Raw genomic sequence first — 59114 nt, forward strand, 5'->3', positions numbered from 1 at the left:
AAATAATACAGGGATCATTTCTAGCAACATTTGAAAGAACTAGTAGAGATCCTCTTCATTTTTCTAAAGAAGAATTGAAGAGCTCTATATACTTCTGAATGTATAGAACACATTTTTAGAATTGGAGGTGACATTAATTAAGTTTTTACACGCTCAAAAGTATAGTAATGGAGTTCTCCATTTGTTTTGCAAAATGGAGACAATCTCTCCTTGAAAGGAATGGTGCATCTAACTCTCTAAGCAACATTTAATAACTTTTTGATCGCATTGATTTGTGTATCAATACCTATATTGCCTTGTATATATTTTTGTTGTTTCGTAGATTGTCAAAAAATGATTGTTCAAATAACATACCTCATGTGTTTTTACAATGACATGTCTCATTTTTAATTGGGCAAACATCATTAAAAGGGTAAAATAGGATTATTTTTCTCCTGTCATACTGGCTCTTTTTTTTTTTTTCCTTTTAGTTTTGTATTTACTTTCTTGTAGCTCAAATTCTGTATATGATTTACACGTTAGGATTATTCACATATCAGAGTTTTTTATTCTGCATTTCTTGCTGTGGTATTTTCTTTTGAATTTTCATTATAAAGCCCATGCACTCTACGACCAGAACCCACACGCCACCCCCACTCTTCCAAGTCCTGCCAAATATCGTCTCCCTCCACTCAAATACCTATTTTGTAGATCTTCATTTTGCTGAGATAGTGAGGGGTTTGAGTTAGAATGAACCGTACCTTGAGTTGCAGTCGGATAACCTTTTTATTCAGTTGAGGATAGCGGTGTGTGAATGAACCGTTGAGAGGCGGTCATGGATTGGTAATGTGAAACTGTCAAATGGGGAACTTATGGTTGGAGGCATTATGATTCTATGGGAATCTTAAGCTTCTGACTGCTGGGGATGGTGGGATCGGGATGTGCAGTTGTAGGCTCATTGTTTAAGGTATTTGGGCCTTATCTGTAAATTAGGCCTTTGTTCGGCCCATTACATTATATCCAAAGTACTTTGAAATTTGCTCTCCACCCAGCAACTTTTGCTCGCGCCCTGCACTGCTTCCAAATATACCCTTGCGTTAGTTAAGTCACGTAGCGTGACTTAACTAACGCACGTTGTAATTCATGCGCGACTTAAGTCACGCAAGTTGTAAGCCATGCGTGACTTAAGTAATGCACCACTGGCCTATGCGCGAGTTAACTCACGCACGTTGGCCGGTGGTCAGAACTGAAGAACAAACGTTTTTTTGGTCTGTGGTCAATGTTTCAACATTCAATCCACACGTTTTCTACCAAATTTTACACGTTTTTTGACCACATTAATGGTATTTACCACCTATACTACCATTCCCACCTATAAATACCCCTTCATACTTCCCTAATTCCTCACACCATACTACTTTCTCCCCCTCATCACTCTCTCCCTCTATTTCTCTTTCTTTTTTTTCTTTTCAATATTCTCTTTGGGGTAAAAGGTGATCAATTTTCGTCGGGGTAAAGTAGTGAGTAGCCGACTTGGGGAAATGATCGACCCTTGGGATAATTTTAAACCTGTTTTTTTAACCGCAGAAACTTTTTACCGTGGATAAAAAGAACTTCTTGTGGTAAAAAAAAAACAGATTTAAATTTAGCCCAAGGGTTGATGATGTATTTTCCCCAAAAAGGCTGCTCGCTATTTTACCCCACGAAGATTGATTACTTTTTACCCCAAGGAGAAAATAAGTAGATTTAGTGAATAAGGCTGTGTTTGGTAAACAAAAAAAGCTAGCTTATAGCTTGTTGGACTAGCTTATAAGCTCGTTGGATGAAAACGTGATGTGTTTGGTAATAAGCTTTTTTCACGAGCTTATAGCTTTTTTTGAGAAGCTATTTCAAGTAGCTTTTTAGCTTATAGCTGATAGCTTTTTACATTTTCTTCCAATAATAACCTTATTATTTTATTTTTATTACTTTTGTACCCTTCTGTAAACAAAAGCAATTGTCCCACTACTCACCACTCACTCACGTTTCATTGTTTTCCTCTTCGGCCAAATTTCTTAAAGGAAGTAAATTTTTTGTCATTTTTTTTTCTCTTTTAAATCAATGTTTTTAAGATACACAAAGTCTAGTATAGTTCTTTAGATTTGTGAAATGATAATTTAGTCACTTAAATGTATATGATCGAATTTATTCTTTTTCAAATTTAGCATTATAGAATGTTTAATTTCATGTATGAAGAAGGGACCAAAGACAATACGTGACTTTCATAGATTTTGATGAATAAATATTTTCAAAGGTTATATTTTTTTTGACATAATTTTTATTTTTTTTAAAATTAAATTGTCATGTACTTTTAGGTCATTTTATATTTATAACAGCTAATATTATAGAATGTTTAATTTCATGTATGAAGAAGGGACCAAAGACAATACGTGACTTTCATAGATTTTGATGAATAAATATTTTCAAAGGTTATATTTTTTTTGACATAATTTTTATTTTTTTTTAAATTAAATTGTCATGTACTTTTAGGTCATTTTATATTTATAACAGCTAATTTTACCAAACACATTATTTTTAATTAGCGAGCTTTTCAGCTATAGGCTATCAGCTATCAGCTACCAGCTATCAGCTAGCTTTTCAGCTATCAGCTAGCTTATCAGCTATCAGCTAGCTTATGGCTTCTTTTTACCAAACAGAGCCTAAGTTCAAACTTATCATATGAATTATTGTAATGTAATTTATGAATTATTAATAAAATGAGAGATTATTTATGCCTCAATTTTGTTCCTTTGTTTTATATTTGTTGTATTTACCTTTATTTATATTTGTATTGTATTTACCTTTATTTATATTTGTATTAATTTAAAGAATAATATCGAATCAATAATTTAGAATAAAATTAAGAAAATAATTTAGATTAATGTAAACAAAATAATTTCAAAATAAAGTTAATAAAATAATTTTGAATAAAGTTAATAAAGTTAAGAAAATAACATAATTTGAATAAAGTTAATATAAACAAAATAATTTTGAATAAGTTAATAAAAATAATTTGAAAAAGTATCCTTGCGCCACTTAACTTGCGCCACGTGACTTAACTTGCACAGTAACTTACACTTGCGCAAGTTAACTAGCGCATGGGCATTTTCGGCATGGCTGCAGGGTGCGAGCAAAAGTTGCTGGGTGGAGAGCAAAATTCAAGTACTTTGGACTGGAGATGCGTTTGGTCCCGGCTCTTGTAGTCGAGTATAGGCCCCACACATCCTCATCATCTTGTGGTACAAGAGTGGTGACTTTGTGTAATTTTAAGTAGGGTGAGTACAATTTTAAGTACACTTATAACTTATAAGTGCGGTATAAGAGTCCCTTGAATATTTATTAAGAGTCCCTTTGGTAATTATATAATATGTGCATGATGGGATGTTTGGGTTTATACTAGTAGCATATTGTTTAATCATAGGTTGAGTACGAAATTTCACTAGCTAAATTGGTCATTAATTGGGGTAATACTCACTTTGGTCCCTGAATGTGTAGCAAGTAGTCACAATAGTCCTTCAATGTATCAAAATTTCAAAATAGCCCCTGATTGTCCACTTTGTTAGTCAAAATAGTCCCTAAATCTTAAATAACCCTTTAATACTCACAATAACTCTTTTGATATAAGGACTAAGATGACAATAAGTAAGTACGTATAAAAACTAATATGACAATAAGTAAGTTTATTGAAGGACTAATATGACAATATTAACGAAATATTTTAATATCAAGGACTATTTTGACTAACAAAGTGCACAATCAGAGACTATTTTGCTATTTCGATACATTGAGGGACTATTGTGACTACTCGTCACTCATTCAAGGATCAAAGTGACTATTTCCCCTTATTATTCTGTAGTTTTTCTCTTTCAACTACAACTTTGTTTCGTTCCTTAAGAAAAATATTTCATATTAAGTTGATTTTTTTAATAAATGTGGAGTATGTCACTATTTCGCAAGTTTACGATGTACGTTCCTGTTTAAATATTTCATAAAATGTTTAAGAATTACTACACTTTTTTTTAAGGAGGAAATACTACACCCTTTAATGGTAAAATATACTTAATTTTTTTTTTTGACAAAAAAATATACTTAAATTTATATATATAAAAAAGACCTACATTCCATTTAAAATAAGTAGGTAAATTAATAAACTTAATTTAAACAAAAGAATTAAATTATTTTCAATGGAAATGTTATCTTAACATAAGGGCATTATAGTACTTTTATAAATAAACATCATTTCTCTCTTCTCTATTTCTTATCTCTTTCTCTTATACCAAACAATCTATCAAATTTACTCTATTTCCCACATTTTTCTCTCTTCCCACACTCTCTCTTACCTATTTCTCTCTTCACATCTTCTCTTCTATACCAAATTGTTCCCTCTTTCTATATTGTCTAGTTTTTTTGTTTTCTGATATCTATCGTGTATTTCTATGCCTACCATTTGTATCATTTTAATCGGATTGAAAGAAGAAAACAAAGATGGCCCACATTTTTTGTCATGTGGTTGAACAAGTAATAATCATACTCACATTCACATATATAAATTAGGGTTAATTATGTTTCTAGTCTCTATAAAATAGCGACATTGTAAGTTTAGTCCTTACTTAATTTTAATAGCATTTTTAGTCCCTAATTTTGTTTTTTTTGCCTTGAGTATTAGTCCCTACTCAATTCAAAATTTGTTTAATTTATGCTTAAACTCTTAAATTTTTGAACAATTTTTTGCAGACATGTTTAGAACATTACTAAAAGTTCCTCCGCAAAAAATTATCGCAAAATTTGATTTCTACATCCAGATTTTATTACTTTTTATCTTTAACTTTTGTCGTTTTAAAAAATTCATATTTAATTCATTTCATGTCTGAAAATTCTAAATTTTAGTAAACGAACCTTTCATAGTGTTCTAATCTTGTCTCAAAAAAATCGTTCAAAAATTTAAGAGTTTAAGGATAATTAATCAAACTTTGTTTTAGTAGGGACTAAAATTATAAGTAAATTTTTTTTATAGGGACTAAAAATGCTATTAAAATTAAGTAAGGACTAAACTTACAAGGTCGCTATTTTATAGGGACTAGAAACATAATTAACCCTATAAATTAAGGAAAATGTTAACCAATGTCCCGGACACTGGTTAAGGGAGCAAATATAGCAACTTTTGTATTGGAAGTTGTGTAATCAATTTCTCAAAAGTCAAAAAAGTGTTACTTTTAATTCAAATTTTCCTTTTTTGGATTCCTTAACCAGTGCCCGGGGGCACCGGTTAACAAGACCCATAAATTAATCAAGGCTCCAAAGATCATATACATCACAAAGATAAAGAACATATAAGTATTCATGAAGTAACATAATGTTAAAGAACATATAAGTATTCATGAAGTAACATAATGTTAAAAGATGAAAAAATGTTCACTGATAATCCTATTTATAGTGGTGAGTGAGCACTAACATTTAGGCTGTGTTTGGTAACACAAATAAGCTAGCTTATAGCTTGTTGGATTAGCTTATAAGCTCGTTGGATGAAAACGTGACGTGTTTGGTAACAAGCTTTTCTCATGAGCTTATAGCTTTTTGTAAGAAGCTATTTCAAGTAGCTTTTGAGCTTATAGCTTGTAGCTTTTTATATTTTCTTCCATTTTTAACCTTTAATATTATTTTTTAAAAATAAACTGCCCACTAAATAGGCCTTAACTGCCCACGTTCTTAGTTTCTATTATTCCTTTTTCTTTTCTTTTTAAAAATATTTTTTACGTTGCTTTTTCCACTAAATAGGCCTTATTCCTTTTTCTATTATTTCTTTTTCTTTAATTCTCTTGTTTTTACGTTGCTTTTTATTATTTTTTTAACAAAAAATATTTTTTACGTTGCTTTTTCCACTAAATAGGCCTTATTCCTTTTTCTATTATTTCTTTTTCTTTAATTCTCTTGTTTTTACGTTGCTTTTTATTATTTTTTTTAACTCTAGTTCTATTTTTTTGAACGATTAATTCTAGTTCTTTGAAATATTGTTCGAAAAGGGACACTTTCTATTGAACTTATATATTCATATTATCATTTTTTTCTTTTAATTTATTTATTGATTCAAATAAAAAGAAAAAATCATAAAAAAAAGATATAAAAGTCATAAAAAAATATTTTTTCTTTTAAAAATATAAATATATCAGTTAAAAATATTTATAAATGTAATTTATAAAAAAATAAACATACATGTACTTTTATGTCATTTTATACTTATCACTCATTTCAAAAGCTAATTTTACCAAACACTTTAATTTCAAACAGCTAGTTTTTCAGCTATAAGCTTTCAGCTATCAGTCATCAGCTATAAGCTAGTTTTTCAGCTATCAGCTAGCTTATCAGCTATCAGTTAGCTTATAACTTATTTTTACCAAACAAAGCCTTATAAGCAAGTCCAGAGGTTGCCCTGAGCATCTTTTTGAGAAAAAAACACAAGAATTTTAAAAATTGATTGTTGTGTTAATTTCGTTGGAAAAAAATTATATAACATAAATAATATATAGCACTAACATTCTTTGTATTCATTTTCTCTCCTTTCCCTTTATTTCGTCATCCAAACAAGACATTAATAAGAAAGAGACAAAAGGAGTAAACAAAAGGAATCCATCTTTCTTTCAAACAACAAAAAAGGAATCCAGTTAGAAATGAGTGAGATCTGACTATCAGGTAATTGCCGCCAATCCCTGTATCCAACAACAAGAAAACGACAAACCCACAAGCCACATGTGAGTGGTGGAGAGTATAGTTCATAACTTCAAATTCAAGTAGAACACTCTCACTCACATACTATAAGACTTTTTATTATTCAAACTCTGCTTTTCTTGTGAAAAACAAAAAAAAATTACTTAAGAAAACGATTGTTTGACTCACCAAAAACGGTTGACTTATTTGAAATATTAATAAAGGTCTTGCTAGTGTCTACCTCTAGAAGTTTTAGCTCAACTGACAAATGCCGAAATTGCAAGGTTGGACGTTGTGACCTGAGTTTGAACCCGGGATCTCATAGTTGTGTGTGAGTTTATTTTTAGTGGATTACCACTTCATCGAAGACCAAAATATGTGTGTGTATATATATATATAAATAATTTTAAAACAAATGAAATGAAATGAAATATGAAACGTGACATGTGGTTACGGTAGGCAACAAAAAAGAAGAGAAATAGAACAAAAGAAGAGACGTGAGCCATGACGACATCGTGCATGTATGTAGTAGTTACCATATATTTCTACTCACCTTACCTCTGTGTCTAATCTACTTGAATTGAATGAGAAGAAAATAATTAAACCAAACAAGGAATTTAACTTCTAACATTCTTCTTCTTCTTCTTCTTTTGTTATTATTTGTCACCCTTAATTCCACGCTTCGTCTATTACACAGGTTTGCTTATTGCAATTTCATGTTATATATTATTATTCTTTATGTAATTTAATCATTTCTTATGCTTTGTATTTTCATATGCTTAATTACTCCATATATGAATCCCGCCGAATCACGTAGGTTTTATCCATATGAATTATAATCAATAAGAGTGTGCTGAAAATTGTGTGCGTAGAGAATGTGTTGTTAGTATTGTTCAACCCTAACAATAAACATAAAGCTTATAATTTTTGTGTTTTTGTATGTTGTTTTCTTTTATGGTGGTTGAAGCATTTATGTTTGTGTTTCTCACCTATGTCACAATGTGTATTCTCTTGGCCTTATTAACTGAGTTATGACCAATTATAACGTATGCTGAAACAAGTTCTGTGACTTTGCATGATTCATTGACAGGTCACTGTATGATATTACTTCTCAGAACCACATGATGTTGATATAAGTGATATCTACATGTGCAAATTTGCCTTTCCAGTTCATGATTTTTTAACAACGGTACTGCGATTTGGACCGCAACATCAAGGCTTATGACATCTTCGTGATTGCAAGGTGATCCGTATCGAGGAAACTTCATCAACACCATATTAATTTAACTGTGATTTTCTACAATATCAAGGATAATGACTCGTATTAACTTCTTTTTTAAGTAAGATTCTGGATTGTATCTAGCTAGAGATAATTATACATATTTTCATGTAGAAGTAATATTACTTTGTTTTACTGTTGTCTATGTAGTTTACTTGTTGGTTTTGTTTACTCTTCAAAATCAACTTAGGAACATAATAAACCTTTTTTGGGGTTTAAAGGTTTTTGTCCAACAAAAGCATAATATGCTGAACTTTATGTTTTTTTTTACAGATTTTGAGCGCAGAGAGAAGATAGAGAAAATGACCGGATTTTGGAGTGTGTTTTGCGATGAATCTGGTTGTTCAAAGCCTTGCAGTTATAATGATGTTAAGTTTCTCCTTGATCCTTCCTCATGTATCAACCATTTATTGATATCTTGTTTTGATGTGTTGCTTCTCATCATGCTCCTGTTTATAATGATCAAGAAGTCATTTTCAAAACCATATCAGGATCTTGTACATAGGCAAAGATACTCAAATCTGCAACTAGTTTCTGCCATAACCGATGGTGTTCTAGGGTTGGTGCATTTATTCTTTGGCATTTGGGTTTTAGAAGAGAAGTTGAGGAAAAACCGAACTGCATTGCCTCTTGATTTGTGGTTGCTGGAATCATTTCAGGGATTAACATGGTTGTTAGTTGGTTTAACATTAAGTCTTAAGTTTAAACAACTTCCAAGAGCATGGTTAAGGCTTTTTTCTATTCTAATCTTCTTAGTTTCTGGTATAAACTGTGTTTTATCCTTGTTTTATGCAATGAGTAGTACGCAATTTCCCCTCAAGGTAGCATTAGATGTTCTATCTTTTCCGGCAGCAATTTTATTGCTTTTATGCACATACAAGGAATCTAAGTATAGGGACGGTGACAGAGAAATCGATGAAAGCCTTTACGCTCCTTTAAATGGTGAGTTGAATAAAAATGATTCTGTTTGCCGTGTGACACTGTTTGCCAAAGCTGGATTTTTCAGTAGGATGTCATTTTGGTGGCTGAATTCATTGATGAAGAGAGGTAAAGAGAATACACTTCAAGACGAAGATGTTCCAAAGGTGAGAGATGAAGATAGAGCAGAAAGTTGTTATTTGCTGTTTCTTGACCAATTGAACAAGCAGAAACAGAAGGATCCACTCTCACAACCATCTGTACTGAAGACAATAGTTTTGTGGCACTGGAGAGAAATTTTGATATCTGGATTCTTTGCATTGCTTAAGGTACTTGCACTGTCTTCTGGACCATTGCTTCTGAATTCCTTTATATTAGTCGTCGAAGGTTTTGAGAGTTTCAAATATGAAGGTTTTGTATTGGCCATAGCACTTTTCTTTATAAAAATTATAGAATCTCTATCTCAAAGGCAGTGGTATTTCCGCTCGAGACTCGTCGGTCTCAAAGTTAGGTCTCTTCTAACAGCAGTGATTTATAAAAAGCAACTGAGGTTATCCAATTCTGCTAGATTGACGCACTCTAGCGGTGAGATAATGAACTATGTGACTGTGGATGCTTATAGAATCGGAGAATTTCCTTACTGGTTTCACCAAACGTGGACTACTAGCTTCCAGCTATGTATCTCGTTGGTAATACTTTTCCGCGCTATTGGGCTAGCTACAATTGCCTCCTTGGTAGTTATAGTTATCACTGTACTTTGCAATGCACCAATTGCAAAGTTACAACACAAGTTTCAAAGCAAACTTATGGTAGCACAAGATGAGAGATTGAAGGCTACTTCTGAGGCTCTTGTGAATATGAAGGTGCTGAAGTTATATGCATGGGAAACCAGCTTTAAAAATTCTATAGAAGGATTAAGGAATGAGGAGCTCAAATGGGTGTCTGCAGTGCAATTGCGAAGGGCATATAACACATTTCTCTTTTGGTCGTCTCCAGTTTTGGTCTCTGCTGCTTCGTTTGGAGCATGCTATTTTCTTAACGTTCCTTTACATGCAAATAATGTTTTCACTTTTGTAGCAACTTTACGCCTTGTTCAAGATCCAATTAGATCCATCCCGGACGTTATTGGGGTCGTTATTCAGGCAAAAGTTGCGTTCGCTCGGATTCTAAAATTTCTTGAAGCACCTGAACTACAGAGTGAGAAGAGGTGTTCTGATGGCAATATGAAGGGGTTAATTTCAATCAAATCAGCTGAATTTTCATGGGAAGATAATAATGTATCTAAGTCAACATTGAGAAATATAAATTTGGAAGTTAAATCTGGACAAAAGGTCGCGATTTGTGGAGAAGTTGGCTCAGGCAAATCAACTCTCTTATCAGCAATTCTCGGAGAAGTTCCTAACACACATGGGAAAGTAAGATTTTGTTCCTCTTCATTTAAAAAACCTTTGACATACTTTCATTAGTTATAACTTCGATAGCATTTCCATTTCATACAGACAGTTCTATAATATGACTTACCTTGTAAATTCAACTATCTGTCCTTCATTTGAGTAGTAATATTCAACGGTATTTGATTATATTTTTTTTTAATTACAGATTGATGTATATGGGAAGTTTGCATATGTTTCTCAAACAGCATGGATACAAACAGGTACAATAAGGGATAATGTATTGTTTGGATCACCTATGGATGCTCAAAAATATCAGGAAACTCTTCATAGGTCTTCGCTAGTGAAGGACCTTGAGCTGCTTCCCCATGGTGATCTTACTGAAATTGGAGAGAGAGGGGTTAACTTAAGTGGAGGTCAGAAGCAGCGAATTCAACTTGCTCGTGCTCTATATCAGAATGCTGATATATATCTCTTGGATGATCCATTCAGTGCTGTTGATGCACAAACAGCCACAAATTTGTTTAATGTAAGGACAACATTCTTTCTTCCCATACTGTATTCAAATATCGTAAATGTTTCAAATCCTTCCTTCAGGCCAGCCCGCACATGCTTTTAATAAAGTATTTGCTTATGAATCTTTTGATTTTGACACTAATAACTTCACAGGAATACATTATGGAAGGGCTTTCTGGGAAGACAGTCTTGCTTGTGACTCATCAAGTTGACTTCCTTCCAGCATTTGATTTTGTTTTGGTAATTTGATTCAAATTTGAAGCACTGATTATGTCATTTTTCTTTCCATTTCACTTTAATGATAATTTTTAGTCTTTGGCTAAATGAAAATTATGCATGGACACTTTTTCGGTACAGCTGATGTCAGACAGGGAAATCCTACAAGCCGCTCCTTATCACCATTTGTTGACCTCAAGCAAAGATTTTCAAGACCTTGTGAATGCTCACAAAGAGACCGCTGGTTCGAACCGGCTTATGGATGTTACTTCTTCTGGAAGACATTCGAATTCTACTAAAGAGATTAGAAAAACATATGTGGAGAAGGAAAAGCAATTTGAAGCACCGAAAGGCGATCAACTGATTAAGCAAGAAGAGAGAGAGATAGGAGACCGAGGGTTTAGGCCTTACTTACAGTATCTGAATCAGAACAAAGGATATGTATACTTCTCCGTGGCTTCTATTTCTCACATTATATTTGTGATTGGTCAGATATTGCAAAACTCTTGGATGGCTGCTAATGTTGACAATCCTAAAGTCACCACTTTGAGATTGATTCTAGTTTACTTGTTGATTGGAGTTACGTCAACAATATTCTTATTGATGAGAAGTCTTTTTACAGTTGCTTTGGGTCTTCAATCTTCAAAGTCTTTGTTTTTACAGCTACTAAACTCCCTTTTTCGTGCGCCTATGTCATTTTATGATTCCACACCTTTGGGACGAATACTTAGTAGGGTAAGCATACTAAACAATCTTCTCTTTTTCTGATTTTTGGTCTAAGTGTAATGCGATAAATATGAAATACTTAATGTTTTGACTGTTATTTCATTGTTTAGGTCTCTTCTGATCTCAGCATTGTTGATCTTGATGTTCCATTTGGCCTTCTTTTTGCTGTGGGAGCTACTACCAATTGTTATGCTAACCTAACTGTTTTAGCAGTAGTTACTTGGCAAGTCTTGTTTGTCTCCATACCGATGATTTATTTCGCGCTGCGCTTGCAGGTAATTAACAAATTCTTTGAATTAAATTGCAGTGATGAGTTGGTGTTCTATTTTCACATTAATACGCTATAATAATCTTACATAGATTTAAAATGTTCTTGTTGAAAAGCCTAAATTCATTTTTTTTAATGCAGGGATACTACTTTGCTACTGCAAAAGAACTGATGCGGATGAATGGCACAACAAAATCCTTTGTAGCTAACCATCTTGCTGAATCTGTTGCTGGTGCCGTGACAATAAGGGCTTTTAAACAGGAAGATCGTTTTTTTGTAAAGAGTCTTGGTTTAATTGATATCAATGCTACTCCTTTCTTTCATAGTTTTGCTGCTAATGAGTGGTTGATTCAGCGGTTAGAAACAGTAAGTGCAGTTGTTCTTGCATCAGCTGCACTTTGTATGGTTATACTTCCACCTGGAACATTCTCCTCTGGTGAGCCTTTTTCTATTATTTAGAATTTCCCTTGATGATTTTTTCTTAAGCAGAGCTATGTCTTATGAAAGTATTATAATTTCAACATATGATGTTATTTCAGGATTTATTGGAATGGCTCTCTCTTATGGTCTTTCACTTAACGCTTCCTTGGTATTTTCAATTCAAAATCAATGCAATATAGCAAATTATATAATATCAGTGGAGAGGCTAAATCAATATATGCATGTACCAAGTGAGGCTCCAGAAATAATTGAAGGAAATCGCCCTCCGGTGAATTGGCCAGTCGTTGGTAGAGTAGAAATAAAGGAGCTACAGGTATTTATTTATTATTGTTATTAATTTAAAAGTCCTTGCATAATTGTCCTTTAAATCAATATATGCATGATTTGTTTCTTGATATCAAAACAGATACGGTATAGGCCTGATGCGCCACTAGTACTTCGCGGGATCACATGTACATTTGAAGGAGGACACAAAATTGGTATAGTTGGTCGCACCGGCAGTGGCAAGACCACTCTTATTGGCGCTTTATTTCGTCTAGTGGAGCCCGCGGGTGGAAAAATCATTGTTGATGGCATTGACATCGGTTCCATTGGACTTCATGATTTGAGGTCACGTTTTGGTATTATACCTCAGGACCCTACTCTTTTTAATGGAACAGTCAGATACAATTTGGATCCCTTGTCTCAACACTCTGATCAAGAGATATGGGAGGTAATACTAATACCTGCCAAGTTATTTTTCACCATTTAGTTAATAACGTGGGAGTTTTTTCTTTCTTGTTTGTTTAATTATCTCTTTTTCCAAGTTCCAATAATTAATATGGACTAATTTTGGTTTCGTTACGAAGGTTCTTGGGAAGTGTCAGTTGCAAGAGTCTGTCCAAGAGAAAGAAGGTGGTTTAGACTCATCAGGTACATTTTCATGTTTTGCTATCACAACTTTGTATTCATGACTAGGTGTCTAATTGGATTGGCTTATTTGAACTTATCTACCGACATAAGCACTTGTGAGACTTTGTGGAAGAACTCATGGAACTACCTTATGACATGTGTCTAAATTGTTTTCAGCTTATTTCCATAAGCTCCCCAAAATAGTTATGAATAGAACTTATACATCAGCATTTTATGATAAGTGCTTATGTTATAAATGATTAACTAAGTTGTTTATCCGAACGGTAGTTCTAGATATTAATGTCTAGTAACAAATTGTTATACAGTTGTTGAAGATGGTGCAAATTGGAGCATGGGACAAAGACAGTTATTCTGTTTGGGCCGTGCTTTGCTGAGGAGGAGTCGAGTATTGGTGCTCGATGAAGCAACTGCATCAATTGATAATGCAACTGACTTGATTCTACAGAAAACCATTAGGACTGAATTTGCCGATTGTACAGTAATCACAGTAGCTCACAGGATACCAACAGTGATGGATTGCACCAAAGTTCTTTCCATCAGTGATGGTAAGTAGCATATTAAATACCATCTGCTTTATCATTATTGATGAAGCAGTAAATTTAATTATTTAGCATTTTTTTTTTTATCTTAAGGTACTAATGCACATTTGAACATTTAGCACATGTTGTGGAGAAAACATTTGATCCTTTAGTTATTTTGTTCTAATGAAATTAAATGTGTAATTGAATTTTCAGGAAAACTAGTAGAGTATGATGAGCCAATGAACTTGATGAAGAAAGAAGGATCTTTGTTTGGGAAGCTTGTCAAAGAATATTGGTCTCATTTTCAATCTGCAGAGTCTCATTAAAGCTAAAAAATGTTTCTTTTTTTGGTTGTTGTAGCCCTTCTACTTCTTACTGTAGGATTGGGAAGAAGCCAATGAAGTGTAAATAGGATGTAAGATGTACCAATATATTTGGACAAACACTGAGGCCTAAGAAGCAGGAAAGGAATTGGAGGAACCTAGAAGAAAATGGTGCAAAGGAATTTTAATGTACAATTTATAGGATGAGGTATGAGCAAGTTTCACATTGGAAAGGAAACCTGCATTATTTACCATGTATTACTAATGATTGTTAACTATTGTACAATATTTCGAATGGATACTTCATAATTTATATGTGGCTGTCATTGTTTTTGACACTAAAAGTTTATCAAACACTTTTGAGGGCCTTGTTAATGTAAAAATAAAGCTTGATGCACAATCCTCACTTAGATCTGAAATGTAGCTTATCAAAATACTGGTTAATTAAAATGTCGCTTATCAAAAAATTAGAAGTTTAAGAATAATTAAACAAAGTTGGTTTTAGCATGGACTAAACTTCTACAAGTAGTGTCGCAAACATAACTCAATTGATAGGAACATCCATAGTCACATAATTCGCAATTCGCTCCGGTACGCGGTACGGGTACGGGTTCGCGGTACGCTGCATGAGAAGAATTCGGTACGTATAGGGGTATAGAGCTTCGGTACGCTTCGGTTCGTGGTACTAATAATAATACCTTATTAAATATAGTAAGCTATCAATAAAGTTTTAAGAAAAGTATTTTTTTACTAGAATTTTAAACAAAACTTAAAATTTATTAGTGAGCAATAAGCTTTTTTTATTAATATAACAATAAAATTGTTTTGGAAGTATAAGTTTTGGTAAGAAAGTAAAGTATTTTAGTTCAAAAAAAGAGTTTACGTTAAAGAAAATTACTATGCCATACGTTTTCTGTAGGCAATTCTTCATTGGGCCAAATTTAACAAAGCCCAATATAGGAAAAAACTGGTCCAGCAACAGAGAAGTCCAATTTCTATTAACCCTAGTTTCATCATCTTCTTCACTAACGTGAAAGTGGCTGCAACAACAGATCTAGGTTTCTTCTTTCTTCATTCTCCTCTCTCTTGCTCGTGCTCTTCTCACTCTCATTCTACAGCTTTGTTCCTCAACTCACAGTTCTCCCACTCTCGAATTTTTGCGAGTACTCGTGGTTCGCTTGTTTCCACGAATTTCTTCACGAATTTGGGAGAATCGGTACGCGAAAGTACCGCGAATTGGTACGCGCGAACCAATTCGCGGTTCGCCGGTCAACCAGCGAATTCTGTGACTATGGGAACATCACATTATATACGTAGGATTGGATTCTGAACCCCAAATTTCTCGCTTACTCATCTTAATTATGAATTTTTAGCCATAAGGAAACATATTTAAGTCTAGACCCGTATGAACTACGCTTGACTTGATATTTCTTAGAAGTCTATGAACCTCTATGACTGAATGCCACCAATTTCTTACCAACTACATTACACGCTTCTTCTTTTTTGTTTTTAAAGGACATAACACGCTTCTTCTTGCTACCTCTTATTTTTATCAAACTATATACTCCCTCCAACTTCTGTCTCTACATATCCTCCTACTCAAAAAATGCTATGCATCTTTCTACATTTCAACACAACTCAAAACTGAAGGGTATGCATACAAGGTTACTTAGTATGCAAGTTGTGTATAAGGCTATATATAGCCAAACCCTTGAACAATAATATACTTGAGTATTTTGCAACTCAACAAGTGGTATCAGGAGCTTAGAAGGGCCCTGAGTTCTTTCTCACTTCAAAAGAAAAACGCAGTTTTGTTTGAAGCGAGAGAGAGAGAGAGAGAAACAGAGTTTGTTACGGCGGTTAGGAGAGAGAGAAAGAGAGAAACAAAGTTAGTTACGGGGGTTCTCAAAACAGTTACGGCGGTTTCCACCCTCCTTCATCTTCTACCTTGGAACCATGACGGAATCTTCATCGTTTCTCCAACCTGCAATACCAAAGTTTGACGGATTTTATGATCACTGGTCCATGTTAATGGAAAATCTTCTTCGTTCCAAAGAATATTGGAACTTGATTGAAAATGGAGTCACAGTTGCACCTCCAAACGCAACACCAGAACAGAGAAGGCTTGCAGATGAAAGCAAACTTCGTGATTTGAAGGCGAAGAACTACCTCTTTCAATCCATAGATAGATCAATCATGGAGACTATTCTTGTTCGTGACACTGCCAAAGATATATGGGATTCCATGCGAAGGAAGTATCAAGGCTCAACAAAGGTAAAACGTGCTCAATTGCAAACTTTACGTAGAGAATTTGAAGTTCTTGCTATGAAAGAAGGTGAAACTGTGAATGAATACATCTCAAGAACTCTTGCAATTGCTAATCGTATGACTGCTCATGGTGAAAGATTAGAGCAAACTGTGATTGTTGAGAAAGTGTTAAGATCTATGACTTCAAGATTCAATTACGTTGTGTGTTCAATTGAGGAATCAAACGATGTTACAACACTCTCCATTGATGAGTTACAGAGCAGTCTTCTTGTTCATGAACAAAGAATGCAATCTCAGCTTGTTAAAGAGGAGGAACAAGCACTAAAGGTCTCTGGAAGAGGTAATGGGCGTGGAAGGGGTGCAAGAACCGGATCCAGAGGTCGTGGAAGAGGAAGACAAGGAAAGGAATATGTTGAATGTTTCAAGTGTCACAAACTGGGTCATTATCAGAGTGAATGTCCAAGTTGGGGTGAAAATGATGCAAATTATGCAGCATTTGATGATAGTGAAGAAATGCTCCTTATGGCACAGCATCAAAATTCAGTTCAGGCCAAAGGTGAGGTATGGTTCTTGGACTCAGGCTGTAGTAATCATATGGTAGGGTCTAAAGACTGGTTGTTTGACTTTGATGATAGCTTTAGATCCTCAGTGAAGTTAGGAAATGATTCAAAGATGCATGTTATGGGAAAGGGTAATCTGAAATTGTTCATTGGAGGAATAGTTCAAGTGATAACAGATGTGCATTATTTGCCTGGTTTGAGCAACAATCTTCTGAGTATAGGTCAGCTTCAACAAAAGAATCTCACTATTGTGTTTCAAAAAGACTCTTGTAAAGTGTTTCATGAAGAAAAGGGATTGATAATGTCTACACAGATGTCATCCAATATGATGTACATCATATATGCACCTGTTATTATCCCTATGTGCTTAAAGACATCAAGCATAACTGAGACAAAGCTGTGGCATGATAGATATGGACACTTGAGCTTTAAAGGTTTGAATACATTAGTGAAGAAGGAAATGGTGAGATATTTGCCTGTACTGAAGGAAGAAACTGATGTGTGCTCTGATTGCATGATGGGGAAGCAACATAGAGAGTCAATTCCTAAGAAAGCAAAGTGGAGAACCTCAAAGAAGCTGGAGTTGATTCACAGTGATGTGTGTGGACCTATTAATCCACAATCAAATGGTGGAAATAGGTACTTTGTTACTTTTACAGATGATTTCAGTAGAAAAACATGGGTTTATTTTCTGCATGATAAAGCCAGTGTTTTTGAAGTGTTTAAGAAATTTAAAGCATATGTTGAGGGTGAATCTGGATGTAGAATTCAATGCTTAAGAACTGATAGGGGAGGAGAGTTTACTTCTAATGAGTTTAACAACTTCTGCAGCAATCAAGGCATCAAGGGACAGCTAACAACTGCTTACACACCTCAGCAAAATGGTGTCTCAGAAAGGAAAAACAGGACTCTGATGAACATAGTGAGATGCTTGCTTAATGGAAGAAATGTGCCTAAGATGTTCTGGCCTGAAGCAGTCAAATGGGCAGCATATGTGATGAATAGAAGTCCAACTCTATCAGTCAAAAACATTACCCCAGAAGAGGCATAGAGTGATGTCAAACCCACAGTAAAACACTTTAGAGTGTTTGGTTGCCTTGCATTTGTCCACATTCCAAATGTGAATAGGAAGAAGCTAGATAGCAGAAGCACAAAATGTGTATTGCTTGGTGTCAGTGAAGAATCCAAAGCCTATAAACTCTATGATCCAGTTTCAAAGAGAATCATTATCAGTAAAGATGTGATATTTGAAGAATCAAAGGGTTGGGATTGGGATGAGAAAGTCACAACTGGAATGATAGAAATGGAAGACAGCTATGAAAATGGTAATGGTGGCAACAATGAACCCACTGGTGATGAAGAAAATGTAAATGAAGATGATGAACAAGTCAGCAGTGAATCATCAGACAATAATAGCACAGTTGGGGAAGATTCTGAAGCTGAAACCAGTAATCAACCAGATGACAGAAGGGCAAGAAACAAGCCAAGATATCTGCATGATTATGTCACTGGTCAAGAGCTAGAAGATGAGATAGAACAACATAATCTAGCTGTGTTTAGCACCAATAATGACCCTATTACTTATGAAGAGGCTGTGAAGCATGAAGAGTGGAGAAATGCAATGGATCAGGAGATTGAATCCATTGAGGAAAATGAAACATGGGATCTCACTAGCTTACCTTCTGGTGCCAAAAAGATTGGTGTTAAATGGGTTTATAAAACCAAGTTGAATGAGAAAGGGAAGGTAGAAAAGTATAAAGCTAGATTGGTAGCTAAAGGCTACTCTCAACAGTATGGAATAGACTATAATGAGGTGTTTGCACCAGTTGCAAGGTGGGACACAATAAGAAGCATATTGTCTGTTGCTGCTTGCAATAACTGGAGTGTATATCAACTAGATGTGAAGAGTGCTTTTTTGCATGGTGAGCTGACTGAGAATGTGTATATAGAGCAGCCTGAAGGGTACCAAAGAAAGGGAAATGACAAAGTGTACAAGTTGAAGAAGGCATTATATGGTTTGAAACAAGCTCCAAGAGCTTGGTATAGTAAGATTGAAGCCTATTTCTTTCAGGAAAAATTTGATAAGTGTCCTCATGAGCATACCTTGTTTGTAAAGCATGTTAAAGGTAAAACACTGATTGTCAGCTTATATGTAGATGATTTGATCTACACTGGAAATTGTGAAGAACTGTTTGAGGAATTTAAAGACTCTATGAAGAAGAATTTTGCAATGACAGATCTGGGAAAGATGAAATATTTCCTTGGAGTAGAAGTAACTCAGAATGCAAAGGGTATATTCATACATCAACAGAAATATGCAAGAGAAATTTTGTCTAAGTTTGGTATGGAAGCTTGTAACTTGGTATGCAATCCAATTGTGCCAGGAAGCAAGCTTACAAAAGATGAAGGTGGGAGGTGTGTTGATGTAACCAGCTTTAAGCAAATGATAGGGAGCTTAATGTATCTTCTTGCAACAAGGCCTGATCTAGCTTACTCAGTGTGTTTAATAGCTAGATTCATGGAAAAACCAACTGAGATGCATCAAGCAGCTGTGAAACGTATTCTTAGGTATCTTAAAGGTACTGTCAGTCTTGGAATATTGTATGAAAAGAAGAAAATGAGTTACAGACTTGAGGGATGGACTGATTCAGATTATGCTGGGGACTTAGATGATAGAAAGAGTACCTCAGGCTATGTGTTTAAGCTGGGAACTGGAGCTTTGTCATGGTCATCCAAGAAGCAACCTATTGTTACCCTATCTACTACAGAAGCTGAGTTTGTTGCAGCCTCATCATGTGCCTGTCAAGCTATATGGCTGAGAAGGATTCTTCATCATCTCAATCAGACACAGGAAGAGAGCACAAAACTCTTTTGTGATAACAGTTCATCCATCAAGCTCTCCAAAAATCCTGTCATGCATGGAAGGTGCAAGCATATTGATGTCAGGTTTCACTTCTTAAGGGATCTCACAAAGGATGAAGTGGTTGAATTAGTTCACTGCAAGACTGAAGATCAAATTGCTGACATATTCACCAAGCCTCTGAAGTTAGAAAGCTTCTGCAGATTGAGAGCCAAGCTTGGAATATGTGATTTTGATAGTTTAGACTGTTAATATGTGTTTCTGAGTTGTATTTTTCTGTTATGTCTTTGTTTACCTTAATCTGTAATTTTTCTAGTAGATTTCAGATTAGGGGAGTATAGTGAAGGGTATGCATACAAGGTTACTTAGTATGCAAGTTGTGTATAAGGCTATATATAGCCAAACCCTTGAACAATAATATACTTGAGTATTTTGCAACTCAACAAAAACATAATCTAATTAATTCATATACACATGGCATCATCCTTCAAAAAAGTTTCAGTCCTATTATTCCCACTATTCTTCATTTCCCTATTTAAATCCTCTCGTGCTGCAGGAAATGGAGTCTATTGGGGCCAAAATGGAAATGAAGGCTCCTTAGCAGATGCTTGCAACACAAACAACTACCAATTTGTAAACATAGCTTTTCTATCCACTTTTGGCAATGGCCAAAATCCACAACTAAACCTTGCAGGCCATTGTGATCCAGCCTCGAACGGCTGCACAAACTTTAGTAAAGATATCAAAACTTGTCAAAGCAAAGGCATCAAAGTGTTGCTCTCTATCGGAGGCGGCACTGGAAGCTACTCTCTCAACTCCTCTCATGACGCCACGCAGCTTGCAAACTACCTATGGAACAATTTCTTGGGTGGCAGGTCATCTTCAAGACCATTAGGTGATGCTGTTTTGGATGGAATTGATTTTGATATTGAAGCTGGTGATGGTCAATATTGGGATGAACTTGCAAAAGCACTTGATGGGTTTAGTTCACAGAAGAAAGTTTATTTGTCTGCAGCACCACAATGTCCTTACCCTGATGCTTATTTGGATTCAGCTATTAATACTGGTTTATTTGATTATGTGTGGGTTCAGTTTTATAATAATCCTCAATGTCAATACTCAAATGGAAGCACTAACAATCTTGTTAAGGCTTGGAATCAATGGACTTCAAATCAAGCTAAACAAGTGTTTTTAGGTGTTCCTGCTAATGATGCTGCTGCTCCAAGTGGTGGTTTTATTCCTTCTGATGTTTTGATCTCTCAAGTTCTTCCGGCTATAAAGAGTTCTGCTAAATATGGTGGAGTTATGATCTGGGATAGATTCAATGATGTACAAAGTGAATACAGTAATGCTATTAAGGGCATTAATCATGGACAAAGTGGGTCCTACAATGTTAATGGTTTGGTCATCAATATTTATTTTGAGGGTCGTCTTCAACACTCTATAGGCCCCGTGTAGGGCCCAACTTAGTGACGGTTGAATCGGGACAAACGTGTAAGGAATATTACTCTCCTCACTTACTATTGTTTGGTTTTTCAACGACAATTAATTACCCCATATACTTTTTAGAGTGGTTTAATCATTTTTTAAATCAATTTAACCAATCTAACAAGTGTCCAATGACACTCAACTGTGGGTGGAAAACTGAACGAGTATGTAGAACTATATAATAATCATTGAGAAATGTTAACTTATGTCTTGAGACACAAGTTAAAAAGCTAAACATAGAAGTATTTTCTCAAAACTTATGTATTCAATATCGTAAAAGTTTAGCAATTTATATTTTCAATACAAAATTTATTCATTATTTTCTTTTTATCTCTTTAACTTGTGCCTAAAAACGCAAGTTAGGACGACCCATGGCGTTTATTTGTGGGAAACGTTGACCGACCATTCCTAGTGCCTCTTAAAAAGCGCATGTCCTCTAAACTACTTGGAAGTTTCTATGAATTTGTTGCCATTCTAATCACAATAATGGTTTTTGGTAACTTTGTAAATGTTAATGGACGATCCGGCGTTAGATAATTGATCCATTGCCACTAACGTGAATCGCATGGCAAGTTCACTTGTTTATGAGCAACCGCGTCGACGAACATTTGCTGTCTATTGCAACAAATTCAATGGCTGATCACACGGTGGCAAACTATGATGACCCCCACTGAAGCACATATACGAATCACATATTATAAATGTGTTATATCTCGAGACTAGTTCCTTTTTTAATAGGAAACGTGACTATAGGTAGGGGTGTGCAAAGTTATTGGTTAACTATGACTAAATCACCATCCAATCCATATTAATATTTCAAAAGCCCAATCCAATTAGTTAAAGGGTATTACTTTTCTCACCCTATCCATTTCCCGCGCGCCCTATTTTTTTTTCCAAAAATGCCCTTAAGATTTCCGGATTTTAAAATCCGAACTGGTGTTTTCCTTTGTAATAGGGTGAAAAAAAAAATGAGTTTTTCACCATTTCGGATTTTGTAATCCGAAAATCTCAAAAAATAGGGCACGTTATTTGATTTTTTCGGATTATAGAATCCGAACACCCCCTAAACACCATTTTTTCATGGTGCTGGTGCTGTCCGGATTACATAATTCGGACAACACCAACACCGATTCTAAACATGTTTATAACATGGATAGTCATTTTAAGGACAATATTAATCTTCTTAGCTTTCATCCTTGTATTTTTATGATCAAGACTCCCTTAGAAGGGACTTCTTACGGGACTCCGCCCTCAAAATCCAAAATTCCATCGTTTAGACCCTTTTTTCCATGGTGCTGATGCAGTTCGGATTACGTAATCCGAACAGTACCAACACCAATTCTAAACATGTTTGTAGCATGGATAGTCATTTTAAGTACAATATTAATCTTCCTAACTCTCATCCTTGTGTTTTTATGATTTTATTTGACATGAATAGATCCGTTTTTTTGTTGTTTTTAAAAGCAAAATTCAAAATTGTTGAAATGGGAGAGATTATGATTGCTGATTATACATAAACATAGTATGGATTATGAAATTCGAACTCGTCCGAATTATGAAATCCGGCCTTCAAAAGGGCATTTTTGGAAATTTTACAGGGTGCGTGAGACTGCCATAGTGTGGGAAAAGTAATACTCTTAGTTAAAAGCCAAACCGACACATATAATTGGAGAAAATTAAAACCGGATTATGATTTTATTAAACCAGTTTAGAACCGCTTTATGAACAAGTCAGAAACACAAACGCCAAATCAAGCTAGGTTAATTTAGGTTCAAACCTTCTCTTCTTTTTCTTCATAGTTGAAACGTGATTAGCAACAAATATGCCAAATCAAAGAGATTTAGGGTGAAAACGGGATTCAAAAACGTTATTCTGGTACGATTCAGTGAGATTTTTATGTTCTAGCTTTTCTCCTCTATCGTTTGAGCTAAATACTAGTTGAAATTTGAAATTTGATTGAGCTAAAGACCTGTTAGAAATTTTATTAGGGTTGAAACTTTGATTAGGGTTAATATTTGTTGTTTAATATTGTAGAGCTAAAACCCATATCAGAGTTGAAATTTTATGGATTGGGTCATCAATAAAATTGATAAGCAAAATAGGTTGTTCATAAACCTAATTTCATTCTAACATGTGCCCTAAGGGCACATGACATGTTAAGGTTTCTATAAATAGAAAATATTTATTATAAAGAATTAATTTTCATTCTTTTGAGCAATAAATTTACTCAAATTCCAAGAAGAAAGTTTCACCTTAAGGGCACATGTTAGCATTTCCCTGATAAATTTTATTTGATATCAAATCATTTAGATATTCGGCCAGCTGGAGGAGTGTCTTTACCCTTTGGCCTTGACTCTCGGGGGTTGTGTCAATTTCTACTCATTTGGATACTTGGTTGAGCACCTTCTCCTTTTAGCCATGTTCAAGGGCTCTCTCGATATTATGTAATCTTATTAGGTAAGAAATACAAAAGACTAAGATTTCATCATTCTCTAAAAGTTCAAGTAGCTTATAAATACATTTTTTGAAAATAAAAAAAAATAAGAAACTTAACAAGCGAAAAAATATGTCATTTTATAAAAGTTTTTCATTTAGTTTTTATGAGTATCGGTCTAGGTGACATAAATTTAATTAGTGTTTTTCTTATGATGCGGTTTGATTTTGTTGGTAAAATAAAACTACAAACCAAATCATGTGATTGATTAAAAAAATGATATGAATACATCCAAACCAAATGCGGTGCGGTTTTTTGCAGTTTCGGTTTGGATTGGTTTGGTTTACGGTTTTTCTATTGGGTTGGTTCGGTTTTGAACACCCCTATATATACTACATAAAAGATCCTAAACGCCTCTTTAACATACACAATAATTTTATTTTATTTTGTAAAACGGGCATCCTTCATGCACAATTGTAGAGATTAATCTCTCGAGTCTTGTAAGACCCAAACGGATGACAATTCTTAAGAGTTTTTAACGTTGTTGCATGTTTAATGCTCGATTCCAACTCAATACATTGGTTAAGATAAAAGTGAACCGTGTCATCTTATATAAGCGATCTTGATTCAAGATACACATATTTAGTTGTCGGTATTCAAATGAACTTTCATCGTAGTGTTGTTTTCTATAAATTTGCTGTTTTTTTAACAAAAACACATCAAATGGCGTTTCATTTGCAATTATTTTAGGAAAATGTTAACAAGTGCCCTAAGAGCATTGTTTAAGCATCTAAAAGTAGCAACTTTTGCATTGGAAATTTACGATTGTAACTTCAACAAGTGTTTGACTTATATTTTCAAGGCATAATTCCTTTTTATGGGTTACTTGTTAACAAGACCCATTATTTTAGCATTGATGAACTTTTGCGAATTTCTTTAATAATGTATAACAACTCAAACCAAATAAACCCGTATATTAAAATCTCAAATTTTCCAAGAGTAAGACTTAAATAACGACATCCCCGTGAGTTTAACTCAGTTGGTACGGATATGCATTAATATATGTAAGGGTCGGGGTTCGAACCTCAGACACCCCACTCACTTATCTTGAAAAAAGTGAATTCTAGTCACTTGACTACCCGACAAAAAAAGACTTAAATAACGACAAAACATATCATTTTTGTTTTCTAGTACTATGATTTAGAATGTGATTGAGGTTTTAGAGTGAGAATATATCGTATAGCGTATTAGCCTTGTCTTAGGATAAAAAAAAGGGATCAACAATTTTTTTTATTCAAACTTAATAGCCCAACAATTTGTTAACTTAGACTTGAGTCTTAAAAAACAAAATTGTTTTGACTAATACCGGCGTGAGAGCATGAGAGGTGAGAGCTTCCAAGAGAGACGTGATCGCTTGCGATCATACCGGCGTTCATTATCGCCGGAAGTGAGGACAAATTGGGGGGGAAGGGATCCAAGCAGGGTGCCACAAACGGGGAGGGATGGGGACGATTGGCAGGATGTGAGACTGAGACGTGGGAAAGCGCGGCGACAGGATGTGTATGGTCAGGACAGACAGCAGGGAAGCAAGCGCCATGGAGGGTCTACAGGCAATGGATTGCGGCAGTCTAGGTCAAGGGTTATTACTGGGTCGCGAATGGGAATGGACGGCAGGGGCATCTCTAGGGTTTCAAACGGTTCAGGTACTGGTAAAGGCAACTTGCGGGGGAGGTCTGCTACAAGGAAACCGCACAGGTCTGTGGTGGTAGAAAGGAAGGCTGCTGTTACTACTGAGAAGCCGCATGAAATCAGAGGTGCAAGGGATGACATAGTAGCAGATTCATCAATCAAACGGTTTGTAACTTTTTATTTTACGAACTTTCCGTCACAATTATCTAATTTTTATTTGAGGAAAGGGTTTGAGGTATGTGGTATGCTCGAAGAGGTAGTCGTTCCTAGTAAGCGTAATGTGTATGGGGAGGTTTATGGTTTTGTTAGGTTTTCAAAAGTTAGAGATGTCGGTAAGCTCTTGAAAGCGGTGAATGCGGTTTGGTTTGGTAATTTTAGAGTTAATGCTAGAGTAGCAAGGTTTGATCGAGCGGCTGTAGTGGTGGGAGGTAGGGATGGTGAGGTTGATCGCGGTGGTGTGGAGAAGGTGTCGGATAAAAAATTGGTGAGGGAGAAGGAGGGTAACGTGGAAGGGAAGCAAAGGGCTGAGGGAGAAAAAAGAGAAATTTTGGAGGGTGTGAAAGGTGTTGGCGATGGTAAGGCTGATGTGCAGATTGGTAAAGTGATGGTTCCGGTGAGGGTGGGTAAGAAGCATGTTAAGAAAGGTAAGGCTGATGAGGGGAAAGTCAAGAGGGAGGTGGTGCATGCGGTGGGAGGAATACAGGGCAGCGAACATGATTCAAAACTGGTCCGGAAGTACAGTTCACAAGAAGATGATGTAGAATGGGCACGTAAAGGTGTTGTGGCTTCTGTTATCAACGGGGAAGCGATACGTGTGGTTCAAAACCGAATTGAGGATGCTGGTTTCTCAGATTTGGATATTGTTCCGTTGGGTGCTGACAAAGTTTTCATTCGAAGCTTATCGGATTCGGATGTTTCACATATGTTGGAGGAAGCTTCTGATTTTTTTAATCACTTTTTTGTTAATTATAGTCGATGGGATAAGAAGCCTTTACCATTTCAAAGAGGAGCTTGGTTGAGACTCTATGGGATTCCCCTTCATGCGTGGAATGAATCTTTTTTTAAACTTTGTGTTTTGGATTGTGGGCGGTTTTTACGATCAGATAGTTGTTCATTGGAAAAAGAAAGGTTTGATTATGCTAGGGTATTGGTTGCAACTTCTTCTCTAGATATTATTTCGGTGGTGGAGAAATTATTAGTTGATGATGTGTTGACGGAAGTGAAGATTGTTGAGGAATGGGGTTTCAACTTAGGGGACGACGTCTGTCTGTATGAAGAGGATGAAGGATGTAACACCCTATTTCTAATAAGCGGTAAAACGCGCGAATATACAACCATATTCTAGAAGTAGATGCTACGTCTTCAAATAAACCACAATACATACATGCATAAAGATCATGTCACATCACATAGCAGCGGAACATATACATATAATCCATAAACATATCTGGATCTTCAAACTAAATACAAATGTATTCTCCAAACTCCAAATAACAAAATAGCTCAACAATTCCAAAGTATAAAGTCAAATAACAACATGCAAAGACTATCCTAGATCAGAGCCCTAATCTAGACTCTTGCATGAAAAAGAGGACTCCACTCCTCGGCATCAACAAGCAACACTAAGCATCCTGCACTCCATCTACCCGTCCATACAGAAAGGTAGGTGGTAAACCACTGAGGGTTAGCATTACATCATCATAATCCATATAAGATTAATAAGAACTTTGGAAATGAAAGATATAATCAAGGATAAAGAATGACAATTCATACATAGTTCCACAATATTCACAACATGTAATAATCCAAGATCATTCAATATCATCATATCAAGTTCATATCCACAAGTGTATCTTACACATATCACAACCTCACCTTGTCAATCAACAATTAACAATTCAATCCGCAAGTACAATTAGCAATAATCAACCATCAAACACATCTTAATGCAATTCAATCCACCAACAGTCTATGCAATGTCTCTAGACTCATCTAGATGCATGTGGTACCAAAACACCTCAAGGTCGTCACCTTTGATGCAACAAAAACATCGTAATCACCTCTATTGGATATAAATCCACCACCATCAGTCATGTATGCATGAACATATGACCCAACTACAATGCATATGTTCACACAACAATAATCACCTCACCATCACCAATACTTGTATATATGCAATCATTAACAATTCCTCACCACATATCATATATACAATTTCCAACAACATCCAAAAATCACACAACATGAAGTTGTCACATAAACACACCACTAATCATCCTCACATAACATATAATAACTCTCCATAAAGGATTCACAATCAATTGATTCACAAAAGTCATCTTTAGTCAAGTTCGTCTTTCCAAGTCATAAATTAAAATTAATTGAACATTTGAGTCAAAACCAAGTAAACAAGCTCAATTGCCTATGCCTAGTATTCTCACAATTCACATATGTGTGCAGTAGAGGTTACATAAGCATTTCATCGACCAAATGCGACGAATTCATGAAAACTCAAAGTTCGTCTCATTTTATCACTTTTTCACCAAGTTTTCCATTTTCAAAGCAAAACAAGTTCAAACTTGATGGAACCAATCACAACCATTTTTAGAAATCATATAAACATTATACAACTCTAATCCCACTTCAATTTCCGAAGAAAACGGGTTCTTGGAAAAATCAACGTTTGGACCGTTTTTACAAAAGTTGGACGATTTTCACGAATTCAAGTCCAAACCAAATCAAATCATGTTCCAGTAGGATTAAAGGTGTAAACAGAGGTTAATTATGTCCAAAGAAACATTTTAGAAGTATCGGATTGGTCCCCAAGTGCTCGAAAACAAAAATCAAAAATTGCTGAACTGAGGCTAGGACGCGAAAGCGTCCTCTGCACGCTTAAGCGTCCCTGTTCCAGTAGCTCCTGGAACAGCACGCTTTTGACACGCTTCTGGGACGCTGGTGGGATGCTTAAGCGTCCTAAGCACGCGAAAGCGTCCTACATCAGATTCCCAGAACTCAGTTACGGGTTCTAACCCATTTTCATCCCAAAATCCAATTTTCAATCCCCCAAATCACCAAAACAAGTTCCAGAAAGTGTTTATAGGTCAAAATAGGTTCAATACAATTAAACACATACAAGTTTTGGAATTAAATCATCAACATAACCAAATTCACCAATTTCTCAATTCATTCTCAACTTTCAACAACAATATCAAATCTCATCATTAATTCACCAATCTTGATACCCAAAGTACCAATTCAACAACAACATGTTCCAAATCAATAACAACAACTAATGAACACAAATTCATGCATAATTCAACATCACAACCTCGAATCTCATCAAACTTGCTCAAGAACACAAAACACCAACAACTATGCATTTGAACATGTTAATTCACATACTAACATGCAATTATCACATAAATCATGTTCTCAAACATAACAACAACAATTATGCACGAATTTTACAACAATTAGGTTCAATTCATCAATTTAACAAAAATGGGTAAAGAGAAAAAAAATATGAATTATGGTTGAAACCTAACCCTCTTACCTCTAGCACCAAGAATCTCTAACCCAAGCTACAATTGAGCTCCTAGATGATGAATCCCCTCTTCAAGCTCTAACCCTTGATCTTGTTGTTGCCTCTAGTCTCTATCTCTTCTCTTCCCAAATGAAATGAATAATGTTTGTAAAACCTAGTTTTACCAACAACTAGAGTTTATATACTAGCTCTACTCAATTGGGCTTATTTCTTAAACCTTAATGGGTCTAACCCATTTCTAATTCAACCTCAAAAATGTTACTACTCACTTAATGGTAATTATAACACTAACGGTCACTTAATGGTAATTAAAATAATTACTACCCTCTCTCTAGTAACTTGGTAAAATAATAACTCTCACTAAACACTAAAAATAACTTTCTGAAGAATTACAAAATTGCCACTGCCCTCAAAATGACCAAAATGCCCCTAAGTCCAAAATGACTAAAATACCCTTCTAACACCGAATTCTACGATTCCCAACCAAAAATACACACAGAGGCAAATAATCACATAAGAGCACATATAACACACATAAATAAATAATAAAATAAATCTAGCGAAAAACGGGCTGTTACAAAGGACAACTGGAGCAGAAAGACAACGAGGAGCTTCATGATGATCCGGATATGAGCAATAATGTTGATACGTTTGTTGGGAAAATTGTGGAGGATTTAAAAGCGGCCGAGGAATCAGATCATTTTGCTTTCGACAATCCGATGAAAGAGGTGGAGGGAGTTGATGAATGCAATGAGGCGTCGAATATGCAACGTGAGGATCCCTCAAAGGAGGTGGTCGTACCTTGTGCTCAGATGAAGGCTGATATACCGTTACCTAATGACATACATGTTGATGATAATACGGTAAGTGTGATGGTAGAAGAGGAGGGTGGCGTTCCTAATATGGCTGTTTTTCGCAAGAGGCGTACGTCCTCTTGCCCACCCCGGGCAGGGAGGTCGTCAGTGTCTGGACCTTGGAGCCTAGAGTGGTTACGTGATCAAGTTCATGGTGAGGCAGGTATTGTTTCATCTTCCAGAAAGAATGGTAAACAGGTTGCGGTTACCAAAGAAGCTAAGAAATCCGGTGTGGACTTGATATGCAAACGTAAAAAGGTAGGTGGTTTGCTTCGTCATTCTGTTCATTCTTTGAAGAAGGTGGCGAGGCTCCCTTCTAAAGATCGATCGGCAGTGTTACATCATTTAAAGAGGCGAGTTAGTAAAAGAAAAGGTACTGAAGGTGTGACTAAATCTGTTGATTTTGTGTCCAAAGTTGTGTCTGAGGGGGCTTCTTCTTCATCTTCTGTTAATAATGACTGGAAAAATTGGGTGGTTTTGCCTGGTAATGAAGATGTGGAGGTGGAGGATGTGTGGGGTATGGGGAAAGCAATTGGTGTTAACTTTAAAGGGGTTTGTCAGAATAGGTTTAGTGTGCTTGCGAGAAGGATGAAGGATAATAAGAAGTCAACTTTTAGTGGTGAGGGTGGTGGAGAGGGACGGTCAGGGAGGGAGGTATAAGTGTGTTGGTGGAGTGGGGGGAGGGTGAGGGTGGTTTTTATGAAGATTTTATCTTGGAATGTTAGGGGGCTGGGTGGTGCAGAGAAGAGAAGGGATGTCCGATTGCTGGTGGGTGAGAAATTACCGTATATATTATGTGTTCAGGAAACAAAATTGCAGACTTGTGATGATGTTGTGTGTGCGTCTGTGTGGGGAACATCTTCTCATTCTTTTTCTTTTCGTCCGTCGGTGGGGGCTTCTGGAGGTATTTTAACTGTTTGGGATAGCTCGGAAGTGGAGGTGTGGGATTCTACTAGTGACAATTATTTTCTGATGATTCATGGTCGCTTTGTCAAATCCGAGGAAGAGTTTTATTTGTTCAATGTTTACGCCCCGTGTGATAATTCAGCGCAGCAAGTATTATGGGATTCTTTATCTGCTCGAATCGTTATGTTGGGTGACAAAAAAGTGTGTATTTGCGGTGATTTTAATGCAGTTAGGAATGATGATGAGAGAAAGTCAAGAAGAAGTGGCAACATGGCCGTATCTTATGTTCCTTTCAACCGTTTTATTGAGGACACTATGTTGGTTGATCTTCCGTTGTTTGGTCGTAAATTTACTTGGTTTCGAGGTGATGGTAAATCTATGAGCAGGTTGGACAGGTTTCTTCTTTCGGAGGAGTGGTGTTCGGAGTGGCCTAATTGTATCCAGGTAGCGCTGTTACGGGGGTTGTCTGACCATTGTCCTTTGGTGTTATCGATTGATGAAGAAAATTGGGGACCAAGACCAACTCGGTTGTTGAAATGTTGGCAAGACTTACCTGGGTATAAGCAATATGTTAGTGAAAAATGGAATTTTTTTGAAGTTATTGGCTGGGGTGGTTTTGTTTTAAAGGAAAAATTCAAGTTGATCAAAGCGGCTCTGAAAGAATGGCATGTGTCTCATACTCAAAATTTATCAGGAAAGATTGCTTCTTTGAAGGATAGACAGGCCGCTCTTGATGGAAAAGCTGAGGAGATTGACCTTTCTGAGGAGGAGACTGTCGAATTGTTTGGTGTTTCGACGGACCTTCATTCGTTGTCTCGGCTGAATACTAGTATTTGTTGGCAGCAATCTAGGCTCACGTGGCTTCGAGAGGGTGATGCTAATTCAAAATATTTTCACTCTGCGATAGCAAGTAGGAAGCGTCGAAACAATTTGGTGTCGATTTATGTGAATGGTGTTATGGTGGAGGGTGTGCAGCCTGTTCGTCAAGCAGTGTTTTCTCATTTTGCAAGTCACTTTCAGTCTCTCAATATACAAAGGCCAAAGATTGATGATTTGCAGTTTAAAAGGTTGTCGTATGCTGATGGGGGCAGTCTAACTAAGCCGTTTTCAATTGAGGAGGTTAAAGCTGCTGTTTGGGACTGTGATAGCTTCAAGAGTCCAGGTCCGGATGGTATCAATTTTGGCTTCATCAAAGATTTTTGGGGTGACTTGAAAGAGGATGTTATGAGGTTTGTTCGTGAATTTCATCGAAACGGAAAATTGACAAAAGGTATTAATTCTACTTTTATTGCCCTTATTCCAAAAGTGGAGTGTCCGCAAACTTTAAATGATTACCGTCCGATCTCTTTGGTTGGAAGTTTGTATAAAATTCTGGCTAAGTTGTTGGCGAATAGATTGCGGCAAGTTATTGGTACCGTAATTTCAGATACACAGTCTGCTTTTGTTAAAAATAGACAAATTCTTGATGGGATTCTGATTGCGAATGAGGTTGTTGATGAGGCACGTAAGACCAAAAAAGAGTTGTTGTTATTTAAAGTTGATTTTGAGAAGGCTTATGATTCTGTTGATTGGGGGTACCTTGATTCAGTTATGGGTAAAATGGGCTTTCCGACTTTGTGGAGGAAATGGATGAAGGAATGTGTAACAACGGCTACAGCTTCTGTTCTTGTTAACGGCAGTCCTACAGATGAGTTCTCTTTAGGTAGGGGGCTCCGTCAAGGGGATCCGCTCTCACCTTTTCTTTTTTTGTTAGCAGCCGAAGGTTTGAGTGTTTTGATGAAAGCAATGGTGGATGCTTCTTTGTTCCGTGGTTATGCTGTAGGTTCTGGAAATTCGGTGGTTCTTTCCCATCTTCAATTTGCAGATGACACATTATTGTTAGGGGAAAAGAGTTGGGCTAATGTTCGTGCACTTCGAGCGGTATTAATTCTCTTTGAGGCGGTGTCTGGTTTAAAAGTTAATTTTCATAAAAGTATGCTGGTAGGGGTGAATATTACTGACTCTTGGTTGTCAGAAGCGGCGACATTGTTGAAGTGTAAATTGGGTAAGGTGCCTTTCCTTTACTTGGGGCTACCTATAGGTGGTAATCCGCGTTTGTTGTCTTTTTGGGACCCTGTTGTTAACCGCATAAAATCTAGACTGTCTGCTTGGCAAAGTCGGTATCTTTCCTTCGGAGGTCGCTTGATTCTTCTTAAGTCTGTCTTGACCGCTCTGCCTGTCTATGCTCTTTCCTTCTTCAAGGCTCCATCAGGTACAATCTCTTCCATAGAATCTCTTTTGATTAAATTTTTTTGGGGGGGGGGGGGGTGTGAGGATCATAGGAAAATCTCTTGGGTTGATTGGAGGTCTGTGTGTAATCGAAAGGAGCATGGAGGCTTGGGGGTTAGGAGGTTGAGGGAGTTTAATGAGGCTTTATTGGGAAAATGGTGTTGGCGAATGTTAGTTGATAGGGAGGGACTGTGGTATAGGGTGTTGGTTGCTAGATATGGTGAGGAGGATGGGAGGTTTGAGGATGGGGGCCGGAGTGGTTCTTTGTGGTGGAAGGAGGTTGTTAAGATTAGGGACGGGACAGTAGGGGGCGGTGAGGGGTGGTTTTCGAGTTGTGTGGTGAGGCGTGTGGGTGATGGTGAAGATACTTTGTTTTGGCATGATCGGTGGTGTGGTGACATCCCTCTCAAGGTGCGTTTTGGCAGGTTATTTGATTTAGCTTTAAATAAATCAATCACTGTCAAAGACATGTTTGAGCATGGATGGGGGGAGGAGGGTGAAGCTTGGCAGTGGCGTAGGGTGTTGTGGGTGTGGGAGGAGGAGCTTTTAGCGGAGTGTAGGTTATTACTTGCTGACGTTTCTTTGCAGCCTCTTTCTTATGATGTTTGGCAGTGGCTTCCGAACCCCTCTGAAGGGTACTCTGTTCGTGCTGTGTATGCTATGCTCACTGACCATGGAGCTCCGCAGGTTTCGCAGGATGTGGACTTGATTTGGCATAGACAGGTACCGCTAAAGGTGTCAATTTTGGCTTGGAGATTGCTTCGGGATCGTCTTCCTACTAAAACAAATTTGGCGATGCGTGGTGTCCTTGATGCAGAGGCATGCCAGTGTGTGGCAGGTTGTGGTTCTAGGGAGGATGCCAGTCATTTGTTCTTGTTGTGTCCTTGTTTTGGGTCGCTGTGGCCTTTGGTGCGCCAATGGATTGGCTTTGATGGTATTGATCATTGTGATATTTCAAGCCATTTTCTTCAGTTTATTCATTCCACAGGTGGCTTGAAGGCAAGAAGGTCTTTTCTGCAACTTGTTTGGTTGTTGACTGTTTGGGTTTTATGGAGCGAAAGAAATAATAGAGTTTTTAATATGAAAGAAAGTTCCATGCTTCAGTTACTAGATAAAGTAAAGTATTATTCTTTGTGGTGGCTGAAGGCTAATAAGACTATTTTTGTTTTCGGTGACCAATTGTGGTGGTCGAGACCGTTGTCGTGTTTAGGCATTGGTTGATCTCTTTGTTGTACTTTTGACAGAATGCTTGTAATTTTCTAGTTGTCTTGTCGGTACACCTTGTGCTGACAAGACTGCTAGTAAGGTGTTAATATATTTCATTTTAGATTGTTCAAAAAAAATACATAAATTCTTTAATTGTATAAAGTTGTTTAGCCGAATTTATTTTATTTGTCAACCCTTCAATTATGGTAGACACAATTGAAATATGAGTTTGTATAACATGTGCAACATTGCATATGTTAAAACAATTGATGGTAGTAACATTTTTTTGGAAAGCAACAATTATTTATTCAAAAGTTTTATATTTAATATTAAATGTATAAGTTCCAATACAAATTTCTATTTTAAACTTCTTAATATGTGCAAATTTGCACATGATAGAAAAACTCTTGAAATATAAGTGATACTTATTAATACGACACATTTTATTTTTTGAAGAACTCAACTCAAACTACCGATCAAAATTAATATCGGAGAAAATTAAACTTGAGAAATAAAGAAAAACACACTTCAAGATTATAAACTAATACCACCAAAGCAAAGCAATTGGATTAATAAGATCCACTTTAAAGTGGGTCATAAGTTTATATGTGTAAATAGATAGATGAAACAAAATCATCCCGGATGACACGCTAAACATGGTTGGAAGTAAAAATGAAAGCTTCTCGAATTGATATGGATATTGTATATCACGCGTCGATCCTGAAGGAATTTAAAAGACCAATTCAATCATAAAAAAGAAAAGACCAATTCAATACAAATGGTGGTCAATGACGTCCAAGAATTTTTGTATTAATTTGACAATAGAAGGTTGCGTTAACCTGAAACTATACAAAGTTCGTGTTATATATGACAGATGATTAATTGGACAATTAACTAACTCAACTCAATCTTCTTCACCGCACATTACGCCTCAATTTATTGAATATGTTTAGAAGTTTTTTTTGTGAAAACCATTAAGATTATAAAGTCCACGCGAGTATATGTAGGAAACATGCATTGTAATATGTAGGGGTTGAAATTCAAACTTTAAACACTTCATTTATTCATCTTAAACAAAGTGAATTTTAACTACCGGACAACTTGACAAAAAAAATTAGATCAAATTTTAAATTCTTCTCCAATATCCATGTTTATAGTACTAATTGTTTCTTTTTACACAATTGTAATTTAAACATTAAAAACTTATCTAAATTAAACTATATTATATCTTGTAACAAAAAAAAAACTATATTATATCTGACCGATTCAGATTTTTTTAAATAGGCCAAGTGAAAACCGAACCACATACAAATTTATCATCGGATGATTTTTATATCAAAACCGCACAACGAACGGTCGAACACACCTAAATAAGTACTAATTAAAATGTACTCATATTTTAATTTCGGTAGGCTAGTCTATATAGAGTTTTGCTCTGACTTTAAACGGGTCTTAAAGCTAATTAAAATGTACTCATATTTTAATTTTGGTAGGCTAGTCTATATAGAGTTTTGCTCTGACTTTAAACGAGTCTTAACGCAATGGTAAATTTGTTATCATGTGATTGTAATATCACGTGTTCAAGTTCTAGAAATAATACATACCTTATAAAAAAAAACAAGGTAAGACTCCGTACAATACCCAAAAAATAGAGGGCGGGTTTTAGCATGGGGAAATTGTTGAATTTCTCCATCTTAGACCAATTTTGTTTTATCTGTGTTATTACTTGTACTGCTGTGTTGTTACTTGTTATTACCTGTACTCCCTGTTTTCTTATATTTCAATTCAGACCCTAATTAAAAATAATAATTTAACCTCAATTGTTTAGTTAATTCATTTACAGGTGGATGCTTGTTTTCTTTTTTACCCTCCTCTGTTGAAAAGTCTAACACCTGTTACCCAATTCCATTTTCAAACAGTAATCTTTGTATAATTAAATAATTTTATGTTTTTAGAAAAATATAATTTTTTTCTTAAAACATGTTCTTGGTTATACTTTTTTATATGAATATCACCTGATTCATAAAAACAATAAAATCTACATCATCAAAATTCATATTATTAGTCTTTAAAAAAATCATATTATTTGTAAAATAGCTATTACGGTCATCATTAGTAAGAGTTAAAGTTGTTGAAGATTCAAAGGTCAAATTCAAACGAATGAGTAAATATTGTTTTACCAACTACTACTAACATTTATCAAGTTTTTCTAAATAATAAAGAAAAATGAAATATTTATTTTGACTAAAAAACAACATAGTAACGGAAAATAAAATAACACCGTTTTCTACATGTTCCAAATCTATAAATCTTTAAAAAAAACTAGGTAATTTATACAATTTCAAAAAGTGTACATTAGTTTTTTAATATTAAAATCTCATTCAAGTTCTAGGTAAACATTCTAGAGCAATTCTATCCATTGATATTTATTAATATTAAATCAATGACCCTTGTTAAATTGACCTAAGTTAGGGAAATGTATCAATTTGCCCATGCTAAACGTTGCCAAAATAGAGACACATTTTCGATCCCCAATGCAGAATTTTTAGTACACAAAACAGTCTTTTTTTTTTTAGATGCCCGTTAACAATATTACGTGGTTGTGACATGCCAAACATTGTCATTTTCTTCTAAAATCAATAATTTGATTTTTTTTAGGGAATAATTTGAATTGATTTTTTTTAGGGAATAATTTGAATTAATGTTTATCTTCTTTCTCGTAATATTTTAATGTAAACCACCAACTTAATTCTTATTAAGACAAATCTTTAGAATTTATAAGTCCTAACTCAACTGGTCAAAATTATTAAATCGAACATTGAAGTTCAAATCCTGATCTCCATTTATATATGTAAAGTTTCGATAGTTATTTAACTTTTTATCTTTTTTTTTTGTGGTGGCCAGGGGTTTAAACCCCGGACCTTGCATATTTTTGTGCATTGTCCATACCAACTGAGTTAAGTTCACGAGTACATTTAACTTTTTTTCTGTCATATAAAACAAGTCTAGATGGCCTATGGGAAATAAATTATACGTGTTTCCTTCCTAGTTAAGACGAATTCAAGCCAGCTCATCATCAACTAACAAGACACGGTTCTTATAAAATCAAAAATCTTTCTCCAGTTGACTGCTAATGAGAATTAAACTGTCAATTCTATATAAAAGAATAATAATTAAACTGTTAGCAAGGTTCATGCCTTAATAGTTTGATCATCAATATTTATTTTACTAATTAAAGGAGAAAATTCTCAATACTTTTTTTTTAATAAACAAAATGTTCAATACTTGAAAGTTGAAACATAGCAGATTAGTTATTCGTGTGCTAGAATAGTGTTAATTACCCATGAATAACATATGAGATTATTCGAGACAAAAAGAACATATGTGATTATTCGAGACAAAGAGAATATTATCAAAAGTTTAAAAGTAGTTATGATTGAAGGCAAACTATTCTAAGGATCGAACTATTTAGAATGATTGACGATGTAAAAAAAATTACAATGATAGTACATATTTAAGTATAATACATTTTGTAGAGGAAAAAAAAATTATTCTCCCCAAAATAAAATGATAGTACATATGAATTAAATCCTATTATAATTTATAAAACCGTCCCATGAAATATATTCACAAACTTTCATACGTAATTTAGCCAAATCTAACCTCTTCCTCTTTGATGAATAAAAAACCAAGCAATCACCATTGATATCTTAAGCGATTCATTAATTAGACCCTTTTACACGCTTAGCTAAATTTAATTTGATACTTCTAAGACTAAAGAGATCAAATGTTGAAATTTCATACATCTTACTTTTCTTCCCTATGAATGAATGCAAACAATTTAATCACCAACGTACATAACACGGTTCTCATAGTTTCCTTACCCAACTTTGTATTTACATACCCTCCAACACCTATAAAATGCTATGAACCCATTAACATTTTCAACACAACCAAACCAACAACCTTAAAAAACAATCAAACATGGCATCCTTCAAACAAGTTTCAATCCTGTTATTCCCTCTTTTCCTCATTTCCCTATTCAAATCCTCTCATGCTGCAGGAATTGCTGTCTATTGGGGCCAAAACGGCAACGAAGGTTCCTTAGCAGATGCTTGCAACACAGACAACTACCAATTTGTAAACATAGCTTTTCTATCCACTTTTGGCAATGGCCAAACCCCAACTCTAAACCTTGCTGGCCATTGTGATCCAGCCTCAAATGGTTGCACAAAGTTTAGTAGTGAAATTCAAACTTGTCAAAGCAAAGGCATCAAAGTGTTGCTATCTCTCGGAGGTGGTGCCGGAAGCTACTCTCTTTCCTCAGCTGATGATGCCACACAGGTTGCAAATTACCTATGGAACAATTTCTTGGGTGGCACGTCATCTTCAAGACCATTAGGTGATGCTGTTTTGGATGGAATTGATTTTGATATTGAAGCTGGTGGTGAACACTATGATGACCTTGCAAAAGCACTTAATGGTTTTAGTTCACAAAGGAGAGTTTACTTGTCTGCAGCACCTCAATGTCCTTACCCTGATGCTCATTTGGATTCAGCTATTAAGACTGGTTTATTTGATTATGTGTGGGTTCAGTTTTATAATAATCCTCAGTGCCAATACTCAAGTGGAAACACTAACAATCTTGTTAATGCTTGGAATCAATGGACTTCAAGTCAAGCTAAACAAGTGTTTTTAGGTGTTCCTGCTAATGATGCTGCTGCTCCAAGTGGTGGTTTTATTCCTTCTGATGTTTTGAACTCTCAAGTTCTTCCTGCTATCAAGGGTTCTGCTAAATATGGTGGTGTCATGATTTGGGATAGATTCAATGATGGTCAAAGTGGGTATAGTAATGCTATCAAGGGCAGTGTTTAATTATTAACTAGTTTATTAGTCTATGTATTTGGAATAAGTAGCATGTTCATGGTAGGTTTTGTTCCTACACATTAACAAGTGCTATGTGATCACTTGGTTATACATTTATATCTATGTAATAATAAGAGGATATTGAAAATAATGTGTGATTTCCAGGAAATATGCAGCTTATTTGAATGATACTTATCATTTAATTAAGATTTTTTTTTTGAAGGAATCATTTAATTAAGATTTAGATGCTCTTATATTTAATATATTTCATTATGTGTGTAACTAACTTTGTAGAATTGTTTCAGCCTACAATCCCATGTAGAAAAATGATATTGGAACACAAAAATTGGGTCACACAGGGGTGGGAATAGGTTACGCCGAACCTTTCTTAAATAGGTCAGGCCTAGTTAAAAAAACTAAAGTCTAAGTTTCGACTATTAGTTTGCTAAAGGCTTTATTTAATTCTGTCATGGCCTTTTTAAAAGCACGGTCTGGCCTATTAGCCACTCTAAAAACCTAATTTGTATTAAAAAAAATTAAATAGAACATTTAACATATTTATGAAAAGGCTAATAGGTCAATAAAATTTTGTAAAACATATACATTCATTTTTTTCCCCACTTTATAAGCATATATTGCATGTATATCCAATAAAATTTTGTAGAGTTTATACATCCATTTTGTAGATGCTAATAAACATGTATTGCATAAATTTGATCTATTACCTTTTATTTTTGTTCATAATAGGGTTCCTTACTTGTGATTCGAAATAAGATGAGAATGACAATAATAAAAGATTAAGAGGGTAACGTCCAAAAGTATGTCGTATGAATTGAAATAAGAGAGTAATACCAAGAGAGTTTTGTAACTCATTGTAAATCATGATTTCCAAAATGAAAAAATTGCAAAAAAATAAATAAATTATGATATCGAAAATTTAAAGAAACCAAAAATTTATTAATATAATAGAGAATATATAATTACACATATATGGGTCGACCTGATAGACCTAGTAGACTTTTCTATAAACCTTAACCTTAACTATTTAAATTAATGAGTTTTTTAAAAAGTTTAAGCCTAACCTATTTAATAGTGATAAAGTTCTAAACATCTATAACTACTATTTAAAATGAAATTTTGAAACAAAATTAATTTCATGTGAGAAATATATTTTACTAAAATTGTGTTGAGAGAGACAAATTTAGTTTCAATAATCAAAACACTCGGATTCAAGGGAACAATGACAGAACAAAGGACTAGGTTTGGTTGCAGTCATAAATCACTGACTGCATACAACCAGGGCTGTTTCTATGAAATAGGAGGTTCGGTTCTCTTTTTAAAATAGGCCTTAGTAAAATAAAAACGCTATTTTTTTTTGTAAGTTCAGTTCATTAAAAAATCAGAATCAGAAGAACTTCTAAACATGAAACAAAATAAAATAAAATTAAGTGAAAGAGATGTGAAATTTACCTAACGGTGTCGTTTGGAATGTCACTCCTACGTCGTGGGAAAGGGGAAAATGAATTGTTTATGCGAAAAAGAAATGATTATTGTGATTCTTTCAATGAAATAGCTTTTCAAATTGACTGATTAAATGATTATACAAATTGATGGTGGTTTGATAGCATCAAATTTATATTCAGAAAATTGAACTAGAGTCTAGAAAAAACTCATACGTGTACCCAAGAAAAAAATAAAAAGTAACATGTAATTTTTTAATTTAAGTAGGGGTGGGTATTATGTTTAACTTTTTTTTTAGACCCATAATTTTTAGAAATCCATTTTGGTTGAGCTCCTTTGCTCTCGCCTACCCTGGGACTTCCCCTGCCCTGCATACAATCAGAATGTTTATAGTCAGTTGATCTTATCAAACGATCTGAATTTTAAATCAAAATTTTGTATTAACCGAAAATAAAAAATTGTTTTAAAATATTAATCGTGATCCAATTCATATGTGGCTCTGTTTGGTAACCCAAAAAAAGAGCTTATAGCTTTTAGCTCATAGCTTATAAGTTCGTATGACAAAAAAGCTCTGTTTGGTAACGCTTTTTTATAACGAGCTTATAGCTTATTTCAGGAGCTTATAAGCTATTTTTCAGAAGCTATTTCAAGTAGCGTTTGAGCTTATAGCTTATCATCTTTTCTTCCAATTTTATCCTTATTCATTTATCTAAAATTCAATTTTACCCCTTTATAATTTGTTTAATGTTACCGTTATATATTTTGTTTTGGCTAACATTCTTTTTTAAAAAAAAATTTACTAACATGTTACGTTTATATATATTGTTTTTTTGACTAACATGTTACGTTTAAGGCACGTATATAAGCATTGTTACGTTATTATTTTTTTCGAAAAAAATGTTTTGTTATGTTACTGTCAATTGCTACAACATTTTTTTAAGGAAAGTCAATTGTTACAATACTGTAAAACAAATTACGTTTTTAATATTATTTGTTAGTTAAATTTATCATTTTTTTTTTGTTAGTTTATAGTTTATAATTTTATTCTTAGTTTTATAATTTAAAATGGATAGATAGAAACATATATTATTATTTTTTACGTTATAAAACTTAAATGAATGTAAAAAAATAAAATTCAGTGAAAAATAATTAATTAGCTAGTTGAACCGTTAATTCAATGGAAAACATATATTATTTTTTGTAAATTTTATTATGAATTAATAATGTCCTTTTATGTCATTTTAGGTTTATTAGTTCATTGAACCGCTAATTTTACCAAACACTTCAATTAGCTTATCAGCTATCAGTCATCAGCCATCAGCTATAAACTATCAGCTAAAAGCTATCACTCATCAGCTATCAGCTATAAGCTATCAGCTAGCTTATCAGTCAACCGCTATTTTTACCAAACACCAATGTTAATTGTCAGAAAAGTTGGTTGTTGGCACCTACTAGTATATAAAATTAAGTAAGACCTCTGACCTTTTCAGAGTCTTCACATTAACGTTAAATAAAATATATAGAACAGAATCGAATGAAATCAAATAAATAATATTTAATAAAATAAATAAATACATCTAATTTATTTTTGAGCAAAAATATCATGTTTATCATTCTCTTTTAATCATTGTAAAGTAACATAACATGAAATCTCTAGTAATTATTTTTTATTTTTTACATATACCAACTAATAAAACAATAAATTTATATTACTCCATTCAATTTATCCTGAATTAAATATATAAAGTTCTAAGCATCTAGTCAGACATAAAATGACGGTAATGGGAAAGGACAAAGTTGACTTTCTCGTGTCCAAAATAAACAACATTCTTTGCAAATGGGAATCTTCAAATTTCTAAATTGCCGTTTTTCTCATCCTATAAATATCCTAAGTACAAGAAATCATTCACAACATACCAAACTAGAAACAAACACTTTCACAAAGATGGCAAAAAACTCTCACACTTTGTTGTCTCTTATTCTTCTATTCCTCACTCTTGTTGCAACTTCCCATGCTGGTGGCATAGCAATCTATTGGGGCCAAAATGGCAACGAAGGAACCTTATCCGAAGCATGTGCAACCGGAAAATACTCCCATGTTAACATAGCTTTCCTAAACAAATTCGGTAACGGTCAAACCCCTGAAATGAATCTCGCAGGTCACTGTGATGACAGTCAATTATTCGCTATTTTTAGTGTCATTTTCATCACATTTTGGAGTTCACAAGGCAACTTAAGCAGCAAGAAAAGCAAGAAAAGCATGAAAAGTTGAAGATTTTGAAGAAAGTAATTTTCTGAAGAATATTGGAGTTCATAGTTATTTTGAGCATGATAAAGTGCGAAAAAGAGGAAAAATTGAAGATGCTGGAAAAACGCCAAAAACGTGTCACGATTTACCAAAACGTGACACGATTTTACCAGACCAGAAAAACATGCTCTCGGCGTTGGGGTAAAACGTGTCACGATTGCAAAAACGTGACACGATTTCTTCAGCTGTTTGTAAAAACGTGTCACGATTTACTTAAAACGTGACACGATTTTAGGCAAATTTCTGTGCCTATTTAAGCTGAAGTCTATTCCAAAAACAGGGGTTACGAATTCTGGAGAGAGAAAGTGCGATTTTCAGACCTGGAGACTGAAGAACGGAGCGATTTCCTCCATTCTTTACCAGTTTATGTATGTTTTACTTCTTTCATTGATTATGCTATTTGTAAACTCAATTATGAGTAGCTAAATCTCTTAGAGATTAGGTCTGAGATGATTCTTTGTAACCCTAATTGAACCATGTTGCTGTGAAACTCTATTTATTGTGAATGACAATCTAGTTTTTATTCAATTCAATTGTTCTTAATGCTTTTTATATATTGACACCATATAAACATGATTTCGTGAGAACGAATGACTACTGACCATAGCTTTCGACTTAGACCTAATTGAATTGTTCTAATAAACATGGTTAGTCTAGGAATAGATAATCGTTTGTTAGTGATATTAGGTTAACGTGCTTAAACCTTCAAATATTATTAGACCACCTAAGGGATTAGGGGCTGTAGTGTGAGAAGAGGGTCCTAAGTCAAGGGATTGATTAGGACTATTTTGTTAACTATCGTGGAACTAGAAAATCATTCATAAGAATAGGTGCAGTATATTAATTAGGGGAACATAGATGATTCGAAAGACCTGATCTCATCTCTCTACTATTTTCTAACCAAATCTTTATTTTATGTTATTTAATTTTATGCAATTAAATCTACTGCCTAGTGGCAAACCAAAAATAACTTTTACACATCCTAAATATTTTACCTTATTGCTTAATTGAGATTAACACAGTCCTCGTGGGATCGATATTTTTACTACTTCGATAGTATTTGGTGCACTTGCCAAACGTCTATCAAGTTTTTGGCGCCGTTGCCGGGGACTGTTAAGTCATTTCAGTTTGGCAATTTTGTTTTTATTTAGGATTTCTGTCATTTATATTTTTGTATATATATAAAAAAAAATTACTCTTGTTGCTTTTAATTTATCTTGTGCGGTGCTATGATGGTATGTTTTTCTTTTTGTTGTTTCTGCAAGGTCAAGCAAAATACTATTTGATTTAAGATGGGAGATAATCCATCTAGACGCACCTTAGGGGACTATGGTATAGGAACACACCGATGTCTTATCACTCATGGGTTTCAACCGGCGAACCCAGTTGCCTTCAACATAAAAAATTCAGTTCTTGTGGGTCTTCGAGAAAATCAGTATGATGGAGGATCACTTCAAGACCCATACGAACATTTGAGTTTATTTTATGAATCTTGTTTGTTCTGCTGCCCTGATGGAGTGACTGAAGATCAAAAGAAGTTGCAATTGTTCGCTTTAACATTAACTGGAAGAGCAAAAGATTGGTTGCATGCCCTGCCTAATGGTACAATTCAAAAATGGGATGAGTTAGAGGAGAAGTTTTTGAAGCGGTTCTTTCCATTATCGAAGTTGTTGAAGAAGAGGGCAGAAATTAGTGGTTTCAAACAAGGTGATACAGAATCTCTCTATGATGCTTGGGAGAGGTTCAGACTGTTATTGAAGAGGTGTCCACCACATGGTTTTGATTTACTGGAACAGATGCAAATATTTACAAATGGGATGAATGTTCAAACTAGGATGCTCCTTGATGCTTCAGCTGGGGGTAGTATAAAAGAAAAAACAGACCTTGAGGTTCAAACTCTAATTGAGATCATGGCTCAGAATGAGTGTTGTGTTGAGATTGAGCAAAGTGAGATAGGAGTGCTTGGAGTGAATGAGAATAGTATTATCTTAGCTAGTCAGGCCTTGATGAGTAAACAAATAGAAGCACTTTCCAAACAGGTACAAGACATAAGTATAAGACAAGTTCAACAGACTCAACAAGCGCAAGTTTTGAGGTGCGAATTTTGTGGTGAAGGACATGCTAATGGTGAGTGTGTACCCGAGGGAGTGAGTGAGGAAGCCATCGATATGAGAATTTATCAAGAAGAGAACCCTTACTCAAACACATATAATATGGGGTGGACACAAAATCATGACCTCAAATATTCAAACAACAACACCTTAAACCCAATTACCTACCCATCCCAACAACAACCACAAACAAAACCAACCGCACTTGAAGAAGCCTTGACTAGTTTCATCAAATTAACCCAAACCAACTTCCAAGAGATAAAGTCATATCAAGAAAGTGTGCAAAGGGACAATGAAGCTTACTTTAAGAACCTTGAAACTCAAATTGGGCAGTTGTCAAAGCTAATGGCAACACAATCAAGGGGAGGTTTTGGTGGCAATACTTCCAACAATCAAAAGAATGATGCATGCAATATGATTGGAATGAGCGATGGGAGGGTAGCAGCTATCCTTATGAGAGTGGATAAGAGTAAGAAAAAGAAAGTTGAGTGTGAATCCAAGAAGGAGGGAGATAAAATAGAGAAACTCATAGATGCAAGCTCCATTTTGAGAAAGTCTAAAAGTCAGCTCCTCAAGGATGGTGATAAGCCTCAAGTGATTCCATACTATGTAAAGTTGCCTTATCCCCATTTCAGTAAAAATAAGGAGAATGTTGAATATTCAAAGAATAAAAATGGCAAAGGCATTGAATTAAGAACCAGAAAAGTGCTCAAGCCGGTGAATCTTGAGAGTACCAACAGAAAGGTTGACGAAGTGGATAGTGAAGATGAAGTTGGAAATGAACAACAAGAAAAAAATAAAAGTGGAAAGAGGATGCTTGTTGAATCAAAGTGGAAATATCCACCTTGACTAGGGTGTTGAAGTGTCAAGCTCAATGACGTAAAATAAAGCGCTTGGTGGGAGGCAACCCATCCTTTTTATTATATTTTTGTTTTCAGTATTTTATTTTTTGTTGAGTCAGACAATTGTCAGTATGTTTGAATAACTCAGTTGTATCCCCCTGTTATGTGATTGAATCTGAACTTGTTTATTATTGATGAATTTGCTTGTTTGTTGACTTTTTACAGTTTAGTAACAAATAGTTGTTCAAGTGGTATTCCAAAAGTTCAAAAGGAGGAGTGACTTGGTATTTCAAAGGCGAAGTGTACGGCAATTAAAGATAGGTAGTCACAACTCCCAGATATCATAACTGTAAGGTTCATGGCCAAATTTTATTTTCCCAATTTACTTATATAGAGTGTTCCATGCTTTTACATTTCTAGAACTTGCATTGTTTCTCTACTGTTGATTGATCTTTGTCATTAGCACACTGAGGCAAAAGTGCTTGGTCCTGTGAGCCTTTTGAAGCCTACCCTGATTTTAATTGTTATATTCTATCCTTTTCTTAACCAATTTGAGCCGGTAGGATTAGAACTTTTTGTTCGGTGACAAACTACATTACAAGCTTAGAGACTTTTAGGACTTGTCCCATATTGCTTTTCTGAGTTAGGCATTGTAGAATGTTGCTAAATAATTAAGTTTGGGGTTGCTATTGGAATTTGCAACCAACTAAGTTTGGGGCTGGGGGTACTAGAGAACAAAGAACATTATCATGAAAAATACACACAAAAATGGTGTATGGTGTATCAAAAAAAAAAAAAAAGAGGAAGAAAAGAATAGAATGAAAAAAGGGACAAAACATTGAAAATCCGAGTAACTTTAAACTCGATTGTCCCAATAGTTACAAGTGTTCTCTAGTACCTTTGCAAGAATTGTTGTTCCATAAGGTGAATGAATGATGGATTGAATTGTGTGCTTAACTTCCGTAGGAATGCCTAACTCAAATTTTGTGTAGCCTACTTATCCAAATATTATCCCACCTTCACCTAAGCCCCGTTATAACCCTTAAAGACCTCAAAGTGTGCATTGACATGGATTTTGATTGACGTTTAGAAACTTTTCAAGCGTATGGTAATATGTAGATTGCATGTCGACTGTGTGTGAACCCTTTCATATTTTTGCGTGGAGTTGTGAATTGGTGGATGCGTACAAGTCAAACTAGCTCATCTTTAGCTAGTAAGGTGTTGAACTTTTGGGTACTATCGCTTGATCAGGTAATTGTTATTTTACTGTCGATTGTCAATATTGCAAGTAGATTCCTTGAGGACAAGGAATGATTCAAGTTTGGGGCTGTGATGACAGTCAATTATTCGCTATTTTTAGTGTCATTTTCATCACATTTTGGAGTTCACAAGGCAACTTAAGCAGCAAGAAAAGCAAGAAAAGCATGAAAAGTTGAAGATTTTGAAGAAAGTAATTTTCTGAAGAATATTGGAGTTCATAGTTATTTTGAGCATGATAAAGTGCGAAAAAGAGGAAAAATTGAAGATGCTGGAAAAACGCCAAAAACGTGTCACGATTTACCAAAACGTGACACGATTTTACCAGACCAGAAAAACATGCTCTCGGCGTTGGGGTAAAACGTGTCACGATTGCAAAAACGTGACACGATTTCTTCAGCTGTTTGTAAAAACGTGTCACGATTTACTTAAAACGTGACACGATTTTAGGCGAATTTCTGTGCCTATTTAAGCTGAAGTCTATTCCAAAAACAGGGGTTACGAATTCTGGAGAGAGAAAGTGCGATTTTCAGACCTGGAGACTGAAGAACGGAGCGATTTCCTCCATTCTTTACCAGTTTATGTATGTTTTACTTCTTTCATTGATTATGCTATTTGTAAACTCAATTATGAGTAGCTAAATCTCTTAGAGATTAGGTCTGAGATGATTCTTTGTAACCCTAATTGAACCATGTTGCTCTGAAACTCTATTTATTGTGAATGACAATCTAGTTTTTATTCAATTCAATTGTTCTTAATGCTTTTTATATATTGACACCATATAAACATGATTTCGTGAGAACGAATGACTACTGACCATAGCTTTCGACTTAGACCTAATTGAATTGTTCTAATAAACATGGTTAGTCTAGGAATAGATAATCGTTTGTTAGTGATATTAGGTTAACGTGCTTAAACCTTCAAATATTATTAGACCACCTAAGGGATTAGGGGCTGTAGTGTGAGAAGAGGGTCCTAAGTCAAGGGATTGATTAGGACTATTTTGTTAACTATCGTGGAACTAGAAAATCATTCATAAGAATAGGTGCAGTATATTAATTAGGGGAACATAGATGATTCGAAAGACCTGATCTCATCTCTCTACTATTTTCTAACCAAATCTTTATTTTATGTTATTTAATTTTATGCAATTAAATCTACTGCCTAGTGGCAAACCAAAAATAACTTTTACACATCCTAAATATTTTACCTTATTGCTTAATTGAGATTAACACAGTCCTCGTGGGATCGATATTTTTACTACTTCGATAGTATTTGGTGCACTTGCCAAACGTCTATCACACTGCAACCCGTCACTTCCAAATTCATGCACAAAATTCAGCTCAGAAATCAAAGATTGTCAAAGTAAAGGAATCAAAGTTTTACTTTCAATTGGTGGTGGAATTGGTAGCTACTCTTTATCTTCAATTGAGGATGCAAGAAACGTTTCAAAATTTTTATGGAACACTTTCTTGGGTGGCAAGTCATCTTCAAGACCATTAGGTGATGCTGTTTTAGATGGAATAGATTTTGATATTGAACTTGGTTCCACCGAAAATTGGCAACACCTTGCAGCTTTTCTTAAAGGGTATAGTAGATATGGAAAAAAAGTGTATCTTGGTGCAGCTCCTCAATGTCCAATTCCAGATAAATTTTTGGGCACTGCACTTGAAACAGGTCTTTTTGACTTTATTTGGGTACAATTTTACAATAATCCACCTTGTCAATATAATGGAAACATAACTAACCTTGTGAATTCATGGAATAAATGGACTAGCACTGTTCCAGCTGGGAAGATATTTTTAGGGCTGCCGGCATCTACAGCGGCGGCCGGAAGTGGTTTTATTCCGGCAGATGTGTTGACTTCAGAAATTTTACCTGTGATTAAGAAGTCAAAAAAGTATGGAGGAGTGATGCTTTGGTCAAGGTTTCATGATGTGCAGACTGGGTATAGCACTTCTATTATTGGAAGCGTGTGATAAGTTGTTGTAATTGGTCAATGATGAGTTGTTGTTTTAAATTACTAAAAAACATAATATTGTACTTTGATTCCAAATAGTGCGCAAATGGATTATCCACTTTTGACTTTAAAATCATCAAATAATAATTATTTGCTTTTTGTTTACCTTTTTTTTGGCACTCATGCTGTTTCACAATACTTAATCATACATGCTCCCTCCGGTCACATTTATAAGCAAACTTTTTAGATACATTGAATAATTAATGTATCTGACCTATAAATGTGTTTAGATTCATTAATTATTCAATGTATCTAAAAAGTTGTTTTTTGCTTATAAATGTGACCGGAAGGAGTATAATTACTAGATTGATAGGGAGTATCACCCTATCATTCCTTCTAGGCCTTTATCCCTCTAGTTTATTGTCTTACGTGAACTACTCTTGAAAATTTCAACTATCCAATACCTCCTTATCATCCATATGACAATCTCCTAACTCACATTAATAAGAAATTATAATAGTCATAATTAATCAACAGATGGTTGACCATTTCAACAAAGTTTAGAACTATAAGTTTAGAATGATGCGCATAAAATGGAATAAATGGAAAATTCACTATTGTTTACATTTGTTGATCCACCTTCTTTTCTAAAATCAAATTTTTTCATCCTCTATGTTTACATTGTGGACAGTTGACACAGTTGTTTAATTATGTACATCAATGTTATATTCTTGATGACATTTGGTCCCTCTATTTTCAATCTCTCTAATTGAAGAGAGATAAGTTGATTCCAAAATTGAAAATATGATTAAGTTAAATTAAGAGTGATAGAGAGGGTTTAATCTTAAGAGTTTAGCCCTGTAACCTCAAATGAGAGGGTTCAAATCTCTAAGGGCCATTAAAGTTACTTTAATTACTAAAATTCCATCCTTTTCCATATTTTTAAGAGTGATTGATAGATTCTAAAACCTGATTCGTCATTATTATCACTCAACCTTTGGATTTGCTAAATACTTTCAGTGCCATCTTGTTCATGTTAAATAGTTAATTGTGCTCAATGCTCATGTTCCCCACTGTATGCAATGCTTGAATGGAGTGAGCTAATTTCGCATAAGTAGTTGCAATTCTTTATAACTTTGTCAAGTCTAGATTTTACAACCAGAAAGAAATGCTTCATTATCAGATAATTGCATCCATTTGATCATGTTTTGTAATTGAATAACCAATTGAAAGGAGATAATCAACAATAGCTTTAACTTGGAAAACTTTCTTCCAAAATTGACCTGTTTCTTTCTTGATGCTCGTCAAATATGTTTCTAGTGCCAACAAAATCACGAGCTTTCAAGTTTATACAAAAAAAATTAGTTCTCCCCTTTCTCCCTCTTTTTTCAAAATCAAAGAAAAATGTATAACTATTTTTTCCTCTCAGTGTAACTCAAAGCCAATAGTTCATCCCTTGCAACTTCTGCGATGTCGCCACCAACTATAAGTCCCCCGACCTCACTTTCATATTTAAGTTGTTTCTGAAACAGTTCAAGAAACCTTCTCCTTAGTTGGTCATCACAGTTTTGTTGAATATTTGGATTTACTTTAATTAAATATTAAAATATAAATGTATTATATAGTATTAAATATTTAATCTTATTGTGCTTGCTATTTATATTGGGCTTATTGTGAACGGACCGTGATGGGTTGGACCGTATTTATTAGTCAGTCCATTTGAGAGGTCCCTGCCTCCACTAATGAGTATATAAGCTAACTATCCCGTTAGTCACACTGGAAACTGAAAGTAAGGCGGCAGAAGAGCTCTCAAAACCTAATTCTCTGAAGTCACTTTCAAGTCTCCATGATTCTTCTTCAACCATTCAAGGTACACAATTATGATGTCAATTAATACTGTTGATAATATGCTATATTCCATATCTATGAATTTGATAATATTGTAAAATTACTTCAATTGGTATCAGAGCCAAATAGATATGTTGTATGGCTATTTGAATAACCGTGACTGATGCAAAATATTACGATTGAAATTAATTCTCAGTTATTATCACAATTGAATATTATTGTTGCTGGGTCTGATGATATATACATGTATATGATTGTAATTGCATGTCATCATTGCAAATTGGATATTATAATATAATTCCTATAAACCTGTGCAGTAATACGATTATCACTTATCCTATTAATCTACATCATCAAATTGCTTTCCTTGATTGAATTTGAATACATGCATGAAAATCGATTGTGATGTTATTAATAAGTTCGATTCACTTCTGTCTTATTGCAATTTTCACACGACAAATTACGGTTTCAAATAAACCTTTAATTTCAATCTCTGGTTTGATCAATAAATTTCAAAAAACTTACCATGAGGTATTGCTTACTGTTATTTGCCGATACAAATGCTTTTGATTCCGTTGTGCTGCACCCTGAAACGATAGAGATCCGAACGGGTCATTTACAGGTCCTTTCGACCCGTTTCAGGTTCATAAAAAAAAAAAAAAAACTGCCCACTCATGCGCTTAATTATCTACCGGACCCAATTCTTTTGCACTAATCCAGGTCAAACTGATTTTAAATGAACCTTATTCTTCTTTCTTGCTGATCGTGTGTTGATTATCTATCGTTGTGTGTTGATCATGACCTTATTCTTCTTGTCGTTCTGGTCATGCATGATATAAACTTATTATACCCTCTTAAGCATCAATATTATATAATTTTATAACCTATACAATTTTTATTTGGGGAATAAATTATATTTCTAAATATCATATTCTTTTGTGTCAATATTCCTTACTCTTTTGTGACACTTATAAGAAGTCTCACTCTCTTAAACTTAAGATTGATGTGTCAATAAGGAATTTTACATCCCCAATTAAATTGCAAATATTATTTAGAGATAAAATTATAATTTCTTATACGCCCAAAATGTTTCAAGAAGATTTGATTTATTCTATGCTCTTAATTTTTGGGATTTAAATTATGTAGATTAATATGAATCATTTACTCTTTAAAATTTTATTCTCTCCGTATTTTGAGTCTAAAATATCCTAAGTCAAAATATTGTTATGTATAGTAATAACTCTTTTGTGAATTTTTTTTTTTAAAGTGTTATGATTGCGAAATATTTTAGACTCAATCTTATATATATTTTTGCATCAAATATTCTATAAAGATATATATATATATATATATATATATATATATATATATATATATATTCTTAGATCCAATCTTTTATATTCTTGATTTTTGAGTTTCAAAATTTTGTCAAATCTTGAAAAGATCATATTAATTAAACTGAGAATATTTCTTTCAAAATCATATATTCTCAATATTTGAGCCTACACTATTTTGAAATTTCTACATTATATTAGTAACACTAACTATCTAATAAATTAAAATGTTACTATTGTGAATTTATAGAAGGCTCAATTTTATTAATTCTAATATATTCTTTCTTTCATATTTTAGCATAAATATCCAAAGTTTTCTAATTGATCATTCCTTTTTGTGACATACATAAACTTAGACATTTGTCTGTGACTCTTGTCACAAATTGATTTAAAGGGTACTAATAATATTTTATTTTTAAAATGAGTATAGTGATGTGTATATTATATTTTTTTTTGACGTTATGTGTATATTATATATGCCATTTATATTGAATCTAAAATTGGCATATTTCTCTTTAATATACATTATACTTTCTACTATACTCTCTAATCTAGACCCGTAATTTATTACTCTAAATTTTGTGACAAACACCAATAACTATCTAATTATGTGTCTTGTCGCATTTAAATGTTTGGATCACAATAATATTAAATTATATATAGTGAATAATGCAATATTGCATTTTTTATGCTGAAATTCTAATTGTGAATTAAAATTTGTACGTCTCCTTGTTGTTTATATGCTATATATTATCTAAACAACTTATTAATAATTGGGGCAATTTTAAATCATCCTTACAACTGAACACTTATATAAATCATAATGATTTATAATTAGAGTCTCATATATGTTTAGTTATAATGACTTATTCTCTATTCATGATTATTTTGAGATGACTATATTATAAGATATTCTCGTTAAGTCATCAAAAGTCATTCGCTCTAAGCTTAAGGATGAATGTCACACACTACGAGGTTAGTCGTGATTTAATTATTTTATCCTCTTGTGACTTATCGTATATTATTGCACATATGAAAACATTTATTCATTCTTCTCTTTTGTTGTGCAATTATGATATCCTATATAGAAGTGAAATCCCTTTTCCATAATATTATAAATAGAACTCTATAATTATTATATATTATTACTATAATACTCCATGTTGTATTTATATTCTAATTCTAATTTATAGTGGGAGTATTGAAAAATTTATTCTAAGAGTTCTACTCTGGATAAAATAGAAAACTAATTAACACACTTGTATTCTAAATAATAACTCTTGTTATTATACTATTTCATATAAATAAATTCTAAAGTCATATTTATGATTTCTGTCAAAAAAAAAAAGTCATATTTATGATATGCTAATTTAAAATATTGTTAAGCATGTCATTTTACTATTTGAATATGGCCGAAGTTGAGTAAATTAAATACAGTTGTTTATGCATGATATTATTTTATCATATTCTCTTAAGCATAAACATTATTGATTTGTATAATTGTAATCTCACCTATCGTGGATACAATTATGCAAATTTTGTTAAATAGATTAGCATTATATTGGTGACAGTCATACCCTATCGGTATGTTGTTATTAATATAATTGCTATTATTTAATGTACCTTAATTTTTTATGCTTATATCAAATATAATTAGAGTACCCTATCAATATTTAAATTTTTTTGAGACATAAGAATTGTACATTGTGATGATATAGTTCTTACTTATTATCCTTAAGATCCTTGAATGTGATTACAATAAGTAAGTTACTCTGTTAAAAGTCATGTAGAAAACTATATAGATTTTGCAATCCAATATTATTCTAATTTTAAATTAAATTTCTACTTAAATGTTATTTTATATATATATAAATATTTTGGATTGCTACTATCCCTTTGTTATGTGAGTGACAGACATACCCTATCGGTGTGACGTTACTTAACATGATCATTTTGTGATAGAGAAATAGTTGAATATCTCATTTAAAATATCTTTCAAACCTTTTAATTCAACTATCATTATCTATTCTCTATCAAGTGGGAGAATCCTTGCTATGTATTGTGTAACGTGATGGACATACCTTATCGATATGACATTACTTAACATAATCATCCTTTTGTGGGTAAGAAAAATACCTTGTTAGTTTAATTATCATTCTTCAACAAGCAAGGAAAATTCTACATGTCAATTAACTATATCTTATAAACAAATTATTGGTATCATAACTCTAAATATAAAATTATTGTAGAGACTTATTTTGAGGATATTAATTATAGTCTTTTCTCATAAATTATTACACTTCCATATCCTTTTATATTATTGTAAACTTATTTTGTAAAAGCAATATGTCAAAATCCTAAAAGTCTTAACAACTCTGTTAAAAAAAAATTATTTATACATTATTCTAAATAATTAAAAATGGTATATTTGGGATATTTTATTTTACCATTTTACTATATTTTGACATATTTTATATTATTGTTATTCTTTAATATTTATGGAAGATTATGACAATTTTCTCTTATATCCTCAATAATAATAAAATATAAGTCTCGTGCATTTCCGCTGCGTGTAACCTGATTTTTTTTTCCCTCAAATATGTGTAATTATAATTGTAGCATTTGAGTTTTGAGTGAGTTACTAAAATTGTGAATAGTCCTTCAAAAAAAATTGTGAATAGAGTCTCATATTCTATTTTATAATACTAGAGACTTATCTCACTCACATGATGATAAGCCTTTTATATAATCATCATACTTGATAAGTGCTAAAAAGTGTTAATTTCATGTTATATTTTAAGCACTTTTTGTTACTTGTTCTGCAAGTTATTGTAGGAAAAGCCGAGAAATAAGCGTTAAATGCCTTATTATGCTTTATATATCTTACTCTATCCTTTTGTGCAGGAATTAGCCTCAAGACACTGAGCAAAGACCAAAAATATGAAAAAGTGCAAATTAGCAAAAGCTGGTTTTGAAGAATTCGCTATTAGCGTGTTCCACGCTATTAGCAAAATTGGTCCAGAGAGGTACGCCATTAGCGTACCTGGAGCGAAGCAGAATCTGGGTTTGAAGATATACGCTATTAGCGTAAAGGTTCCAGAGGACTACGCTGTTAGCGTACCAAGGGTGAAGAAACAGGGCAAGGACCAGCGTGGCACACTGCAATTGGCCAGAACTTAGGCCGACCTACCACGCTAATAGCGTATATTTCGCTATTAGCGTAGGTGTAAAAACTCAGCCCTTTAAAATAGAAGTTTACCTCTCTTTTAGAATATACTATTCCATTAGATATTTATATAGATGCTAGGAGAGAAAATAGGGTAGAGCATATAGAGTGAGAGTGATTTTGGAAGTTGGATTCTTCTTCCTTTGTGAGACATCACAAGGTGTAATGATTCCTTCCTTTTCAATTCATCCTTGCAAGGCTTCCATGATGATGTGTAGCTAAATATCCTTTGTTGGGATGAGAGGTACTTGATCCTTGCTAACATGTAATCCTTTGATTTAAGCTTACATATGGTTCTAGCAATTTATATTCATTATTGTTGTTATTCTTGTTGTTAATGCTTTCAATGAGATTCAAGATGATTTGGACACAAACTCTTGAATCTAGAGCTAGAGTAGCAATATATCTTAGGTTATGTCATTCTTGACAAGTTTGTTTATCTTTGATAATCACCATAATCAAGAGTTTAATGCTTTCAGACACTTAGTCAGGCTGGACACGGTCGATTAAGTTATCTGATCGTCTTTGTGATCGTTTAAGGGATTTGGACACGAATGTTTAAATGATACCTTAAAGTCAATTATATCGCTTTGGACACGAAGGATAGTCTAGAATTGATTGTGATAATATTGGTTATAAAGCTAGAATTCGTATGGATCGTTGGGTTATGTGTGACGCTTGGTTAAGGAACTCTACTCCTAACAAGTTTCAATCCTTATTAATCTCAACCTTTTACTTTTTGCAATTTAGTTTAGTTAATTATAATTCAAACAAACAATCACTCTTAATACTTGGAATGATATTTGATGTTGAAATATCCTTGATGTCGCACTAATCCCTGTGGAGACGATACAAATACTTATCCTGTTTGATGCAAAACTACATTCATCAAAATGGCGCCGTTGCCGGGGATTGGTGTATAGATATCATAGATAGAGCGATTGATTTATCGTTTTAAGTATTCGTACATATTCCGTAAATATTTTTCTTTATTTGATAGTTGTTTGTACTAACCCCTCTTTGATAAACAAAGAAAAATTTCTTGTTAGTTATTTCCGTTTCAGGATCATCACCTAGACAAAATCATGGCTGATCATGGTTATAGCAACTTCTATACTCCACCCGAGTATGAATCCTATCAACAGTATCAGCAACGTTCTTATGAAGATGAGAGATATTCGGTGATAGAAAATACTTTGAACATCTTCATGCAACAATCCATGATAAACATGCAAAATACCAACCAGAGATTGAAGAATTTATCATTACAATTGGAGATGATGCAAGCACAAATCATGGAGAACCAATTCAACATTCAATCCACTCATGATGGAGAGATTGTTGGAAAAGGTGTTGTTGAACTTGAGGAAGATATAATGAAAGAAATAGAGCCACCACTTGAAATAGAACTTCCTCAAGAACGGTCAGATTTTGAGGAGACCAAAATTGTTGATGATGGAGAAGTGATAGAGGTGGTAGTGAAAAAGGAACGGTTACTAAGCAAGAAAGACTTAATTGAAGCAAGGGGGAAGAAAGTGAACAAGGTAGAAATCGATCGGGTCATTGATGAAATTTGCACCTTGTTCAATAAATCAAAGTTAAGGAGGTCATGGACTCCACATCAGTTGTACTTAAAGTTCATGGAATTCCTCCCAAGGCGTAGGGTTTCAAAAGATGATGTGTTGTCCGTCTCGTTTTGGCCACCCTAACGAAAAAGGCGTCGAGCTAACGACGTTAAACAAGCGCTTGTTGGGAGGCAACCCAATTTTGTAAGTTTATTTACTGTTTTTAATGCATAATAAGTTTAGAAGTCATGTGCATTCAACAACACATCCAATAGAAGAAACAAGCAGAGAGCAGAATTCTAAACTGTCTCAACTCGCAATGGCGAGTGAAACAGCTCGCAACTGCGAGCAAATTGGTCATTGACCATTTTGACTGCCTCTTAGCTCGCAACTGCGAGTAAAGCTGCTCGCAACTGCGAGTAGCTGCAGTTTGGGCAGTTTTAATCATTTTTTTTTATAATGGTGTGGGATGACTTTTGTTTTTAATTAGTATCGTGATGTTAGTATTCATATTAGTATTGTATATAGTTGTCTTTTGTTAGTTAAAATTATGTGTTAGCACTTTTGGTTAATTTAGTACTTCATTTTATTGTGGAAGTTTCTTTTGTATCACTCTTGCTTAAATTTCAATTCTCACATGATTGATAACGATTCGTAGTTGTGATCAAAAGCGCAAAGCCAAGGTACAAGTTTCCAGTTTTTCTAGGTTTTTACTCGAATTTGGAACGAGTACTTTGTGTAAATTTCTTGTCATTTAGTTCTTCGCAATAATGTGTTTGTTTGTGAACTACTTAGTTCTAGCCTAAAAGTGAGGAAACCTCAAGTGTTTGTACATATGCAAGGAGACCGGATTCATTGTTTAACTCGGTTGTTTTATGTTAAATCCAATAATTGTTTTAAATTGTGTGAAGGCATGGAAGTGATTAAGGCATATTTTTTGTTAATGAGTGAAACATACTTGACCACAAATAGCCTACCTTGTGAGAAGAGCGAGTATTTGCTAACCCACTTGAGCCAAATGAATCGGAGTCCTCAATTATGAACTGTCAATTCATAAGTACAACGCTTGATGAATTTGCCTTTAAACTTTTCAATATCCAGTTCATTTTTGACGCATTTTAAGACTCTGATATGTTTTTAATTGTTGAACCCTAAATTTTCATTGTTATTTGTCCTTTTGCCTTAGAGTAAGGGAACATTCAAATATGGTGTATTTTGATTCAAGTTGGGGAGAGAAGGTAGATGTAAATCTTTTGTCAAGTATAATGGTGTAATTTTATCTTTGATCAAGACAACATGGTGTTGTAAATACAAAAAGAAAAAGAAAATGTGTACATGAAAAGAAAAAGAAAAAGATAAAAAGAAAGAAAAATCAAAAAAATAGAATAAGTTGTCAAGATCAAAGTGCTTCATGTGTAAACACCAAGGGTTTGTAATGATTGGTAGGGAAGATTGTGGAATTTAATAGTTGATTCAAGGAATGTTAGTCTTTGTTAGGCTTTTTGATTTCAATTGCCCCACATATGACATTTCTTTTGTAGCCAAGCCAAGTTATAACCCTCAAAGACCTTTTGATCCATGTTTTTATGCCTTTTGAAGTGATATTTGGATGGACACATAACTTGATTGGAATGTTAACTTGATTGCCGGATGTGTGTTCATAATCCTCATTCATTTGATTTCAATTGTTTATCTACTTTCATAGAAGTGTGTTAGGTGTGGTTCGTAAGTAAATATATTATTGTTTTGAAATATTTGACATGAATTTTGTACTTAGGACTCAACTCATGTTGGTAGTAGAATTTTAGATTAGTTGGAAACTTAGACTTGCCCGCGCATTCACTTTTAAATCATTCATCTGAAAATATTTTCAAAGCCTTTTGTACTTGTGTCTTGTTATTAACTTGTTTGATTTTCAATCTTTTGTTTGAGGACAAACAAAGAGTTAAGTTGGGGAGAGTTTGATAAGTGCTAAAAAGTGTTAATTTCATGTTATATTTCAAGCACTTTTTGTTACTTGTTCTG

At 34.2% G+C, this 59114-nt stretch overlaps 5 protein-coding genes across 8 annotated transcripts; all 5 read left to right on the forward strand.

The window, feature by feature from the left end:
- Nucleotides 1-7288: 7288 nt before the first annotated feature.
- Nucleotides 7289-14585, forward strand: LOC146958315 (ABC transporter C family member 10-like). Of its 3 annotated transcripts, none has more exons than XM_085739828.1 (13): nt 7289-7417; nt 7811-8060; nt 8273-10332; nt 10517-10837; nt 10978-11064; nt 11182-11775; nt 11877-12041; nt 12176-12470; nt 12574-12788; nt 12882-13187; nt 13324-13387; nt 13693-13932; nt 14122-14585. In XM_085739828.1, exons 3-13 carry the CDS (start codon nt 8302-8304, stop codon nt 14232-14234), a joined length of 4431 nt encoding a protein of 1476 aa, XP_085595954.1. In that variant the 5' UTR covers nt 7289-7417; nt 7811-8060; nt 8273-8301; the 3' UTR covers nt 14235-14585. The 3 variants fall into 3 exon arrangements, with proteins under 3 accessions (XP_085595954.1, XP_085595955.1, XP_085595956.1); XM_085739829.1 differs by having other exon boundaries at nt 7811-7963; XM_085739830.1 differs by lacking the exon at nt 7811-8060.
- Nucleotides 14586-20364: 5779 nt separating this feature from the next.
- On the forward strand, nt 20365-21498 carry LOC146958316 (acidic endochitinase-like). The gene has a single exon (XM_085739831.1). The coding sequence runs from the start codon at nt 20394-20396 to the stop codon at nt 21375-21377; it is 984 nt and encodes a 327-aa protein (XP_085595957.1). The 5' UTR covers nt 20365-20393; the 3' UTR covers nt 21378-21498.
- Nucleotides 21499-25219: 3721 nt separating this feature from the next.
- Nucleotides 25220-30591, forward strand: LOC146958317 (uncharacterized). Its single transcript, XM_085751981.1, has 2 exons — nt 25220-26819; nt 29678-30591. Exons 1-2 carry the CDS (start codon nt 25220-25222, stop codon nt 30589-30591), a joined length of 2514 nt encoding a protein of 837 aa, XP_085608107.1.
- A 7666-nt stretch (nt 30592-38257) lies between these two features.
- On the forward strand, nt 38258-39346 carry LOC146958318 (acidic endochitinase-like). Its single transcript, XM_085739832.1, has one exon. The coding sequence runs from the start codon at nt 38296-38298 to the stop codon at nt 39184-39186; it is 891 nt and encodes a 296-aa protein (XP_085595958.1). The 5' UTR covers nt 38258-38295; the 3' UTR covers nt 39187-39346.
- A 3195-nt stretch (nt 39347-42541) lies between these two features.
- On the forward strand, nt 42542-49281 carry LOC146958319 (hevamine-A-like). Of its 2 annotated transcripts, XM_085739833.1 has the most exons (3): nt 42542-42803; nt 45961-45972; nt 48477-49281. In XM_085739833.1, exons 1-3 carry the CDS (start codon nt 42584-42586, stop codon nt 49133-49135), a joined length of 891 nt encoding a protein of 296 aa, XP_085595959.1. In that variant the 5' UTR covers nt 42542-42583; the 3' UTR covers nt 49136-49281. The 2 variants fall into 2 exon arrangements, with proteins under 2 accessions (XP_085595959.1, XP_085595960.1); XM_085739834.1 differs by lacking the exon at nt 45961-45972 and having other exon boundaries at nt 42542-42797; nt 48429-49281.
- The last annotated feature ends 9833 nt before the right edge of the window (nt 49282-59114 follow it).

The sequence above is a fragment of the Medicago sativa genome, chromosome 1 (assembly GCF_051527215.1).
Source record: "Medicago sativa cultivar Bolivia chromosome 1, Bolivia_mono, whole genome shotgun sequence".
NCBI lineage: Eukaryota > Viridiplantae > Streptophyta > Magnoliopsida > Fabales > Fabaceae > Medicago > Medicago sativa.

Bases quoted from the DNA above. Each gene is read 5' to 3' on its own strand.
- LOC146958319 (XM_085739834.1), top strand. From the start codon at position 42,584: ATGGCAAAAAACTCTCACACTTTGTTGTCTCTTATTCTTCTATTCCTC. The intron at 42,798-48,428 runs GTCACTGTGATG...CTACTTCGATAG, and splicing joins CCCTGAAATGAATCTCGCAG to TATTTGGTGCACTTGCCAAA.
- LOC146958317 (XM_085751981.1), top strand. From the start codon at position 25,220: ATGAGAGGTGAGAGCTTCCAAGAGAGACGTGATCGCTTGCGATCATAC. The intron at 26,820-29,677 runs GTAACACCCTAT...TGGAGCAGAAAG, and splicing joins GTATGAAGAGGATGAAGGAT to ACAACGAGGAGCTTCATGAT.
- LOC146958315 (XM_085739828.1), top strand. From the start codon at position 8,302: ATGACCGGATTTTGGAGTGTGTTTTGCGATGAATCTGGTTGTTCAAAG. The intron at 12,471-12,573 runs GTGAGCCTTTTT...ATGTTATTTCAG, and splicing joins ACCTGGAACATTCTCCTCTG to GATTTATTGGAATGGCTCTC. The intron at 13,188-13,323 runs GTAATACTAATA...TTCGTTACGAAG, and splicing joins CTGATCAAGAGATATGGGAG to GTTCTTGGGAAGTGTCAGTT.
- LOC146958318 (XM_085739832.1), top strand. From the start codon at position 38,296: ATGGCATCCTTCAAACAAGTTTCAATCCTGTTATTCCCTCTTTTCCTC.
- LOC146958316 (XM_085739831.1), top strand. From the start codon at position 20,394: ATGGCATCATCCTTCAAAAAAGTTTCAGTCCTATTATTCCCACTATTC.